The sequence below is a fragment of the Heterodontus francisci genome, chromosome 35 (assembly GCF_036365525.1).
Source record: "Heterodontus francisci isolate sHetFra1 chromosome 35, sHetFra1.hap1, whole genome shotgun sequence".
Lineage (NCBI taxonomy): Eukaryota > Metazoa > Chordata > Chondrichthyes > Heterodontiformes > Heterodontidae > Heterodontus > Heterodontus francisci.
In genome coordinates this window covers 23902190-23974278 of record NC_090405.1, presented here as the reverse complement: position 1 = coordinate 23974278, position 72089 = coordinate 23902190, and the positions used below count along the sequence as shown (strand labels likewise).

Genomic DNA, 72089 nt, shown 5'->3' with positions numbered 1-72089 from the left:
CTCTTCCTTGTAACTTGGTGGAGGAAACATCCCATTTACTCTGGCTTCTTCATTTATTTTCCTGTTGAAACAAAAGTATGTTTTACAACTCAAGTACAGGTGAGGTGGAAGATACAAAGACCATCAGCTTAATGTCTCGATTAATAATCATTATGAACGGCCACAAAGGAACCCCAGGGATACAAACATTATCAAATGTTTGACTCCACTGCAGTACTGCAGCACTCAGGGTCTGTATCCTTGGAGTATTGGGCGCTATGACAACAATGTAATGATATGTAGACAGAGCCCAAACCCTGCACTGCTCCATGAATGGAAATATCCGATGGAGCAGGGACATTTGCACTGGTCAGATTTCCATTTATTGCTCCCATGGCATTAACCTGTTTAAATTGAGCCTGTCTTAGTTCTCACCTGGCGACTTACAGATGCTCTTTGTATAACTCCCCACACTCTTCCTGTCTGGCTCTGTTTCCGCTCTTCACTGTCAAATAGCAACAAACCGGCTGAGACTGGAACTAAACCAGGAATATTCACTGCTGGTCTGGGGAGAGGAAGCAGCATTGAATTTCAATAACAAATTCTTCCCATTCTGTCGCCATCCCTTTGTCCACACAGCCCGAGAATGGTCTCTCCCTTCCCCCACTCACTCCATGTTCCGGGACCAGTTCCTGCTCCACTCCGCCTCTTACAAACAGCCCCCGCCTCCCCCTGAACTTGCCCCGGACTCGATGCTGATCTCTGAGTCCATCTGCGGACACGCTCCCAAAGCGATGTGCTGCTGGAAGGAGGCTGCTGTTTGCTCCCTTCCCCCAGGACCGGGATCTCTCCATTGGCGGCTGTTTTAAACCATCTTCTTCCGCTCACAGGCAGTGCTGGGGGAGGGGAGCGCAGGCGCAGATTTCTGCAACAAATCCGCAAACAGAAACATGGAAAAATTCCGGCACAGAATGAGGCCATTCGGCCCATCATGTCCGTGCCAGCGCAAAGAGAGCGATCCAGCCTCATCCCACAGTTCGTTGTTATTGGACAGTGAAGTGTGAAAACAGAAGCGGACAGTCAGGATGTGGGGAGTTACACAAAGAGAATCTATTATGGGCACCAGGTGAGAAGTGTGAAGGACACATTTTAAACAGCGGCTGTTTGGTTTCGCTTGAACGGTTAGACCATGGGAGCGGGAACTGGAAATCTGACCTGTGTAAAAGTCCCTGCTCCGTCGGTCAGTCCCATTCATGGCCCAGTGGATTGTTTCTGGATGTTATTAAATTGTTGTAAAATGGCCAAAGCCCCTGGTATGCAGTAGCTGGGGGCTGCAGGACTGCAGTGGAATCAGACACTGACTCTGTTTGTATTGCTGGGTTTCCTTTGTGATTGTTCATAATGATTATTAATTGAAAAATTGTTTTGGTCACTTTTGTATCTTCTACCACATCTCTTCCTGAATTATAATAAATACATTTCCTTTCTACAGGCAAATACTTGATGGAAGCAGAATAAATGTCGTGATTCCTCGACACAAGGGGAAGTGCAGCCAGCTCCTCACACACAGTAAGTACAGTATCACTCACAGAGAGCAGAGACATCAGTTCCACAATCACCGCCAGCAGAAGTAGTCAGACCGGCACTGATCCCAAGTTCCAGAGACATTTACTCAATCCAACAGTCACTCAGAGCAGGAAAGACTGAAGTTGTTTCCATTTCACCCCAACTCAGTCCTACTCACAGGTAGATACATCAATCCCAGTCCAAAATCACACCCACTATCAGATAGCAAGGCACTGTGTCACTCTCACAAGAGAGCAGCCTTAACTACAAATTCAATGTCAGATGGAACAGACAAACAGTACCTGATTGTAAAGTACAGAATTAATCTCAATAATGTACCCAGACTGCAGACTGAGCTCCATGTTACACACCACTCCACAAATCTCACAAATGGTCAGAGTGGAAGACACAGTATTCATTCCATTACTGCAAACTGAATGAACCTGATCTTACATACAACAGATTATAAGATGAAAGGCCACAGACCTGAGAAATTAACTCTGCTTCTCTCTCAACATATGCTGCCTGACGTGCTGGGTATTTTCAGTATTTTATGTTTTTATTTCAGATTTCCAGCATCTGCAGAATTTTGCTTTTATTTTAGGGTTCAAGAAACATTGCATTGTGAGGTGAGAGTGACTGCCCTTGACATCAAGGCAGCTATTGACCTTGTGTAGCATCAAGGAGCCCTAGCAAAACTGGAGTCAATGGGAATTAGGGGGAAAACATTTTTTTTAAAAAAGGAAGTTAATACCAAGCATAAAGGAAGATGGCTTTGGTTGTTCAGGTCAATCATCTCACTCCCAGGACATCACTGCAGTAGTTCCTCAGGGTATTGTCCAAGGCCCAACCATCTTCAGCTGCTTCATGAATGACCTTCCCTCCATCAAAAGGCGAGAAGTGGGGATGTTCGCTGATGATTGCACAATGTTCAGCACCATTCATGACTCCTCAGATACTGAAGCAGCCCGTGTCCAGATGTAGCAAGACCTGGACAACATCCAGGCTTAGGCTGATACCTGGCAAGTAACATTCGTGCCACATAAATGCCAGGCAATGACCATCTCAAACAAGAGAGAATCCAATCATCTCCCCTTGATGTTCAATGACATTGCCATTGCTGAATCCCCCACTATTAACATCTTGGGGATACCATTGACCAGAAACTTAATTATACCAGCCACATAAATGCTGTGGCTGTAAGAGCAGGTCAGAGGCTAGGAATTCTTCAGCAAGTAACTCACCTCCTGTCTCCCCAATACCTGCCCACTATTTACAAGGCACAAGTCAGAAGTGTGATCAAATATTCTCCCCTTGCGTGGATGAATGCAGCTTTAACAACACTCAAGAAGCTCGACGCCATCCAGGACAAATTAGCCCGCTTGATTGGCATCGCATCCGCCACCTTAAATATTCACTCCCATTACCACTGATGCACAGTGACAGCAGTGTGTACCATCTACAAGCTGCACTGCAACAACTCACCAAGGCTTCTTGGACAGTACCTTCCAAACCCGCCACCTCTACCACCTAAAAGGACAAGGGCAGCAGACACATTGGAAAACCACCATCTGAAAGTTCCCCTCCAAGCCACACACCATCCTGACTTGGAACTAAATTGCCAATCCTTCACTGTCACTGGGTCAAAATCCTGGTACTCCCTTCCAAACAGCGCTTTGGTTGTACCTACACAGCAAAGACTGCAGTGGTTCAAGAAGGCAGCTCACCACCACTATATCAAGGACAATAAGGAACGGACAATAAATGCTGGCCTGGCCAATGATGCCCACAACCTATGAGCAAATGAAAGAAAGGTAAGGAAATGGTGAAGGGCTTTGATAGGGTACACGGAGATATGTTTCTACTTGTGTTGGTGTCCGAAACAAGAGCCAAAAATATAAAATCATCATTAATAAAACCATTGAGGAATTCTTGAAAACCCTATTTATGTAGTGAGTGGTGAGTGGAATCTGGAATTTGCTTTCACAAGGAGAGGGTGCGGCGGATAGTATTGACACATTTAAGGGGAGGTGGAACACGTGTATGGGGAGAAAGGAATTGTGGGATACACACATTGGGCTTTATTTTTCTTCATTCATTCATATGAAGCAGGATGGCTGGAAATATGTGTGGAGCATAGAGCAGTTGGGATGTTCCCAGTGCAGTGTTTTGTCTGGATGGATCTGCCCAGAACACTTGTGTTGCAGGAGCTGGGAGCTTCAGTACTTCAGTGGAGGCAGACACTGACACTGGTTTTCATTTGTGGCTATTATTAATGATTATTCGTTGAGAGATTAAATTGATCACTTTGATATTTTACACCTCACCTGTTCTTGAGTTATAAGATATACTTTTTCTTCTTCCAGGCAAATACTTGAAGGAATCATGATGAATGTGATGGTTGCTGCACTCGAGGCACAAGGAACAGTGCAGCCAGCTCCTCTCACACACAGTAGGTACATTATCACTCAGAATGCAGAGCCATAGTTGGTTCATCAGTTCCACAGTGTCAGACTGCAAAAGTAGTCAGGCCCACGTTGATCCCACGTTCCAGAGTCATCATTTCAATCCAAGAATCAAACAAAGCAGGAGAGAAAGAAGTTGTTTCCATTTCACCCCAATTGAGTCCCACTGACAGTCAGATACATCAATCCCAGGTCAAAATCACACCCACTAGCAGATGAAAATGTAATGTGTCAACCTAAATATAATGCAGACTTAGCTATCAATTAAATATCAGATAGAATTGGCACATGGTACTGATTGGATGACACAGAATCTAACCTAATGGAATACCCTGACATTTAAATTAAATACCGTAGGCAAAGTTCACATCGATTGATTATAAAGGATGTTTAAACATCCCCATAGTGTACCTTAAGATACAAGTTACATACAAGTCCAACATTCATTACAGTGAAATATTTAAAGCTGCTGAAAGATATTGTAACCTGAGACACAAATTAGATACCAGTTCAGAACTCACCCACACTGTCAAATTGAAAGATACAGAATCAATTCCATTAGTGCAGATTGATCTAAACATTATATACCATTCTAAAAACTCAAACAATATCAAACTGAAATACAGTATTGATTCCATTCATATAGATTGATCTAAACAATACCAGTGCAAAAATCACATGCAGTATCAGATTGAGCAATGCTAATATGAAGTCTAAACTGTGATGTAAATTAGATGCCAGTGCAGAACTTACCCAGACTGCGGAATTGAAAAATACAGTAGACTGAGATACGGATTATTTACCAGCCAAAAACATCTCAAACATTATCAGAGTGAAATAGATTATCAATTCCATTTGTGTAGACTGAGCTCCACATTACAAAGCAGTATAAAAAAATCTCATATCAGGTTGTTTTAGTTATTATGCTCCAAGATTAATAATCCAGAAGTCTCGACTAATGATCCAGAGACATGAGTTCAAATTCCACGACAGAATCTGAGTAATTTAATTTCAGTTAATTAAAAAAATCTGGAATTAAAAAATCTAGTATCAATACTAGTGACCTTGGAACTACTAGATTGTTGCAAGAAAATCCATCAGATCCAGGAATGTCCTTAAGAGAAGGAAATCTGCCATTCTGACCCAGTCTGGCCAATAAGTGATTCCAGACCCACAGGAATGTGATTCAATCTTAACTGTCCTCTGAAATGGCCCAGTAAACCACTCAGCATAATTGTAAGAGTAATTACTGATGGGCAATAAATACTGACCTTGCCAGCGATGTCAACATCCTGTGAATGAATAAACAAGCAGTATCAGACTGAGAAATAACATTATATATTCCATTAGAACAGACTGAAGTACATATAACATCGCACGCCATAAATCTATAGTGTTCGAATGAAAGATACTGTCTCAATTATTTATTGCAGCCTGAGCTACACATTACATACCTATTTTTTTTTTTAGAATTAGAACATTACAGCGCAGTACAGGCCCTTCAGCCCTCGATGTTGCGCCGACCTGTGAAACCATCTGACCTACACTATTCCATTTTCATCCATATGTCTATCCAATGACCACTTAAATTTCCTTAAAGTTGGTGAGTCTACTACTGCTGCAGGCAGGGCGTTCCATGCCCCTACCACTCTCTGAGTAAAGAAACTACCTCTAACATCGGTCCTCCATCTATCATCCCTCAACTTAAAGCTATGTCCCCTCGTGTTTGCCATCACCATCCGAGGAAAAAGACTCTCACTATCCACCCTATCTAACCCACTGATTATCTTGTATGTCTCTATTAAGTCACCTCTCCTCCTCCTTCTCTCTAACGAAAACAACCTCAAGTCCCTCAACCTTTCCTCGTAAGACCTTCCCTCCATACTAGGCAACATCCTAGTAAATCTCCTCTGCACCCTTTCCAAAGCTTCCACATCCTTCCTATAATGCGGTGACCAGAACTGCATGCAATACTCCAGGTGCAGTCTCACCAGAGTTTTGTACAGCTGCAGCATGACCTCGTGGCTCCGAAACTCGATCCCCCTACTAATAAAAGCTAACACGCCATATGCCTTCTTAACAGCCCTATTAACCTGGGTAGTAATTTTCTGGGATTTATGCACCTGGACACCAAGATCTCTCTGTTCATCTACACTACCAAGAATCTTCCCATTAGCCCAGTACTCTGCATTCCTGTTACTCCTTCCAAAGTGAATCACCTCACACTTTTCTGCATTACACTCCATTTGCCATCTCTCAGCCCAGCTCTGCAGCCTATCTATGTCCCTCTGTACCCCACAACATCCTTCGGCACTATCCACAACTCCACCGACCTTCGTGTCATCTGCAAATTTACTAACCCACCCTTCTACACCCTCTTCCAGGTCATTTATAAAAATGACAAACAGCAGTGGCCCCAAAACAGATCCTTGCGGTACACCACTAGTAACTAAACTCCAGGATGAACATTTGCCATCAACCACCACCCTCTGTCTTCTTTCAGCTAGCCAATTTCTGATCCAAAGCTCTAAATCACCTTCAAACCCATACTTCCGTATTTTCTGCAATAGCCTTCCGTGGGGAACCTTATCAAACACCTTACTGGAATCCATATACACCACATCCACTGCTTTACCCTCATCCACCTGTTTGGTCACCTTCTCGAAAAACTCAATAAGGTTTGTGAGGCACGACCTACCCTTCACAAAACCGTGCTGACTATCGCTAATGAACTTATTCTTTTCAAGATGATTATAAATCCTGTCTCTTATAACCTTTTCCAACATTTTACCCACAACCGAGGTAAGGCTCACCGGTCTATAATTACCAGGGCTGTCTCTACTCCCCTTCTTGAACAAGGGGACAACATTTGCTATCCTCCAGTCTTCCGGCACTATTCCTGTCGACAATAACGACATAAAGATCAAGGACAAAGGCTCTGCAATCTCCTCCCTTGCTTCCCAGAGAATCCGAGGATAAATCCCATCTGGCCCAGGGGACTTATCCATTTTCACACTCTCCAAAATTGCTAACACCTTCTCCTTGTGAACCTCAATCCCATCTAGCCTAGTAGCCTGAATCTCAGTATTCTCCTTGACAACATTTTCTTTCTCTACTGTAAATACTGACGCAAAATATTCATTTAACACTTCCCCTATCTCCTCTGATTCCACACACAACTTCCCACTACTATCCTTGATTGGCCCTAATCTAACTCTCGTCATTCTTTTCTTCCTGATATACCTATAGAAAGCCTTAGGGTTTTCCCTGATCCTATCCGCAAATGACTTCTCGTGTCCTCTCCTTGCTCTTCTTAGCTCTCCCTTTCGATCCTTCCTGGCTAGCTTGTAACTCTCAAGCGCCCTAACTGAGCCTTCACGTCTCATCCTAACATAAGCCTTCTTCTTCCTCTTGACAAGCGCTTCAACTTCTTTAGGAAACCACGGCTCCCTCGCTCGACAACTTCCTCCCTGCCTGACAGGTACATACTTATCAAGGACACGCAGTAGCTGCTCCTTGAATAAGCTCCACATTTCGATTGTTCCCATCCCCTGCAGTTTCCTTCCCCATCCTACGCATCCTAAATCTTGCCTAATCGCATCATAATTTCCTTTCCCCCAGCTATAATTCTTGCCCTGCGGTATATACCTGTCCCTGCCCATCGCTAAGGTAAACCTAACCGAATTGTGATCACTATCACCAAAGTGCTCACCTACATCTAAATCTAACACCTGGCCGGGTTCATTACCTAGTACCAAATCCAATGTGGCATCGCCCCTGGTTGGCCTGTCTACATACTGTGTCAGAAAACCCTCCTGCACACACTGGACAAAAACTGACCCATCTAAAGTACTCGAACTATAGTATTTCCAGTCAATATTTGGAAAGTTAAAGTCCCCCATAACAACTACCCTGTTACTCTCGCCCCTGTCGAGAATCATCTTCGCTATCCTTTCCTCTACATCTCTGGAACTATTCGGAGGTCTATAAAAGACTCCCAACAGGGTGACCTCACCTCTCCTGTTTCTAACCTCGGCCCATACTACCTCAGTAGACGAGTCCTCAAACGTCCTTTCTGTCGCTGTAATACTCTCCTTGATTAACAATGCCACACCCCGCCCCCCCCCACCCCTTTTACCATCTTCTCTGTTCTTACTGAAACATCTAAATCCCGGAACCTGCAACATCCATTCCTGCCCCTGCTCTGCCCATGTCTCCGAAATGGCCACTACATCGAGATCCCAGGTACCAACCCATGCTGCAAGCTCACCCACCTTATTCCGGATGCTCCTGGCGTTGAAGTAGACACACTTTAAACCAGGTTCTTGCTTGCCAGTGCCCTCTTGCGTCCTTGTAACCTTATCCCTGACCTCACTACTCTCAACATCCTGTACACTGGAACTACAATTTAGGTTCCCATTCCCCTGCTGAATTAGTTTAAACCCCCCCGAAGAGCACTAGCAAATCTCCCCCCCAGGATATTGGTACCCCTCTGGTTCAGGTGAAGACCATCCTGTTTGTAGAGGTCCCACCTACCCCAGAAAGAGCCCCAATTATCCAGGAAACCAAAACCCTCCCTCCTACACCATCCCTGCAGCCACGTGTTCAACTCCTCTCTCTCCCTATTCCTCGCTTCGCTATCACGTGGCACGGGCAACAACCCAGAGATAACAACTCTGTTTGTTCTCGCTCTAAGCTTCCACCCTAGCTCCCTGAATTTCTGCCTTAAATCCCCATCTCTCTTCCTACCTATGTCGTTGGTGCCTATGTGGACCACGACCTGGGGCTGCTCCCCCTCCCCCCTAAGGATCCCAAAAACATGATCCGAGACATCACTATCTAAAATCGCATACAGTTTCAGACTGAGATACAGTATTTATTCCATTACTGCAAACTGAGCTACTTGTTTCGCAGGAGTTCTAAATACTGAACAAGTCTGGTCTCTTTTGTTTGGAAAAGAGGAAGCTGAATGATCACCTAATAGAAGCACTGAATTATATGAAAGGATTTGATAGGGTAGAGGTAGAGATATTTCCCATTTGTGGTGGAGTCAAAAGCTGTAAATATGAAATAGTCAGGAATAAATCAAATAATTAATTCAGGAGAAACTTCTTTACCCCGCTTTGGACCTGGTTAGAATCTGGAACATGCAGCACTTGGGTTGATGAGAATTGTTACATTTAACATCAAATTAAATGATTGATAAATTAAATATGAGGCAGAAAAGATTTGAGGGATTTGCAGATACAATTAGAGGAGGTAAGGTGGGAGGAGGCTCATGTGGAACCAGCAGCACTTGGGCAGAATAGCTTGTCTCTGTGTTGTAAATTCTATGTAATTGTGTGTAGGATGAATTCTGAACTACAAACTATCCCAGAGATTAATGATTTCTGAATGCATCCCACACAGAGAGTACCAGAGACTGACAGACACTGAACAAATCTCACACTCATAGGCAGTACCAGAAACTGGCACATACTGAATAAAACCCACACTCATCGGCAGTACCAGAGACTGACGGATGTTAAATGAGCCCAGATTCAAAGATTTACAGTGGCAGAGAGGTACAACAGCAATCCTACTCTCACACACAGTACCAGAGGCTGACTGATACAGAATGAATCACACAGTTACATACTGCAACAGAGACTTATTGGCAGTGTCTGAATCCTAAGCTCACATACAGAATTAGAGACTGACTGACGGCAGCATGAATTCCACATTCTCTTTCAGTAACGGAAACTGACAGATTGCCACAGATAAAGAATGATTCTTACTCTAAGGTACGGGACAACAGGCTCACTTATTTGGCACAGGGTCATCACTAACGTTTGGGCTAACTAAATGCAATAACAGCTCGTCTTGTTTCTTAGTATTTCTAAATCCCATCTGTCCAACAAAAGCTGAACAATTATTGCAGGTTGTGTCTGACTGTCTGATCTGTAAACTGCACTATATCACAAATTGCTGACGTTTTCTAGCTAAAAGTGAGAAATGCAACATGGGGCAGAAATTGACATGGTCTGTCAGGGTTAAAGAAGCAGGTAATGTGAGGTAATAGATTTTTGTCTGTAAGTGCTACACTGATATTGCTTCATATATTTATATTGAAAATAAAGATAATTGATTCGTAATAAAGGTTGTCTTCATTGATCCGATGATTGTAAATGTGCCCTGTTATATTTTACCAGTATTTACCATTGACCAGTATTTCTGTCTGTTTTTTCAGGATAGTATTTGCATTACTTCAAATAAAGAAAACATGACTACACAAAGAACTGAGCAGAATGCTGAAAGTTTCACAGCAAACAGTTAAAATAGAAAGCGATGAAATACAGAAAGATAAAAGCTAAAATACTGAAAACACTCAGCCAGTCCGGAAACAACTGTGGAGAAGTGAAGCTCGGGTTAATGGTCCAGTTCTGCGACCCTTCAATAAACCTGAAACGTTGCTCCTACCTTCCTCTCTCCACAGATGCTGCGGGAAGTGCTGAGTGTTTCCAGAATCTTCTGTTATTATCCAGATTTCCAGTGTGTGCAAAAAGTCTCTTTTTGAATAAAATATTCCCTGGGAAGGAATTGTAAGATTTAGGTTCTGTGTTCACAGATACACAAAGAAGCGGGTCGAGCTCATAATGTCAAGCTCATAATAGTTTATTAAGAAGCAACAGTTTAAATGTAATATTAAGAAGTAGCAGTTTATATATGAACAGTTTAATTATGGTAATGCATAAGCTAAACAGACAGAAAAGACAAACGACCCGTAACAGATTGAATGGATGACCGGTCCCGGATCATACAGTGGGGAAGAACAGTGTTGACAGTCTCCCCGACGATGAGGCAGGTGAGGTGTTGGTGTCCTCAGTCTTCTTGAGCCAACCAAAGTGTCAATCTGAAGGCGACTCTTTCCCTCCCGAGCACCCAAAAAAGTGGCTCAACTTAGAGAGGCCGGAATGTGAGAAACTGCTGAGAATAAGGGACCCTCGCAGCCAGGACACATTTCCCGGTGGATTTTCCAATAGAAACTGGGACTGGAGAGAGTCTTTGGGAAATGGAATTCCTGAATGTAGTGAAGGAGTTAGTGATTGGTTTGTAGATGTTAAATCTGATTGGATGGCTGAAGAGACCAATTGTAGTATTACAATATAAAACCGTTGTGACATCATTGCCAATCGCCCAATCACAATCCTAACTTTCTCCCATCCCTCATTAGCATAGAGCTGTGGGATTGTCTATTTAATCCGCACTCGGAAGGGGTTTGGTTTATTTCTGTATCTGAAATTGAATCTGAAAATGCCTGAAGAGAAGGCATCATCACCCTCATTTACAAGCAGAAGGGGGAGAGGGCAGAAATCAGAAATTGGCGGCCCATCTCACTGCTTAATGTTGATTACAAGATTCTGTCCAAAGTCATAGCCAGTCGAGTCAAGTCTGTTCTGGAGTTGGTGATTCACCCCGATCAGACCTGTACTGTACCCGGCAGGAAGATCTCTGATAGTCTCGCGCTACTCAGGGATACGATTGCCTACGTACGGGACAGGAGGGTGGACACCTGCCTCATCAGCCTGGACCAGGAGAAGGCTTTTGACAGGATATCGCACACCTACATGATAGACGTGCTTTCCAAAATGGGGTTTGGGGAGGGAATCTGCAATTGGATCCAACTGCTCTCCACAAACATCAGGAGCGCAGTCTCAATCAACGGGTGGGAATTGGAAAGTTTCCCGATCAAATCTGGAGTCAGACAGGGCTGCCCTCTGTCCCCGGTCTTGTTTGTTTGCTGTATTGAACCCTTTGCTGAGTCTATTAGGAAGGTTGCGAGCATAAGAGGGGTGACAATCCCAGGCAGCGGAGGCACTCAGGTCAAAACCTCCCTGTACATGGATGACGTCGCCGTTTTCTGCTCGGATCCGCTGTCCGTGCGCAGACTGATGAACATCTGCAACCAGTTCGAACTGGCCTCGGGAGCCAAAGTTAACCACGGCAAGAGCGAGGCCATGTTCTTTGGCAACTGGGCTGACCGATCCTTTGTCCCCTTCACCGTCAGGTCAGACTACCTGAAGGTGCTGGGGATATGGTTCGGAAGGGCCGGGGCGTGAACCAAAACATGGGAGGAGCGAGTAGCCAAGGTACGACAAAAGTTGGGCATGTGGGGGCAGCGATCTCTCTCCATTGTGGGTAAGAACCTGGTCATCAGGTGCGAGGCGCTCACGTTGTTGCTCTACGTGGCGCAGGTCTGGCCCATACCCCACTCCTGCGCCGTGGCAGTCACCCGAGCCATTTTCCGCTTCGTCTGGGGATCCAAAATGGACCGGGTCCGGAGGGACACGATGTTCAAATCTCTGGACATGGGCGGGAAAAATGTACCCAATGTGGCCCTCATCCTGATGACCACCTTCGTGTGTGGCTGCATCAAGCTGTGTGTAGATCCCCAGTACGCAAACTCCAAGTGTCACTACGTGCTGAGGTTCTATCTGTCCCCGGTGTTGCGAAGGATGGGCCTGGTCACATTGCCGCGGAACGCTCCATGCAGTTGGGCGGTGCCGTACCACCTATCCTTCGTGGAGCAGTTTCTGCGGGAAAACACCTTTGACCACCGGTCCATCAGGCAGTGGTCTGCACGGAATGTCCTCAAGGCCCGACGGGAAAAGGAAACGGTGGATCATGTCGGATGGTTCCCCAAGCAGACTGTCAAAGTCATTTGGCGGAATGCCTCATCACCAGAACTTTCAAACAAGCACCAAGACGTAGCTTGGCTGGTGGTGAGAAGGGCCCTCCCCGTCAGATCCTTCCTGCACACCCGAAGTCTCGCCCCCTCCGCACAGTGCCCCCGCGTTGGCTGTGGTGGGGAAGAGATGGTCGCCCACCTCCTCCTGGAATGTGCCTTTGCAAAGCAGGTGTGGAAAGAGATGCAGTGGTTTTTGTCAAGGTTCATCCCAAGCAGCTCTGTCACACAGGAGTCTGTGCTCTACGGGCTGTTCCCAGGGACGCACACCGAGACAAACATCAACTGCTGCTGGAGGACTATCAATTCGGTGAAAGACGCCCTTTGGTCTGCCCGAAACTTGCTGGTCTTCCAGTGCAAAGAGTTGTCCACCACCGAATGTTGCAGACTGGCACATTCCAAGGTCCAGGACTGCATGCTGAGGGACGCACTAAAGCTTGGGGCAGCCGCAGCAAAGGCTCAATGGGGAAAGACCACAGTGTAAGGTTCCCCCACCAAGCTGGACTGAGGGGCTGGATCCATGGGAAACCCCTCGAACTGTATCGTTAATATTCTCAATTGCTGTAAATGTAAAACTGTAATTGATATGACAATTGTGAAACAGAAGGGTTGGGAAGAAACTCATGACAGTATTGAAGGAAACTGATCTCCCTTGCAATGTTTGTATTTTTTGGTGCTGTTTGGAAACTGTTTGGCAATGTAATTTTTACAGATGTTTATGAATAAAGTATATTTTGGAAATAAAAAAAAAAGAGAAGAAAACAGCTGCTAAGAAGGGCGCCAAGAAAGCCTTAAATAAACCGTCAGCAAAGGGCGGCAAGAGGCGCAGAAAGTCGAGGAAGGAGAGTTACTCCATCTACATCTTCTTTTCTTTTGGGCCTCCTTATCTCGAGAGACAATGGATACGCGCCTGGAGGTGGTCAGTGGTTTGTGAAGCAGCGCCTGGAGTGGCTATAAAGGCCAATTCTGGAGTGACAGGCTCTTCCACAGGTGCTGCAGAGAAATTTGTTTGTTGGGGCTGTTGCACAGTTGGCTCTCCCCTTGCGCCTCTGTCTTTTTTCCTGCCAACTACTAAGTCTCTTCGACTCGCCACAATTTAGCCCTGTCTTTATGGCTGCCCGCCAGCTCTGGCGAATGCTGGCAACTGACTCCCACGACTTGTGATCAATGTCACACGATTTCATGTCGCGTTTGCAGACGTCTTTATAACGGAGACATGGACGGCCGGTGGGTCTGATACCAGTGGCGAGCTCGCTGTACAATGTGTCTTTGGGGATCCTGCCATCTTCCATGCGGCTCACATGGCCAAGCCATCTCAAGCGCCGCTGACTCAGTAGTGTGTATAAGCTGGGGATGTTGGCCGCTTCAAGGACTTCTGTGTTGGAGATATAGTCCTGCCACCTGATGCATCTCCATCTACATCTACAAAGTGATGAAGCAGGTTCACCCCGACACCGGCATCTCCTCCAAGGCCATGAGCATCATGAACTCGTTTGTGAACGATATTTTCGGGCGCATCACGGGTGAGGCTTCCCGCCTGGCCCATTACAACAAGCGCAGCACCATCAGCTCCCGGGAGATCCAGACCGCCGTGCGCCTGCTGCTGCCCGGGGAGCTGGCCAAGCACGCCGTGTCGGAAGGGACAAAGGCGGTGACCAAGTACACCAGCTCCAAGTAAAACTGCACAATGGACTGAAAAACATCCCAAACACAACGGCTCTTTTAAGAGCCACCCACAATCTCTCTGAAAAAGCTACAACATCATCTCAATGGTATCGATTTGTTTTTTTTTATGAAGAGTCTGGAACTTTCTAATTGCCTTTCTGATCTCTGTTTTAACCCCATGGATTCTGGGTGATTCACTTTCACTGTTGAGATCTTTGTGTCTCTACTTAATAATGCCGTGTAAATTAATTACTCATCACTGACCGCAAGTGTGCTTGGATCTCGGACGCGTTCATATTCGACCCCTTTCCTGTATCTCGTTAATAAAAGCTGACAGATCAGTTCTCAGTCACTTGTTTCCCTTGTTGAAGCTCGGCCTCAATAATTAATAAGTACATTATCTGGAAACCCCGCTGTTGTAGGAACCCTCAGTATCACATTTCAACACCTGACAGTAAAAATCTTCTCTCCGCTTTTGTCTCCCACAAATAGGTTCAATCTGGAATCAGTGATGCGGTATCTTGACAAAGATTGATCTGAAATGTGTCAGCTTGCAGAATGCTGTGAATGAGACTTTCTGCCTCCGCTAACAGACTGTTTCAAAAAGGACTGAGAATAAACCCGAATAGATACCGGATTGTAAAAGTGTATCTGGAACTTGTGACAAAATGTAGAATAATACAAGAGGAGAAAGATTTTAAATTTTTTTGCTGTAAAATGAAATTGCCTGTTAATGCGATATTCTATATTGAAGCTGCTCCTTGTTTTACAGATATATTAGCGGGCTTTTCAAATTAAAAAAATCGGTTGGAGTCTGACAATTTAGCGCCGTTATTTTCCGCCGTTATTCAGCGTGGAATCTCCGGATTGGTGAATTAAGCAGCTCTGGGATTGGAAACATGAACCACATCATGAGATGCAGTAACAGAGTGACCAATCAGCAGCCTCCACCACTACCATCCCAGCCCAGAGGGACCAATGTCAGCGGATTTCAGCATTCTTTGTGAAAGTATTTGTGAGATTGTGGCCTGAGCAGACTGCCAAAGTCATTTGGCGGAATGCCTCATCACCAGAACTTTCAAACAAGCACCAAGATGTAGCTTGGCTGGTGGTGAGAAGAGCCCTCCCCGTCAGATCCTTCCTGCACGCCCGGAGTCACACCCCCTCTGCACGATGCCCTCGAAGTGGCTGTGGTGGGGAAGAGACAGTTGCCCATCCTCGTTCTGGAATGTGTCTTTGCAAAGCAGGTGTGGAAAGAGATGCAGTGGTTTTTGTCGAGGTTCATCCCAAGCACCTCTGTAACACAGGACTCTGTGCTCTGCGGGCTGTTCCCAGGGACGAACTCCGAGACAAACATCAACTGCTGCTGGAGAACTATCAATTCGGTGAAAGACACCCTTTGGTCTGCCCGAAACGTTCTGGAATTCCAGCGCAAAGAGTTGTCCAGGACCGAATGTTGCGGACTGGCACATTCCAAGGTCCAGGACTACATGCTGAGGGACGCACTAAAGCTTGGGGCAGCCGCAGCAAAGGCTCAATGTGGAAAGATCACAGTGTAAGGTCCCCCCAGCAAAGTGAACGGAGGGGCTGGACCAATGGGAAACCCCTCAACTGTATCCAGAAAATATTTGGTTTGCTGTAAAATGTACGTAGCATGTAAAATGAAATGGAAGGGTTGTGAGGCAACTCACTCCTGTATTGAAAGAAACTGATCTCATTTGCACTCCTTGTATTTTTCGACTTTGTGCTTTTTGGAACTGTTTGGTAATCTATTTTTTTAATAGTTTTTTATGAATAAAGTATACTTTGGAAATTTTAAAAAAGTGTCTGGAAGAGGGGCAGCCACTGTAAAGTCTCAATGAGGTATAAACACTGTGTAAGGTTCTCCCACCAAAGTGAACTGAGGGGCTGGACCCATGGGAAACCCCTCGGGCTGTATACACTGAATATGGGTTTGCTGTAAAATGGAAGGGTTGTGAGGAAACTCACTCCTGCATCAAAGAAAACTGATTTCCTTTGCACTTTTTGGGATGTCAACTTGGTGTTATTTTGAACTGTTTTGTACTGTATTTTTTTACAGATTTTTATGAATAAAGTATATTTTGGGGGAAAAGAGGAAGAGGAAAAGACCAGCGGGAAAGCTCGGGCCAGGGCCAAGGCCAAGTCTCACTCCTCCCGGGCTGGACTGCAGTTCCCGGTGGGCCGTGTTCACAGGCTCCTGAGAAAGGGCAACTATGCTGAGCGTGTGGGTGCCGGAGCCCCGGTCTATCTGGCTGCTGTGCTCGAGTATCTGACCACTGAAATCCTCGAGCTGGCCGGTAACTGGGCCCGGGACAACAAGAAGACCCGCATCATCCCCAGACACCTGCAACTGGCCATCCGCAACGACGAGGAGCTCAACAAGCTGCTGGGAAGGGAGGCCATCGCTCAGGGTGAGGTGCTTCCTAATATCCAGGCCGTGCTGCTACCCAAGAAAACCAGCGCTCAGAGCTCCCAGAAAAATTAAAGCGGCCAAAATGTCATCTAATAAACCAAAGGCTCTTTTCAGAGCCACCCACAGTCTCTGTGAAAGGGTTGGTTACTGTCAGGAGGGAGTCAGAGATGGAGTTATTGTAATGGTGCATTGACCAGTTTCACATCTGTCCAGGTGTGTTTTCCGTTCCCTCTCTGGATTTCGCTCTGCTCCTCTGCTCACACATCCCCCTGCACCCTTCCCCCGCCCTACCCCCCACCCCCAATTAAATGAAGAACTGAACTATATGATGTCAATCAACAATTTAATAAATGCCGCCACCTTCAATTTCATAAATTTGGAGACCCTCTCGGTGCATTAATGATAAGTGGTTTGGTGCTGATGAATTAATTTAATAATGGAAGTTTCTGGGTCAATTCTGGTCTGTTTTTCATTGAGACAGTTTGAATTCTTTTTTTTCTCTCCGGTGATCTGAGCGCCGCTTCTCAATGAGAATTTGCTCCCGGAACAAAGTGCAGGAAGGAAGAGGCCATTCTCGAGCTGTGTGTGGACAAGGTAAGGGAGACAGAACGGGAAGATTCTGCTATTTAAAATCATTGTTGTTTTCTGTCCTCAAACCTGTAATGCACGTTCCTGGTTTGGCTTTAGTTTCACACTGTTTGTTGTTCTTGAACAGTGAATAGAGGAAATAGAGCCGGGCAGTAGGGATGTGGGCAGTTATGCGAACAACAACTATTGCTGTCACTCGGTGAGAAGTATCGAGGAAATATTTTAAACAGCGGCTGTCGATTTCGGTTGAATGGTTGGTCCAATGAGAAACAAGGAAATGGCAGAGACTTTGAACAAGTATTTTGACTCAGTCTTCATGGTAGAAAACACTAAAAGCATCCAAAGAATAGTATAAAATCAAGGGGAAAAGGAGGGAAGGAACTTGAAACGATCATTGTCGCTGGAAAAAATGTATGAGGAAAACTAATGGGACTAAAATCTGACAGATCCCCTAGACCTGATGGCCTGCATCCCAGAGTTTAAAAGAAATGGCTCCAGCCATAGTGGATGCGTTGGTTGTAATCTTCGTCAATTCACGAGATTCTGGAACAGTGCCAGTGGATATTAAAACCACAAATGTAAAACCCCTATTCAAAAAGCAGGTAATGATAGGCCTGCTAGCCTAATGTCTGTCATTGGGAAAATGCTGGAATCCATGATTAAGTAAGTGGTAGCAGAACATTCAGAAAATTAAAGTACAATCATGCAGAGTCAACGTGGATTTATTAAAGGGAAACCATGTTTGACAAAATTATTAGAGTTCTTTGAGGATGTAACAAGCAGGGTATATGGAGGGGAACCAGTAGATGGAGTGTATTTGGATTTTAAAGGCGTTCGATAAAGTGCCATGTAAAAGGTTACAACACAAGATAAGAGCTCATGGTGTTCAGGTGTAATATATTAGCACGGATAGAGGATTGGCTAACTAACAAGAAACAGAGAATTGGGTTAAATGGGTCATTTTTCAGGTTGGCAAACTAATTAGTGGGGTGCCACAGGGATTGGTGTTGGGGCCTCAACTACTTACAATCTATATTAATAACTTGGATGAAGGGATCGAGTGTATTGTAATCAAATTTGCTGGGGATACAAAGATAGGTGCGAAAGCAAGTTGTGAGGAGGACACAATGAGTTTGCAAAGGGATAAAGACAGGTTAAGTGTGTGGACAAAAATTTGGCAATGAAGTATAATGTGGGAAAATGTGAGGTTATCCACTTTGGTATGACGTATAGAAAAGCAGAATATTATTTAATTAGAGAGAGAATGCAGAATACTGTGGTACAGAGGGATCTGGGTGTCCTCATATATGAATCACAAAATGTTAGCATGAAAACACAGCAAGTAATTAGGAAGGCAAATGGAATGTTGGTGTTTATTGCAAGGGGGATGGAGTATAAATGTGCAGGTTGTTGGTTCGACCACACCTTGAGTGTTGCATGCAGTTTTGGTCTCCTTATTTAAGGAGAGATATATTTGCATTGGAGGTAGTTCAGGCAAGTACCACTAGGTTGATTTCTGGGATAAAGGTGTTGTGTTATGTGGAAAGGTTGACCTGGTTGTGGTGCACTCATTGGAGTTTAGAAGAATGAGAGTCAATCTTATTGAAATACATAAGATTCTGAGGGGGCTTGACAAGGTATTTGCTGAAATGATGTTTCCCCTCATGAGGGAATCGAGAACTATGGGGGAACAGTTTCAAAATAAGGAGTCTCTCATTTTAGATGGAGTTGAGGAGGAATTTCTTCTCACAAAGGGCTGCTATTCTTTGGAATTATCTACCCAAGAGGATGGTGGAGGTTGGTCATTGAATATATTCAAGGTTGAGTTAGACTGACTTTTGATCTACAAGGGAATAATTGGTTATAGGGGCAGGCAGGATAGTGGAGTTGAGGCCATGATTTGATCTGCCATGATCTTATTGAATGGTGGAACAGGCTCGAGTGGCAGAATAGCCTAATCCTGCTCCTAGTTATTATGTTCTTATGCTATAATGCCAGATGGAAATAAAAATATGACAGAGACTGCAATCTGAAGACAACAGAAGGCAGGTCCCTCCCTCTCTCACACACACACATGCAGAGTCCCAGAGACCCATGGGAGTAGCTCAACCCTCAAGACAGAAGACCAGTGAAACAAGTTTGAAAGTGTGCACTGGTCCCCAACAAGAACTGCAAGCCATAACAGCAATCAAAGACTTTACATCAAACCCAAAGCCAGCAACTGAACTCCAACTATTGCTTCAAATCTTTTCTCCTTTTCCGTTTCTATTTGTGTGTCTGTTTATCACATATGCACGCTAGCGTGGTTGTGCTGCGTATCTTTATTCATTTTAACTGAATTAGATTTTTAAGGTTAATAAACTTACACTGTTCTTTTTTAAATCTGAGAAAACATGCCTGGTTGATTTCTTTGCCATTAGAATTAGGGAGTAGTGAAGCTAAAACATGGTGTTTTAAAAAGTGAAACCCTGTTACAGGTAAGGAAGAGGCTGAGAGGGGGAGCCTTTCTCACCTGGTCGTAACAATGACTTTTCTAGCTTCTACCTCAATTGATCTTGAGTTACAGAGATATTTTCTTTCTCCCTGTAGGCAAAAACTTGAAGGAACCTGAAGGAAGGTGGTGATTCCCCAGCACAAGGAAAAGTGCAGTCCACTCCTTCTAACACAGAGTAGGTACATTATCACACCCAGAGCACAGAGACACAGACAGGCCATGAGTTCCACAGGCACAGAGAGCAGAAGTAGTCAGACTCGCACTGATCCCAAGTTCCAGAGACACATTTTCAATCCAGCAGACAATCAAACAATGCAGGAGAGGCAGAAGTTGTTTCCAATTCACCCCAACTCAGTACTGCTGAAAGGTAGGTCTATCAATCTCAGTTCAAAATCACACCCACCATCAGATTGAAAGGCACCGGATTAATCCCACAAAAGTGCAGCCTAAGCTACAAATTAAATATCAGGTAGAGCAGCTGATGGAAAGGTACAGAATGAATCCTTAGATTCCTTAGAGGCGGCACAGTGGCGCAGTGGTTAGCACCGCAGCCTCACAGCTCCAGCGACCCGGGTTCAATTCTTGGTACTGCCTGTGTAGAGTTTGCAAGTTCTCCCTGTGTCTGCGTGGGTTTCCTCCGGGTGCTCCGGTTTCCTCCCACATGCCAAAGACTTGCAGGTTGATAGGTAAATTGGCCATTATAAAATTGCCCCTCGTGTAGGTAGGTGGTAGGGAAATGTTGGGATGTGGTAGGAATATGGAATTAGTGCAGGATTAGTATAAATGGGTGGTTGATGGTTGGCACAGACTCGGTGGGCCGAAGGGCCTGTTTCAGTGCTGTATCTCTAAATAAATAAATAAAATAAATGTAGCCCAGACTGCAGACTCAGTGACAGATTACAATGTAGTACAAACATCTCATACAGTGTCAAAAATAAAGTTATAGTATTATGTCAATTAGTGCACACTGCACTACTCATTTCATACCAGTCCAATAATCTCTGTAAGAGCTGTAACGAAAGATAGAGTATCAATTCAATGATTCTAATTGTACTGAGCACACCATTTGTGAGTTTGAAACATATGCCATCATTCACAAATGTGTTCAGAGTTACAGACTAAATATTAGTCCAAAACAGATAGCAATGAGGAAAAACCTCTTTACTCAGAGCGTTGTTAAACATTTGGAATTCTGTACCCCAGAGGGCTGTGGAAGCTCAGTCATTGAGTATGTTTAAAGCAGAGAGTGACAGATTTCTAAATACAAATGACATAAGGGGATATGAGGATAGTGTGTGAAAAAGGCATTGAAGTGGATGTTCAGCCATGATCATCTTGAATGGCAGAGCATGCTCAATCGGCTGAATGTCCTGCTCCTATGATCCTATGTTCCTAAAACTCTCACACCACAACTCAATAAAACACACAGTTAAAATGTGATCCATATTTTGAAATACAAATGAGGCAAGCAAATCGTGACACATCATGGCATTAAACAAATAGTTCTCAATACCATCACTGAGATACATATTAAGTGCAGGTACAGAGGAATCCTGTAACAGAATTTCATAGATACACAATGTATCACATTTGCAGGCAATGGCAGTAGCTGAGAGATACAAAATTAATCCCACTGTAACTGACTGTCCCAGAAACAGACACATAAAAAATGAATTGTAACACACATTCAGTACCAGAGACTGCCAAATGCAGAATGAGCCCTGGATGTGCACATGCAGAGAGTGTACCAGAAATTGACTGACACTGAATGAGACCCAGACTCATATGCAGTACCAGAGACTAACAGCTGAAGAATAAAACCAACATTCACTTCCAGTACCAGAAAATAATATATGCATAACAGATATCACTCATGTACAGTAGCAGAGATTGACAAACAACAGAATGCAGCTTGACAGTAGCGAAGGTGCGAGAGCGAGCTTACAGCTGGGAAGTCAATTTCAGTGGAAGTTTAAAGGTTAATTCCCTTTTGTTTTCGGAGGACCAGGGGACTGCTGGGTCAGTAAAAACTATATATTTGGGTGGTTTATAATCTCTTTCTTTTAGTTTTGGTGACTGCAGCTTGACAGTAGCGAAGGTGCGAGAGCGGGCTTACAGCTGGGAAGTCAATTTCAGTGGGAGTTTAAAAGTTAATTCCCTTTTGTTTTCGGAGGACCAGGGGACTGCTGGGTAAGTAAAAACTATATATTTGGGTGGTGGCTGTACCCGATACACTACACGTGTCGTGTCTCCCACCCACCCTCCTCCTCTAACAAAAAAAAAAGGACTTCTCGGCCTTTTGGCTAAGATCAAGTGTAGTATCTGTTCTTATCAGTGCTTATTTGATTGAGAAGAGACCATGATCATTGCCTTTTGATCCTGGGGAAGCTTTGAGTAAAATGGCTATAACCAATTTTCGAGCTTCGGGCCAGGGAGTGCGGAACACCGTTCGGGTGGTCGTGAAGGACAAGGAAGGAGATGCACCGGTTGATCGCACCTTCTTCATCAAGAAAATTCTCTTCGATTGCTGCGGATTTCAAGCGACGGACGTCTTCTGCCTGCAGGATTTCCCCAGCAATGGATACTTTGACGTGACGTTCCGGAACGTGGCGGGATGCATCAAGTTCCTGAAGGCGTTCAAGGAGAAAGGGGACCGGGCGCCACTGTCGATCCTCACAGCGGAGCCGCTCTTCACGCTTCCGTCACAACGGGACCGGGTGGTGACAATTCACCTCTACAACCCCCATGTTCCGGTGGTGGATGTACTCACCTTTCTCGCCAGGTATGTCGAGGTGGCCAGCACTGATGTCAAGGACCCCTTTGGGATCTGGACCAGCAAGCGGCAGGTCAAGGTGACCTTGAAGGTAGATCCCAGTGGAGCCATCATCCACCCTCCCTCCAGCTTCGCTATCGGGGGAAGTCGAGGCTTCTTGGTCTACGCTGGGCAGCCCAGAGTTTGCCGCACCTGTGGCAAATCTGGTCACATGGCAGCCAACTGCAGCACGGTTGTTTGCAAGAACTGCAAGGAGGAAGGCCATCAGACCAAGGACTGTAAGCAGACTAAGTGTTGCAACTTGTGCGGTGCGGCAGGCCATCTCTACAAGACCTGCCCCAAACGTTGCCTCAGCTATGCTCAGGCGGCAAGGTCCAAGGAAAGGCCGCGAGAAGGTTCGAAGAAGGCGTCCGCTGTTCGAAAGGAGACCAGCAACCTTCTCCGCAGTGAGGAACTTCAACCTGAGAAGGAAGGGGAGGCAGCTGAAACCAACGACCCAGCACCTACCCAGCGCCCGGAAACCCCTCCTCCACAGACAGAATCAATGGAGGAGGAGGCAGCAGATGGACAAACAGGTCAGTGGCAAGTGGTCCAGAGGAAAACCACAAGGAAAAAACATCCCAAAGCCACCACCCAAACCAGTGGCAAGAGGAGGCTCTCTTCTGAATCAGACTGCAACAACTCCTCTTCACTGGACGGGGAAATGCTGGAACGACAGCCCCTTCAAAAGAGGTGGCAGAACTCCGAGATGGATGATAAAGCATCCCAGCCCCCGGGCACTGGAAGCTGTGATGGGCCCGGCGTGCCCCAACCCCAATGCCCCACATGTAACGACGTGGCCAACGCATCTCAGCTCCGGGACACCGGGAGCAAAGACACGTCTGGCGCACCTGAGCTCCGGGAGACCGGGAGCTGTGATGTTTTCGAGGAGGAACAGATGGAAGCAGCTGAGGACAACCCAATCCTCTCTGCCTACAAGACCCCCCCGATGTCACCCGAGCGGCACAAACCCTGCATGAAAAATCAGGAGGGGTTTCTGAGCCCAACCAACGTGAAACTGCTTGCGCACACGATGGGTATGCAGGAACATCCCGAAGGACTGGGACTAGCGAGGACGAATGGTATGGGAAGCAACAACTAATTTTTAGTAAAAAATGGGTGTAAGAATTGCTTCCATTAATGTGCGTAGCATTAAATCTACTACGCGATGTGTTTCAACCTTGGATTACCTTGCCAAGGTCAAAGCTGACCTACTGTTTCTGCAGGAGTGTGGAATACCACACCTCAGCACCTACAGGCAGTGGTCGCGATGGTGGTCCCACGGGCCATCGATCTGGTCGGGGGGTAAGGACTGCCGTTCCTCCGGCCTGGGTATTCTGCTGCGGGGAGGTAACTTCACCATCTCCGAAGTTAAGGAGGTGGTGGGCGGCCGCCTCCTCGTAGCAGACGTGATGTACAACAACGCTCCGCTCCGGTTGATCAACGTGTACGCCCCGGTACAACGCAGCGAGCGGCTGACCGTCTTCCAGCAGCTCCCACTGCTGCTGGCGACGTCCAGGCCGGTCATCCTAGGCGGTGACTTCAACTGCATCATCGATGCGGCTGGACGATCCGGCAGTGACGACAGCAAACTGGACGCTACGTCCAGATTCCTAGTAGAAACAGTTAAGGATGCCAAACTGCACGACGTCTTCAGCAAACCTGCAGACGGAGCGCAGCGCAGATACACATGGTCAAGATCGGACGGGTCTGCCCGTTCCAGGATTGACTTCCTGTTTGTGTCCCGTGCGGTCACGGTCGGATCCACCGACGTCAAGCCGGTGTTCTTCTCCGACCACTGCCTCTTACTGGCCGACTGTCACTTACAGGACGACCAGCGGGTTGGCAGAGGGACGTGGAAGCTCAATGCGACACTGCTGACCCCAGAGAACGTTGAGGAACTCAAAAGGGATTACAACGGTTGGAGGACCGTGAAACCCCTCTTTGAGTCTCCAGTTCACTGGTGGGAAGCGATAAAGGAGAACATTAAGAGGTTCTTCATCCACAAAGGTGTTCAGAAGGCGAGAGAGAGACAGAGGGAACTGTCCCGACTCCAGAAAATTATGCAAAATCTACTCCGGTTGCAGTCAATGGGGGTTGAGGTCAAGGAGGACCTCCAAGAGGTGAAGAGCCAGCAGGCCTCGCTCTTTGCCAAGGAGGCCTCTAAGATCATCTTCCGGTCCAGAGTCCGCTCCATCGAGCAGGATGAGACGTGCTCGCGTTACTTCTTCCAGAAGGTACACAGAGAGAGCTCTGTTATCAGCAGCCAGAAGGAAGAAGATGGCTCGGTAACGTCTTCGCAGTCCGACATACTAAGGATCAGCAAATCCTTTTATGCTGGGCTGTATGACGCGAAGCCCACAGACAGCAGAGCCTCCCAGTCCTTCCTGTCATCTATCACAGAGGTCTTAGATGACAGCAGGAGGGAGAGACTGGACAAGCCGCTAATTCTGGACGAGCTGACAAAGGCCGTCGAGTCTTTCGAGACGAGTAAAACCCCCGGGAGCGACGGCTTACCGGTCGAGTTGTACTCGGCCCTGTGGGACTGGGTCGGCCCGGACCTGCTGGAAGTATACAAGAGTATGCTCCTGGCCGGCAGCATGTCAGAGACCATGAGAAAAGGCATCATCACCCTCATTTACAAGCAGAAGGGGGAGAGGGCAGAAATCAGAAATTGGCGGCCCATCTCACTGCTTAATGTTGATTACAAGATTCTGTCCAAAGTCATAGCCAGTCGAGTCAAGTCTGCTCTGGAGTTGGTGATTCACCCCGATCAGACCTGTACTGTACCCGGCAGGAAGATCTCTGATAGTCTCGCGCTACTCAGGGATACGATCGCCTACGTACGGGACAGGAGGGTGGACACCTGCCTCATCAGCCTGGACCAGGAGAAGGCTTTTGACAGGATATCGCACACCTACATGATGGACGTGCTTTCCAAAATGGGGTTTGGGGAGGGAATCTGCAATTGGATCCAACTGCTCTACACAAACATCAGTAGCGCAGTCTCAATCAACGGGTGGGAATCTGAAAGTTTCCCGATCAAATCTGGAGTCAGACAGGGCTGTCCTCTGTCCCCGGTCTTGTTTGTTTGCTGTATTGAACCCTTTGCTGAGTCTATTAGGAAGGATGCGAGCATAAGAGGGGTGACAATCCCAGGCAGCGGAGGCACTCAGGTCAAAACCTCCCTGTACATGGATGACGTCGCCGTCTTCTGCTCGGATCCGCTGTCCGTGCGCAGACTGATGAGCATCTGCAACCAGTTCGAACTGGCCTCGGGAGCCAAAGTTAACCACGGCAAGAGCGAGGCCATGTTCTTTGTCAACTGGGCTGACCGATCCTTTGTCCCCTTCACCGTCAGGTCAGATTACCTGAAGGTGCTGGGGATATGGTTCGGAATGGCCGGGGCGTGCACCAAAACATGGGAGGAGCGAGTAGCCAAGGTACGACAAAAGTTGGGCATGTGGGGGCAGCGATCTCTCTCCATTGTGGGTAAGAACCTGGTCATCAGGTGCGAGGCGCTCACGTTGTTGCTCTACGTGGCGCAGGTCTGGCCCATACCGCACTCCTGCGCCGTGGCAGTCACCCGAGCCATTTTCCGCTTCGTCTGGGGATCTAAAATGGACCGGGTCCGGAGGGACACGATGTTCAAATCTCTGGACATGGGCGGGAAAAATGTACCCAACGTGGCCCTCATCCTGATGACCACCTTCGTGTGCGGCTGCATCAAGCTATGTGTAGATCCCCAGTACGCAAACTCCAAGTGTCACTACGTGCTGAGGTTCTATCTGTCCCCGGTGTTGCGAAGGATGGGCCTGGTCACATTGCCGCGGAACGCTCCGTGCAGTTGGGCGGCGCCGTACCACCTATCCTTCGTGGAGCAGTTTCTGCGGAAAAACACCTTTGACCACCGGTCCATCAGGCAGTGGTCTGCATGGAATGTCCTCAAGGCCCTACGGGAAAAGGAAACGGTGGATCATGTCGGATGGTTCCCCGAGCAGACCGTCAAAGTCATTTGGCGGAATGCCTCATCACCAGAACTTTCAAACAAGCACCAAGACGTAGCTTGGCTGGTGGTGAGAAGGGCCCTCCCCGTCAGATCCTTCATGCACACCCGAAATCTCGCCCCCTCCGCACAGTGCCCCCGCGTTGGCTGTGGTGGGGAAGAGACGGTCGCCCACCTCCTCCTGGAATGTGCCTTTGCTAAGCAGGTGTGGAAAGAGATGCAGTGGTTTTTGTCAAGGTTCATCCCAAGCAGCTCTGTAAAACAGGAGTCTGTGCTCTACGGGCTGTTCCCAGGGACGCACACCGAGACAAACATCAACTGCTGCTGGAGGACTATCAATTCGGTGAAAGACGCCCTTTGGTCTGCCCGAAACTTGCTGGTCTTCCAGCGCAAAGAGTTGTCCACCACCGAATGTTGCAGACTGGCACATTCCAAGGTCCAGGACTACGTGCTGAGGGACGCACTAAAGCTTGGGGCAGCCGCAGCAAAGGCTCAATGGGGAAAGACCACAGTGTAAGGTTCCCCCACCAAGCTGGACTGAGGGGCTGGAACCATGGGAAGCCCCTCGAACTGTATCGTTAATATTCTCAATTGCTGTAAATGTAAAACTGTAATTGACATGACAATTGTGAAACGGAAGGGTTGGGAAGAAACTCATGACATTATTGAAAGAAACTGATCTCTTTTGCAATGTTTGTATTTTTTCGTGCTGTTTAGAAACTGTTTGGCAATGTAATTTTTACAGATTTTTATGAATAAAGTATATTTTGGGAAAAAAAAAATCTTGTATATCGCTTCTCCCTGGCCTGCAAGGAATTTGGACTGACGATCAGCATCAGGAAGATCAAAGTTATGGGCCAGGACGTAGAGACTCCACCTTCCATCAACATCGACAACCTCACTTTGGAGGTTGTCAACAGCTTCACATACCTTGGATCAACAATCACCAGCAATCTGTCCCTTGATACTGAAATCAGCACCAGGATTTCCAATGCTGCAGCTGTCATGTCAATGTTGAGAAGACAAGTGTGAACCGACAGCAAACTGATCGAAAATATAAAGCTCTGCGTGTACCAGGCTTGTGTTCTCAGCACCCTCCTTTATAGTAGAGAAGCATCAACAACTTATGCAATTCAAGAAAAGCAGCTGAACAGCTTCCACCTCCACTGCCTCAGATGGATATTGGGCATCTCCTGGCAGGACAGAGAGCCGAATGTGGAAGTACACCAGCGTGCAGGGATCTGCAGCATGTTTGCCCTCTTGAGTCAGCGGTGACTCTGTTGACTGAGTGATGTGTGCTGAATGGATGACGGTCGCTTTGCCAAAGACATGCTCTTTGGTGAGCTTGCTATCAGCACGAGACCAACAGGTCACCCACGTCTGTGATACAAGGACATCTGCAAAGCGAGATCTCAAGCTGACTGGGATTGGAGTCGATGCATGGGAAGTCCTTCCTGCTGACTGGAATTCCTGGAGAAAGGCATTCAGGAAGACCATGGGAAAAGCAGAGGACAAAAGAAATGACCATTTGGGGGGAAAGAGAGCCCAGAGGAAGGAAAAATTATCAGTCGACCTTGGGCCAATGATATTCATCTGTACCAGCTGCGGAAGGGATCATCACTCGCGAGACGTCCTCTACAGCCACAACAAACGATGTTTAATACAGAAGTGACGTACACCCCGGGTGTAGCCCATCGTCTTCCGAGACGGACGATTGCCTATTACTATTACAACTACAGCTACAACTACATGAGCGAGTCAGAGGCTGGGAACTCTGCGGCGACTAACTCACCTCTTGACTCGCCAAAGCCTGCCCACCATCTACAAGGCACAAGTCAGGAATGTGATGGAATACTCATGCCTGGATGAGTGCAGCTCCAACAACACTCAAGAGATTGACACCATCGGGTCAAAGCAGCCCACTTGATTGGCACCCCATCCACCACCTTAAACATTCATTCCCTCTAGCACCAGTGCAGAGTGGCAGCAGTGTGTAACATTTACAAGATGTACTGCAGCAACTTGCCAAGCCTCTTTCAACAGCACCTTCCAACCCACAAACTCAGCCACCTAGAAGGATAAAGGTAGCAGACGCATGGGAACATCACCACCTTCAAGTTCCCCTCCAAGTCACACACCATCCTGACTCGGCATTAGACTGCCATTCCTTCACTGTTGCAGGGTCAAAAACCAGGAACACCCTCCCAAAAAGCACTGTGGAGGTGCCAGAGGACTGAACAGTGGCAAATGTGACTTCCTATTTCAACAAAGGGTGTAAGGACAATCCAGGTAACTACAGGCCAGTTAGATTAACAGCAGTGGTGAGTAAGGTTTTAGGAACAATAATTAGGGAAAAAATCAACAGTCACTTGGAGAGATTTGAATTAATTGAGGAGAGTGAGCATGGATTAATAAATGGGAGTTCATGCTTGACTAACTGCATTTTTTGATGAACAAACAGGAAGATGATGGATTTTAAGACAGGATGGATGGTTGGATTAAGAATGGATGATAAGGTACCACATAAAAGGGTGGTTAACAAAATTGAGGTTCATGGAATAGGAGACTCCCCGTCCAATTGGATAGAAAATTGCCTTAAGGACAGAAAATAGCGAGTCGTAGTAAATGGTTCTTTGTCAGACTAGAGGATAGTCGACAGTGGGTGTTCTCCAATGGTCACTGCTTGAACCACTGCTTTTTCTGCTATATATAAATGACTAGGATCTTGGAATATAGTGTAGTATCTCAAAATATGCCGATAACACCAAACCTAGAAGAGTGGTAAACAGTAACTGCCTGCAACAGGACAGTGATAGGCTAGCAGAATGGGCAGACAGGTGGCAGATGGAATTTAATAGTGACTAGTGTGAGGTGATGCACTTTGGCAGAAGGAACAGGGAGAGGCAATATATACTTAATGGCACAGTTCTAAAGAGAGCTAAAAATAATGTTTGTTGTAAGTGGCTTGTTGGTCTGGGGGTATGTTTTTCACTTTGGGTGTGTGATTGGATAGCATGTGAAAGGTCCTGTTTTCAAATCCTGCATGACTCCTACTTCATTTGTGTTTTTAGTTGAAGGTCATCGATTGGTTGCAGCCTTACAAAAAGCGGAGTTGACTTTCACACGGAGCCTGTTTGAGGACCAGAGAACTGGATTCAAAGAGCCTGTTGACAAAATTGAAATGAACTAAATGTACAGATTGCCAAGTGTGTGTATGAAGGTGAAGCAGTAACTGAGAGCTGGATCCAAAAACAACACGACTGGGTTCTGGTATGGAATGGAATTCTTCAGTGTTTCTGTTGTTTGTCTTGGATTAACTCATCGATTTTTTGTTTTTCACTTTGCCGATGCATTTGAATAATTGTGGATCCTTCTTCAGGGTATTTTCTTTCACCAGGTAGTTCTGCTCTCTGATGATGTTGATCGTAATCAGCTTCAACTCGCTGATTGTTTTGGAAGTGAGCAGATTTCCTTTGCTTGAGTCTACAACATGTAACTCAATCTGACATGTGGATCCATGGGAGGATTTGAATGCCACCCCAGCGTCGGAGCATACAGTTGCATCCATCCAATAAGAGACCGAGTAGAAGTGATAGTTCAGTCAGTCGAACATGAGACGTTTAATCTCAGGGTTGTGAGTTTGAGTGCCATTCTGTTTCTCCATTTTTTTAGGCTTCATTAGCAGAGAGTACAAGGAGTGTTTGAAATGAAATTCAACAACAGTATGAGAAAGTCTCACTTTGATTCGGGAATCTTATCTCTCTGCAGCATCTCGCTGTGAAAAATTGAACTTTATCTCATTTCATTCTCAGCTCAGGGTCAGTGCGTCTCAGTGGGTCTTCTGGCTGACTCCCGCTTCACAATCCATCAGTGCTGAGAAAGCAATGGGGAATATTACTCACATGTTGTGTTCTGTAACCTTTCAGAAACAATTGAATTATGTATTTTCTTCCAAAACATTCATTCTCAGTCCTGGGAAAAATAGAGTATATGATTGACTGTATCAGTAAGTGGGAAAAGTTAAAATATGTTGTGACCAGTGGAGAAATGGGATGAGAATAAATAGTAGCAAAATACTGCGGATGCTGGAAATCTGAAATAAAAACAAGAAATGCTGGAACCACTCAGCAGGTCTGGCAGCATCTGTGGAAAGAGAAGCAGAGTTAACGTTTCAGGTCAATGACCCTTCTTTGGAAGTTCCGAAGAAGGGTCACTGACCCGAAACGTTAACTCTGCTTCTCTTTCCACAGATGCTGCCAGACCTGCTGAGTGGTTCCAGCATTTCTTGTTTTTATTTGAGAATAAATAGTGCACTTCTCCAATTTCAACTGCACAAGCACTTTCAATCTGGCTCTGTAGCTTAGTTGGTTACAGCACCTGTCTAGTAAACAGGAGATCCTGGGTTCAACTCCCAGCAGAGCTTTATTACAGTGTGCTTTAGAAGTTTCCTAATCAATAATTTTATCGATGTCTTGTGAACTTTGACTTAGAATTCAAATTAGATAATGAATTTCAGTCACAGGAGAAAACAGCCATTGTGAAGGATGTGAGTTTGGAATGGCTGTTCCTCCTTGCACAGAAATTCAGTGCTGATATTTCAAAGGCAACTTCTTTCATAGAAGTTTGTTCACAGATGCATTCAACCTGGAAAACAGCACGACATTAATCTCACTGAAGGAAAGTGTGACCACGTTGTCTGTTTCAGAGTGTTTCTGTCGTTATGTGTTGCTTTCAACCGTGACTGGGACATGACGCAAGCGAGAGGGTTGAGCCGAGGTTTGGAATATTTGTCAGTCAGGAACAAGAAAAATCAAAGGAAGCAAATAAGAAAACCTGTGTCTCATGTGGTTACCGAGAGACGGTGAGAAGATATTAAACTTTGTTCTATTCAATACAGCTGTGATTAACTTTGACCTTTTCTGCCTTTTACAAACAGTATTTGAAGTGTTTCGGTAACAGTGTTCAGTGGGGTCTGGGTGAGCAGCTGCGGAGTGTAACAGGGTCAGGACTGGATGCAGGAAGTTCTCTGACAGTCTCTCTCTCTCTCTCTCTCTGATGGGTTTGAGTTGATTTTCAACTGGCAGCTGTTGGTGTTTCAATAAATGAAAGAAGTTCCCTCCACCCATTTTTTGGACAGACAGTGTATTACAAGGATGTAAAGGGTTAATGCTGAAGACAGTGGGATCAACCCCTCCCACTGTCAGAGTGATGATGTAACAGTCACATGAGATGAGGTTTGGGAGAAGAGAGAGCAGCACCAAGGATGCTAGCTTAGGAGGCTTGATGAGTGTGTATATAGTATTGTGTAAATTAGAAAAGAGTTCTTAGTTCTTTCAGCAGGAAATGTGTCCAGAAAATATCGAGAAACTCACAATTGTATTATTCAGGAGTCGAAACACAGATATTAATTCCAAGTGACAGTTCTGGGTTCATTTAACAAAAAAAAGGTAGAGAATAATATGACTCACTGATTGAAATCCCCCAGTGAGGAGACAGTTAAACAGGTGATCTGTTGGGGCATCCTTCAATCCAAGGTTTCGGCAGCATTTAATCTCTCTTTTTGGTGAAATTCTTTGTTATTTGCATCTTCTTTTTAATCCAGCTTTGATGGGTGGGTGAAAAAACTCAAAAAAACTGAACAGTTCCATCCTTTCTTTTCTTCCTTCTTCCCTTCTTTCCATCAGTTTCGTTTTTCTGTCCCAGATCAATATAATGATGAGAATCCCAATTTAATCTGCTGTTTTATCCATTCCAATCAAAATTCAACATTCCAATCAAATCTATTTGTTATTCCACAGTGTCTCTCCATGTGTTTTACTCTGTTGTATTCTCTCACAGTCTGTTTGATGATCAATGTTACATCTCACTCTCTGTTCTGGTGAAGATCAGAAGCAGTGATATCTGTTTTCACCACCCACCAAGTCGGTCTGAAGCTGTGCCTCGCCGATCATGTGGAGTTAGGAACATAGGAACATAGCAGCAGGAGTCGGCCATTCAGCCCATTGAGCCTGCCCCACCATTCAATATGATCATGGCTGATCATCCACTTCAATACCCTTTTCCCCACACTTTCCTCATATTCCCTTATATCATTTGTATTTAGAAATCTGTCAATCTCTGCTTTAAACATATTCAATGACTGAGCTTCCACAGCCCTCTGGGATAAAGAATTCCAAAGATTCACAACCCTCTGAGTAACAACATTTCTCCTCATCTCTGTCCTAAGTGTCCTTGGGGGTGCTTTTGCTAACGCTGTTGGGGAGGGTTTAAAATAATGTGGCAGGGGGATGGGAACCAAATGAGGAGGTCAGTGGACAGTAAGGAGGTAGTAACTAAAGCCTGTAAGGAACTAGATAATGAAGTCAGCGTGACTAAGGGGAAGAGTAGGCAGGAAGCAGATGATGAACGCAAAGGGACTGGTGGTCTGAGGTGCATTTGCTTTAATGCAAGAAGTGTAGTAGGTAAGGCAGATGAACTTAGGGCTTGGATTAGTACCTGGGAGTATGATGTTATTGCTATTACAGAGACTTGGTTGAGGAAAGGGCACGTTTGGCAACTAAATATCCCAGGATATCGATGCTTCTGGCGGGATAGAGAGGGAGGTAAAAGGGGTGGAGGAGTTGCATTACTGGTCAAAGAGGATAGCACAGCTGTGCTGAAGGAGGGCACTATGGACGACTCGAGCAGTGAGGCAATATGGGCAGAACTCAGAAATAGGAAGGGTGCGGTAACAGTGTTGGGGCTGTACGACAGGCCTCCCAACAGCAAGCATGAGATAGAGGTACAAATATGTAAACAGATTATGGAAAGATGCAGGAGCAACAGGGTGGTGGTGATAGGAGATTTTAATTTTCCCAACATTGACTGGGATTCACTTAGTGTTAGAGGTCCAGATGGAGCAGAATTTGTAAGGAGCATCCAGGAGGGTTTTCTAGAGCAGTATGTAAATAGTCCAACTCGGGAAGGGGCCATACTGGACCTGGTGTTGGGGAATGAGCCCGGCCACGTGGTTGAAGTTTTAGTAGGGGACTACTTTGGGAATAGTGATCACAATTCCGTCAGTTTTAGAATACTCATGGACAAAGATGAGAGTGGTCCTAAAGGAAGAGTGCTAAATTGGAGGAAGGCCAACTATACCAAAATTCGGCAGGAGCTGGGGAATGTAGATTGGGAGCAGCTGTTTGAAGATAAATCCACATTTGATATGTGGGAGGCTTTTAAAGAGAGGTTGATTAGCGTGCAGGAGAGACATGTTCCTGTGAAAATGAGGGATAGAAATGGCAAGATTAGGGAACCATGGATGACAGGTGAAATTGTGAAACTCGTTAAGAGGAAAAAGGAAGCATACATAAGGTCTCGGCGGCTGAAGAAAGACAAAGCTTTGCAAGAATATCGGGAATGTAGGACCAATCTGAAACGAGGAATTAAGAGGGCTAAAAGGGGTCATGAAATATCTTTAGCAAACAGGGTTAAGGAAAATCCCAAAGCCTTTTATTCATATATAAGGAGCAAGAGGGTAACTAGAGAAAGGATTGGCCCACTCAAGGACAAAGGAGGAAAATTATGCGTGGAGTCAGAGAAAATGGGTGAGATTCTAAATGAGTACTTTGCATCGGTATTCACCGAGGAGAGGGACATTACGGATGTTGAGGTCAGGGATAGATGTTTGATTACTCTAGGTCAAGTCGGCATAAGGAGGGAGGAAGTGTTGGGTATTCCAAAAGGCATTAAGGTGGACAAGTCCCCAGGTCCGGATGGGATCTATCCCAGGTTACTGAGGGAAGCGAGAGAGGAAATAGCTGGGGCCTTAACAGATATCTTTGCAGCGTCCTTAAACACGGGTGAGGTCCCGGAGGACTGGAGAATTGCTAATGTTGTCCCCTTGTTTAAGAAGGGTAGCAGGGATAATCCAGGTAATTATAGACCGGTGAGCCTGACGTCAGTGGTAGGGAAGCTGCTGTAGAAGATACTTAGGGATAGGATCTATTCCCATTTGGAAGAAAATGGGCTTATCAGTGATAGGCAACACGGTTTTGTGCAGGGAAGGTCATGTCTTACCAACTTAATAGAATTCTTTGAGGAAGTGACAAAGTTGATTGATGAGGGAAGGGCTGTAGATGTCATATACATGGACTTCAGTAAGGTGTTTGATAAGGTTCCCCATGGTAGGTTGATGGAGAAATTGAAGTCGCATGGGGTCCAGGGTGTACTAGCTAGATGGATAAAGAACTGGCTGGGCAACAGGAGACAGAGAGTAGCAGTGGAAGGGAGTTTCTCAAAATGGAGACATGTGACCAGTGGTGTTCCACAGGGATCCGTGCTGGGACCACTGTTGTTTGTGATATACATAAATGATTTGGAGGAAAGTATAGGTGGTCTGATTAGCAAGTTTGCAGACGACATTAAGATTGGTGGAGTAGCAGATAGTGAAGGGGACTGTCAGAGAATACAGCAGAATATAGATAGATTGGAGAGTTGGGCAGAGAAATGTCAGATGGAGTTCAATCCAGGCAAATGCGAGGTGATGCATTTTGGAAGATCCAATTCAAGAGTGAACTATACAGTAAATGGAAAAGTCCTGGGGAAAATTGATGTACAAAGAGATTTGGGTGTTCAGGTCCATTGTTCCCTGAAGGTGGCAACGCAGGTAAATAGAGTGGTCAAGAAGGCATACGGCATGCTTTCCTTCATCGGACGGGGTATTGAGTACAAGAGTTGGCAGGTCATGTTACAGTTGTATAAGACTTTGGTTCGGCCACATTTGGAATACTGCGTGCAGTTCTGGTCGCCATATTACCAAAAGGATGTAGATGCTTTGGAGAGGGTGCAGAGGAGGTTCACCAGGATGTTGCCTGGTATGGAGGGCGCTAGCTATGAAGAGAGGTTGAGTAGATTAGGATTATTTTCATTAGAAAGACGGAGGTTGAGGGGGGACCTGATTGAGGTGTACAAAATCATGAGAGGTATAGACAGGGTGGATAGCAAGAAGCTTTTTCCCAGAGTGGGGGATTCAATTACAAGGGGTCACGAGTTCAAAGTGAGAGGGGAAAAGTTTAGGGGGGATATGCGTGGAAAGTTCTTTACGCAGAGGGTGGTGGGTGCCTGGAACGCGTTGCCAGCGGAGGTGGTAGACGCGGGCACGATAGCGTCTTTTAAGATGTATCTAGACAGATACATGAATGGGCAGGAAGCAAAGAGATACAGACCCTTAGAAAATAGGCGACAGGTTTAGATAGAGGATCTGGATCGGCGCAGGCTTGGAGGGCCGAAGGGCCTGTTCCTGTGCTGTAATTTTCTTTGTTCTTTGTTCTAAGTGGTTTCCCCCTTATTTTGAAATTGCATCACCTGGTTCTCGACTCCCCAACCAGGAGAAACATCTCAGCTGCATCTACCCTGACTGTCCTTTAAGTATTTTGTGGGTTTCAATGGGATCACCTCTCATTCTTTGAAACTCTAGAGAATACAGCCCGTTTCCCCAATCTCTCTTCATAGGACAGTCCCACCATCCCAGGAACAAGTCTGATGAACCTTTGTTGCACTCCCTCTGTGGCAATAATATCCTTCCTAAGGTAAGGGGACCAAAACTGCACACAGTACTCCAAGTGCGGTCTAACCAAGGTTCTTTACAATTGAAGCAAGAATTCACTATTCCTGTACTCAAATCCTCTTGTGATTAAGGCTAACATACCAATAGCCTTCTTAATTGCTTGCTGCACCTGCATGTTAGCTTTCAGTGACTTATTGACATGGACACCCATGTCACCCTTATATTCTGTACCTCAGCTAATAAAGGAAAGGATTCCATATATCTGCTGAACCAGCTTATTGACCTGTCCTGCTACTTCAGGGATCTGTGGACATTCACTCCAACGTCCCTCACTTCCTCTACACCGTTCAGTGTTCTCCCGTTAATTGTGTATTCCTTTGCCTTTTTTTACGTCTGCTCTCGCTGTTCCCTGCTCTCTGAGTGAACTCTTGCTCCCTCTCTCTCCTGGGCTCTTTATGCTCCACTTCGCTTTCACTGTTTCCCGCTCTCTTAATGTATCAATATTTGTTTGCCTTGCGTTTAATTTAAAATATGGATTAACTGTATTTTACAGTTGTAGGTTTTATTTGGTAGTCCTGTGCAAGTTGTGGATTGGTATTCAATATTTAGCTCTGTGAAAACGATTGTGAATGAAAACATAACTTTCAATCTTATACATGGGCTGGTCTGCAAGCTCCAAGTCCTTCATTTTGTAGTAATGGAATTGATACTGTATCTTTCAGTCTTAATCTCTGTGGGATTTTTGAACTGGTATGTAATGCATAGCTCGGTCTCACGTCTGATGTACATTATTGGGATTCAGAGGATCATAGGAAATAGGGGCATTAGGCCATTCAGCCCATCGAGCCTGCTCCGCCATTCAAACAGATCGTGGATGATCATCTACCTCTACGCCATTTTTCCCTGCTATCACCATATCCCTTGATCCTGTTAGTATTTAGAAATCTATCGATTTATGTCTTGAATATGTTCAATGATTGAGGTTCCACAGCCCTCTGGGATAAAGAATTCCACAGAGTTCCCACCCTCTGAGTAAAGAAATTCCTGCTCATCTCAGTCTCAAATGGCCTGTCCTTATTCTGAGACTGTATCTCCTTGTTCTAGAATGACCAGACAGAGGAAACATCCTCTCCATATCTACCCTGTCACGCCCTGTAAGAATTTTGTAAGTTTCAATGAGATCACCTTTCATTCTTCGAAACTCCAGAGAATTTCGGCCCAGTTTCTGCAGTCTCTCATCATAAGACAATCCCACCATCCCAGGGGATTAGTCTGGTGAATCTCCGTTGCACTCTCTCCATGACAAGTCTATCCTTCCTTAGATAAGGAAACCAAAATTGTACAGAATATTCCAGGTGCGGTCTCATCTAGACTTTATACATTGAAGCAATACATGATTAACCATGTACTCAAATCCCCTTTCAATGAAGACAACATACCATTTGCATTCTTAATTGCTTTCTGCACCTGCACACTAGCTTTTAGTGTCTCATGAACAAGGACACCCAGGTCCCTTTGGACATCAACACTTCCCAACCTCTCACCATTTAAGAAATACTCTGCCTTTCTGTTTATTCTACCAAAGTGGAGAACTTCACACTTATTTACATTATATTCCATCTGCCATGTTCTAGCCCATTCACTTACCCCGTCCAAATCCCCTTGAAGCCTCCTTGCATTCATTCTGTACCTTTCAATCAGGCAAATTTTGTCTGTTCAATTTCAAGTTTTATATTTAAAATGTGGCCATGGTGACAGAGTTTATTTAGATCTGATAGTGAGTTTGTTTTTGGACTGTGATTGATGTATCAACCTGTCAGCTGTATTGAATTGGAGTGAAATAGAAACAACTTCTGTCTCTCCCGCTGTTGTTTGACTGTTGGATTGAAAATGTGTCTCTTGACTTTGGGATCAGTGTCTGTCTGACTACTTCTTTTGTTTGTTCCAGTGGAACTGATGAGCTGGCAGTATCTCTGTGCTTTGGGAGTGATCCTGTACCGACTGTGTGTTGGAACGAGATCACTGCACTTTTCCTTGTGTCCAAGAATCACCACATCCAGTCAGGTTCCTTCATGTATTTTCCTGCAGGAATGAAAGAACTGGTGAGATAGAAGATACAAAAGCGATCAATGTAATCGTCCCAATAATAATCATTATGAACAATCACAAAATGAAAACCAGGAACACAAACAGTGTCAGTGTCTGACTCCACTGCAGTACTGCAGTATTCAGCTTCTGTTTACCAGGTGTTTGCAGTGGATTTACAACAAGTTTGTGACATTCAGAAACAACACAAGCCCTGCACTGCTCAATGACTGGGACTGTCCGATAGAGCAGTGACCTTTACACAGTCACATTTCTATTTCAACGGAAAACAAGCAGCCACTATTTAAAATGTGCCTTTCACACTTCTCACCTGGTGTCTGCAATAAATGCTCTTTGTCTAACTGTCCACATCGTTATTTTGCGGCTATTTTTCCGCCACTGTTCACAATCCAACAAACAGTGAGAGACTGGAACTAAAGCAGGAAAATTCCCTCTCCTTTGGGTGGTAAAATTGTCAGTGATTTTCAATAGTGATTTCTTCCCATTGTGTCTCCCCGAGCCTGTACAGACACTGTCCGAGAATGAACTCTCCCTTCCCCGTGTCCCCGGCTCACTCCATGTTCCGGGAGCAGCTCCTGCTCCACAGTGTCTGTTACAAACACTCCCCGACTCCCCCTCAACTTCCCACCACTCAATGCTAATCTCTGAGCACATCTGCGGACACGCTCCCAAAGCAGTGGCTGCTGGAAGCAGATGCTGTTTGTTCCCTTCCCCCGGGCCCGGGAAGTCTCCATTAGCAGCTGATTTGAAGCACCTTCCCCTGATTGAGTGAATGGCCTCACAGACTGGGTTGGGGAAAGGATGCGCATGCGCTCCACTCCTCATTGTGACGTCCCACCGGAGGCGGGGCAACACCGCGCATGCGCAGATCTCTGCAGCAATTCAGCACTCAAACATCAATGGGAACTTTCCCCATTTCACCCTCATCAAAGTCCCAAAGAAAGTGAAGAGGGGCTTGGACTGGAGGGAGGGAGGGAGGGGCGGGGTAGGGGGAACCTAGAACCCAGAAAGCTGCCCACTTGCCCCATTTAGATGCTCAATTTGCGGTCATTTCCTGCAGGGGGTTTGTTATTATTGAGCCCCTCCTGGTAAAACAATCCGATAGAAAGAGGGGAGAAAGGAGGGAGCCGGTGTGTTTGCTGGGACCTCGCAGAATTCATTTCAGCAGCAAAAGTCCCGGGTTATATTAACCCGAGTGAAACACGCTGTCAGTGAGAGGAAAACCGAACGGCCCTTTTCATCTTTTCATTGGAAACAAAGTAGAGCCGGAAGTGCGGCGAGCAGAGCAGACACACAAGCTCAATGACAGGAGAGCTCGGCCGTCCCTGAGTTTCAGCTCCCAGCTCTTCCATTTCCTCATCCACACTGTCTTTACTGTGGATGTTCAGGGGTTCATTGTCGGATCTGAGGACTGTATCCATTAAACATTCTGAGTCAGGAGATCCACACACTCTCTGTTACCAAGATTTATGGGCAGGAATGTTTCAAAACTTTGTCTATTAAATCATTGTATTATTCACAGAACTAATGAGGCAATCGGTTCATTATTCAGGCCTTGAACTTGGTTTGGGTAGACCGAAAACTGAGAGGTTCAGCACCTATCCACTTATTTGCTATTGGCCGTGTGGCCTAATGGATAAGGTGTCTGACTTTGGTGTATTTAACGAGGTTATCAGAAAATTGTAGGTTCGAATCCTGCCAAGGTCATTTTGGGCGATCACTGTTTCGCACCGCAGCCTCACAGCTCCAGCGACCCGTGTTCAGTTCTGGCTAATGTCTGTGCGCAGTTTGAGTTCACCCTGGAACTGCGTGTGTTTCCTCGCACAGCCAAAGACTTGCAGATTGATTGGTAAATTGACCATTGTGAATTGCCCCCAGTGGAGGTCGGTGGTGGGGGATGTGGTCGAGAATATGGCATTAATGTCGGATTAGTATAAATGGGTGGTTGTTGGTCGGCACAGACTTGATGGGCCGAAGGGCCTGTTATAGTGCTGCATCTATTAATAAATAACTTATTTTTTTGATGAAATAACAGAAAAGGTTGATGAAGGGAAAGCAATGGATGTTGTCTATATGGATTTTCAGAAAGCGTTTGACAAACTACCGCATAAAATGCTGGGTAACAAAACTGAGGCTCTTGGAATAGGAGGGTCAGTATCTGCTTAGATTAAAAAATGTGGGAAACATCAAAAAAAGTGAGTTGTGATATTTGGTTGTTTTTCAGAATGGAAGATGCTGAACAGTGATGTCCACAAGGGTCAGTGTCAGGACCACCATATATAGAAATGACTTGAATATTGGAATCACAGAATCACAGAATTGTTACTGCACAGAAGGAGGCCATTTGGCCCATCATGTCTGCACTGACTCTCCAAATGAGCAATTCACCTCATGTCACTTCCCCGTCTTCTCCCCATAATCCTGCACATTCTTCCTTTTCAGATAACAGTCTAATTCCCCTTTGAATTCTTCAATTGAACCTGCCTCCATCACATTCTCAGGCAGTTCATACTTTAACCACTCGCTGTGTGAAAAAGTTTTTCCTCATGTCGCTTTTGCTTCTTTTACCAATTACTTTAAATCTGTGCCCTCTCATTCTCGATCCTTTCACAAGTGGGAACAGTTTCTCCCTATCCACTCTGTCCACACCCCTCATCATTTTGAATACCACTATGAAATCTCCTCTTAGCCTTCTTTTCTCCAAGGAAAACAATCCTAACTTCTCCAATCAATCTTCATAACTGAAGTTCCTCATCCCTGGAACCATTCTCATGAATCTTTTCCGTAATCTCTCCAATGCCTTCACATCTTTCCTAAAGTGTGGCACCCAGAACTGGACGCAGTACTTCAGCTGAGTCTAGTGTCTTGTACAAGTTCAACATGACCTCCTTGTTCTTGTACTCTATGCCTCTATTACTGAAGCCGAGGATACTGTATGCTTTATTAACCGTTCTCTCAATCAATGACTTATACCCCCAGGTCCCTCTGCTCCTGGACCCCCTTTAGAATTGTACCCTTTATTCTATATTGTCTCTCCATGTTCTTCCTACCAAAATGAATCAATTCACATTTCTCTGCATTGAACTTCACCTGTCATCTGTCCTCCCATTCCGCCAACTTGTCTATGTCCTTTTGAAGTTCTACACTATCATCCTTACAGTTCACAATGCTTCCAATTTTCGTATCATCCATAAACTTTGAAATTCTGCCCTGTACACCAAGGTCTAGGTCATTAATATATATCAGGAAAGGCAAGGGTCCCAACACTAACTCCTGAGGAACTCCACTACAAACCTTCCTCTAGCTTGAAGAACATCCATTGATCATTACTCTTTGTTTCCTGTCACTCAGCCAATTCCATGTCCATGTTACTACTGTCCCTTTTATTCCATGAGTTATAATTTTGTTCACAAGTCTGTTGTGTTGCACTGTATCAAACTCCTTTTGAAAGTCAATAAACGCAAAATACTGCAGATGCTAGAAAGCTGAAATATAAACAAAAAGTGCTGGAAAAACTCAGCAGGTCTGGCAGCATCTGTACAGAGAGAAGCAGAGTTAACGTTTCAGGTCAGTGACCTTTCAGATGCTGCCAGACCTTTTGAAAGTCCATGTACACCACATCAACAGCATTGCCCTCATCAACCCTCTCTGTTACCTCATCAAAAAACTCCAGCAGGACAGTTAAATATGATTTTCCCTTAAGATATCCATGCTGGCTTTCTTGAATTAACCCACATTTGTCCATGGGACTATTAATTTTGTCCCGAATTATTCTTTCGAGAAGTTTTCCCACCTCCAAAATTGAACTGACGAGGGAGTGAAATGAGGTGAGTTGCTCTAACAGAGAGCCAGCACGGGTTCGACAGGCCGAATGGCCTCCTTCTGTGCTGTAGCCATTCTATGATTGTATGATTCTAACAACAACAGTTGGTGGAGAGGCAGTGATGCAGTAATGGGTTAACAGAAAGGGGAAAGTCTGGGCTGGTGTGTGTTCGGGTTTGTGAATAAAGGTGATTTGGAAGCTGTGTTCCAAATTGAAGTGTTTACTGGAAGGAAGAAGTTGATGTAAATAAAGAGTAAAACGTGTTAAGATGAAGCGTGGTGTGATTGAGGATAGCAGTAAATATTGTGTTGGTGAATTATTTGTGTTAATAAACTTCCACTGTGCCCTCTGCTGCAGGCTGCTGTTTATATCCAGCTGTGTATTAGTGCTGTGTGTTAGCGAGATAAATGTTTGTTTCAACGCTGTTTATAAAGCAATAGCATTGCACTCAAACAGTCCCAGACATAGCAACACACGTACAAAAGCAAAATACTGCGGATGCTGGAAATCTGAAACATGAACAGAAAATGCTTGAAATAGTCAGCAGGTCTGGCAGCATCTGTGGAGAGAGAAACAAAGTTAATGTGAGCTAAGGAAACAGACCTGAACTGTTAACTGTTTCTCTCTGCACAGATGCTGCCAGACCTACTGAGCATTTCCAGCATTTTCTGTTTTTATTACAGCAACACAGGTGTTGGGAGGCTCAACCTGGCTACACAATGTTACAAGGACGCTGAGTAACACCATCGACAACGGGACAGAGAGAAAAACACACAGAAAACCAAGAATAGACTGTGAGGAAGCAAATGTGAGGGACAGAGAGAGAGACAAGACTGACATGGTGAAACAAGGCATTTGTATGATTGTAATAAAAGCAAAATACTGCGGATGCTGGAAATCTGAAACAAAAACAAGAAATGCTGGAATCACTCAGCAGGTCTGGCAGCATCTGTGGAAAGAGAAGCAGAGTTAATGTTTCAGGTCAGTGACCCTTCTTCGGAACTGACAAATATTAGAAAAGTCACAGATTATAAACAAGTGAGGTGGGGGTGGGGCAAGAGATAACAAAGGAGAAGGTGCAGATTGGACCGGGCCACATCGCTGACCAAAAGGTCACGGAGAAAAGGCAAACAATATGTTAATGATGTGTTGAAAGACAAAGCATTAGTACAGATTAGGTGTGAATACACTGAATATTGAACAGCAGCAAGTGCAAACCTGAAGAAAAACAACCTGAAAAAAACAGTGGGTAAGCAAACTGAACAAACTAAGATGAAATGAAATAAATGCAATAAAAGATTGTAAAAAATGTAAAAAGGAATGTAAAAAAAAGGAAGAAAAAATAACTAAAAATGAAAGTAAAATGGGGGGCTGTCATGCTCTGAAATTGTTGAACTCAATGTTCAGTCCGGCAGGCTGTAGTGTGCCTAATCGGTAGATGAGATGCTGTTCCTCGAGCTTGCGTTGATGTTCACTGGAACACTGCAGCAATCCCAGGACAGAGATGTGAGCATGAAAGCAGGGGGTAGTGTTGAAATGGCAAGCAACCGGAAGCTCAGGGTCCTGCTTGCGGACTGAGCGGAGATGTTCCGCAAAGCGGTCACCCAGTCTGCGCTTGGTCTCCCCAATGTATTTGTATGATTGTGTTCTCCCTGTTATCTGAAGGTATTTCCTGTTGTGTAAATATGTTTTCTGTTGTGTAAAGATGTCCCCTGTTGTTGTGTAAAGGTTTTCCCTGTTATTGTTTTATTTTCTGTTCCTGACCGTCTCCTCACTGTGACCATTTGTCCTGGTTGTATTGTGGCCAACATCACCATCTGGTGGTGGAGACGAGGCTCTGCAGGAAGGGGTTGACAAAGTGGGAGAGACTCGGCTGGTCCGTGTTTGCAGTTTGTGCAGCTTGTGTTCGTGTGAGCAAAAGTGAGTTGTTACTGATTGATGTGTTCACTGGAAGAAAAAAGCTGATTGCAATGGAGTGCCTCAGGAAGCATCTTGTTCTGATGTTTTAAAAGTGAACTGTTTGTGTTACTACTGAACATAAATAGCAGAGAATGGTTTCGATCCATTGACCTCTGGGTTATGGGCCTAGCACGCTTCCGCTGCACCACTCTGCTAACTAATGTTTTAAATTTTAGCTGCCTGTTAGTGAAATATGTTCATTTCCCCAATGTTTTTATAAAAATAGGATTGTCTTCTGAATGCTCAAGAATCCCAGACTCAGCAACACACGTGCTGACGGACTCACCCTCATTGCACAATGACACAAGGACACTGAGTAACAGCACCGACAATGAGGGAGGCAGAGAAAGACACACAGAAAACCAGGAAGATATTATCAGGACCCAGAAAGGAACAGACAGAGAAAGACACACAGAAAACCAGGCAGAGACAGCAAGAGACCAATGATTTATGTAATCGTGTTCTCTATTGTGTAAAGATGTCCCCTGTGTTTTTAAAATATTTTTCCTGCTGTGTAATATGTTCTCTGTTGTGTAACTATGTTCGCTGTTGTGTAAAGATGTTCTCTGTTATTGTGTAAAATGGTTCCCTGTTGGGTAAAGATCTACTCAGTTGTGTAAATATGATCCATCTTGTGTAAAAGTGTTCCGGGTTGTTTAAATATGTTCCCTGCTCTGTAATGTAGCGCTGAGTCTGCGTTAATGGAATTGCTACAGTATCTTCCAGTCTGATACTGTATGAGGGCTGGAATGTGATCCAAAGCACAGTCTATACAAATTAAATTGCTATTGTATCTTTTAGTTTCACAATCCGGGGGAGTTTTAAACTGAAATCTCAGGTTGTATCTCAGGTTATGCTATCTTTCAGATTCTCTCAATCTGATGACGCACTTGAGATTTAGACTTAAGAAAGGATGTACTGGCATTGGAGGAGTTCAAAAACGATTCACTCAGCTGATTCCTGAGATGAAGGGGTTGACTTATCAAGAATGGCTAAACAGGTTATTCATTCGAGTTCAGAAGAATGAGGGGTGATCTTTTTGAAACGAACAAGATTCTGAGGGTGCTTAACAGGGTGAAGAAGGGTCTCTGACCTGAAACATTAACTCTGCTTCTCTCTTCACAGATGCTGCCAGACCTGCTGAGTATTTCCAGCATTTCTTGTTTTTATGAACAGGGTCGATGTTGAGAAGATGTTTCCACTAGTGGGGGAATCTCAAACTAGGCGACATAGTTACAGAATAAGGGGAGACTCATTTAAAACTGAGATGCAAAGGAATTTCTTCTCTCAGAGGGTAGTGAATGTCTGGAATTATCTACCCCAGACAGTTGTGGAGACGAGATCACTGAAAGTATTTAAAGAGGAAGTAGATAGATTTTTGAAATATTGGAGAGTTGAGGGCTATGAAGAGCTGGCATGAAAGAGGAATTGAGGTCTGGGGCAGATCAGCCCTGATCTTACTGAATGGCAGGGCAGGCTTGAGGGGCCGAATGGCCTACTCCTGCTCCTATTTCTTATGTTATGTTATATCTAATGTATATGTCAGGATGCACTATGGGAATTAATACTGAAACTTATAAACTCATAACGTGTGTCAATATTGGGCTGATATTTAACTTGAATCTCAGAGTACATTATTGTGGTTAATTCTGTAACTTTGAAAAGGGAACTATGTGCTTTAATGAAAACAAGAAATGCTGGAAATACTCAGCAGGTCAGGCAGCATCTGTACAGAGAGAAGCAGAGTTAACGTTTCAGGTCAGTGACCTTTCATCAGATGAGAAACTGATCAATCCACTGTTACAATAACTCCATCTCTGATTCCCTCCTGACAGTAACTAATCCTTTCACAGAGACTGTGGGTGGTTCTGAAAAGAGCCTTTGGGTTATGAAATGACATTTTTCCACTTTACTTTTTCTGGGAGTTTTGAGCGCTGAGAATGATTCTCACTGACATGTACAGGGCAACAGACCGACTGATTTGGTATAACGGTGTAACTAATGTTTGGGCTAACTCATGGCATCAGGTCAAACATGGGCAAGGAAACCTCCTGCTGATTATCACCTACCACCCTCTCCCAACCAACCCCTCTCCCCGCCCCTCAGCTGATGAGTCAGTACTCCTCTATGTTGATCACCACTTGGAGGGAGCACTGAGGTGGAACAGGGCGCAGAATGTAGTCTGGCTGGGGGATGTCAATGTCCATCACCATGAGTGGCTCGGTAGCACCACTACTGACCATGCTGGCCGAGACCTAAAGGACATAGCTGCTCGATTGGGTCTGCAGTAGGTGGTGAGGGAACTAACACGAGGGAAAAACATACTTGACCTCATCCTCACCAATCTGCCTGCCGCAGATGCATCTGTCCATGACAGTATTGGTAGGAGTGACCACTGCACAATCCTTGTGGAGATGAAGTCCCGTCTTCACATTGAGGATACCCTCTATCGTGTTGTGTGCCACTACCACTGTGCTAAATGGGATAGATTTTGAACAGATCTAGCAATGTATAACTGGGCATCCATGAAGTGCTGTGGACCATTAGCAGCGGCAGAATTGTACTCAACCCCAATCTGTCACCTCATGGCCCGGCATATTCCCCCACTCTAACATTACCAACAAGCTGGGGATCAACCCTAATTCAATGAAGAGTGCAGGAGGGCATGCCAGGAGCAGCACCAGGCATACCTTGAAATGAGGCGTCAGCCTGATGAAGCTACAGCCCAGGACTACTTTCATGCCAAACAGCAGAAGCAGCATGTAATAGACAGGGCTAAGTGATCCCACAACCAATGGATCAGATCTACACCCTGCCACATCCAATGATGAATGGTGGTGGACAATTAAACAACAAACAGGAGGAGGTGGCTCCACAAATACCCCCAACCTCAATGATGGGGGAGCCCAGCACATCAGTGCAAAAGACAAGGATGAAGAATTTGCAACAATCTTCAACCAGAAGTGCCGAGTGGATTATCCATCTCGGCAACCTTCTGAAGTCCCCAGCATCACAGATGCCAGTCTTCAGCCAATTCAGTTCACTCCAGGTGATATCAAGAAACGAATGAAGGCATTGGATACAGCAAAGGCTCCAGGCCCTGGCAATATTCCAGCAATGGTACTGAAGACCTGTGCTCCAGAACTTGCCGCGCCCCTAGCCAAGCTGTTCCAGTACAGCTACAACACTGGCATCTACTCGGCAATGTGGAAAATTGCCCAGGTATGTCCTGTACACAAATAGCAGGACAAATCCAACCCAGCCATTTGCTGCCTCATCAGTCTACTCTCAATCATCAGTATAGTGATGGAAGATGTCATTGACAGTGCTATCAAGTGGCACTTGCTTCACAATAACCTGTTCAGTGACACTCAGTTGGGTTCCGCCAGGGCCATTCAGCTCCTGATGTCATTACAGCCTTGGTTCAAACAAGGACAAAAGAGCTGAACTCAAGAGGTGAGGTGAGAGCGTCTGCCCTTGACATCAAGGTAGCATTTGACTGAGTATGGCATCAAGGAGCCAGAGCAAAACTGGAGTCAATGGGAATCAAGAGGAAAACTCTCCACTGGTTGGAATCGTACCTAGCACAAAGGAAAATGGTTGTGATTGTTGGAGGTCAATCATCTCAGCTCCAGGACATTACTGCTGGAGTTCCTCAGGGTAGTATCCTCGGCCCAACCTTCTTCACTACTTCATCAGTGACCTTCCTTCAATCATAAGGTCAGAAGTGGGGATGTTCACTGATGATTGCAAAATTTAGCACCATTCGCAACTCCTCAGATACTGAAGAGGTCCATGTAGAAATGCAGCAAGACCTGGACAATATCCAGGCTTGGGCTGATAAGTGGCAAGTAACATTCGCGCCACACAAGTGCCAGGCAATGACCATCTCGAACAAGAGAGAATCTAACGATCTCCCATTGACATTCAATGGCATTACGATCGCTGAATCCCCCACTATCAACTTCCTAGGGGTTCCCATTGACCAGAAACTGAACTGGAGTAGCCTTATAAATAGTGTGACTACATGAGCTGGTCAGAGGGTAGGAAGCATGCGGTGAGTAACTCACCTCCTGACTCCCCAAGCCTGTCCACCATTTACAAGGCACAAGTCTGGAGTGTGATGGAATACTATCCACTTGCCCATATGGGTGCAGCTCCAACAACATTCAAGAAGCTCGACACCATCATGCACAAAGCAACACGCTTGATTGGCACCCCGTCCACAACATTCACTCCCTCCACCACTGACGTACAGTGGCAGCAGTGTGTACCATCCACAAGATGCACTGCAACAATGCACCAAGGCTACTCAGGCAGCACCTTCCAAACCTGCATCCTCTACTGCCTAGAAGGACAAGGGCAGCAGATGCATGGGAATACCACCACCTGAAAGTTCTCCTCCAAGCTACACATCATCCTGACTTGGAACTATATCGCTATTCCTTCACTGTCGTGGGTAAAAATCCTGGAACTCCCTTCCTAATAGCACTGTGGGTGTACCTACCCCACATGGACTGCAGTGGTTCAAGAAGGAAGAAAACCACCACCTTCTCATGGGCAATTAGGGATGGACAATAAATGCTGGCCTGGCTGGCGACGTCCACATCCCATGAAACAAATAATTAAATACAATAACAGCTCATCTCAATTCCTAGTATTTCTAAATCCCACCAGTCCAACATAAGCTGAACAATTATTGCATGTTGTGATTGACGGTCTGGTCTGTAAACTGCACTGTATCACAGATTGCTGACATTTGCTAACTGGAAGTGAGAACTGCAAAATCGGGACAGTAGTTCACATAGTCTGTCAGTGTGAAAGAATCAGGCAATGTGAGGTAATAGAATTTGTCTGTAAATGTTACACTCATATTGCTTTATATTTTTATATTGAAAATAAAAGTAATCATTTCGTGAAAATAGTGACATGTTGTCCAAACTTTGGTTGCCAGTTGTTTTCGTCTTGCACTCAGCAGGGCAATCCGCAAGAATACCAATTTAAGGGAAAACAACAACTTTCTTCTGTATGAGAAGAGAGTGCTGATTGGTTGGCAAGTGAACTCTGATTGGTCGAGGCATTGCCATTCAGAATGCATCAGTTTATGGTGACTGACAGATAACTGCCCAGCTTTGTTTGAAATTTAAACCAGGCAGCTTGACTCTGATTGGTCAAGGCATTGCCCTGTGGAATGAGCCAGTGAATGGCTGTCACTTATTTTGTTGAGCTGAAACAGGCACAATATGTGTGCATGTTCTTTCTGTCTGCAAAGAACAGGGCCCTGTGCATTAATATATGTAGCTTACAGTACACACCAATGCACCACACTGCAAGCCCTACTGACAGTCTTAAATCGGTTGTCAGTGTAATTCTTAGCACACTGAGAATTATTTAGCAAATGTTGTCCTATTGTGGAATCACATCTCATGTTGGATACTGTGTTTTGAGTTCTGCAAGCACGGGTTGGTTGGGTAGGGCCCATTGCGAACAGCGGAAGGGACATGTTATTTGATACAATCCACCAGTTTTGGGATACAAAGAACAAAGAACAAAGATAATTACAGCACAGGAACAGGCCCTTCGGCCCTCCAAGCCTGCGCCGATCCAGATTTTCTCTCTAAACATGTCGCCTATTTTCTAAGCTTCTGTATCTCTTTTCTTCCTGCCCATTCATGTATCTGTCCAGATACATCTTAAAAGACTCCATCGTGCCCGCATCTACCACCTCCGCTGGCAATGCGTTCCAGGTGCCCACCACCCTCTGCGTAAAGAACTTTCCACGCATATCCCCCCTAAACTTTTCCCCTTTCACTTTGAACTCGTGTCCTCTAGTAATTGAAACCCCCACTCTGGGAAAAAGCTTCTTGCTATCCACCCTGTCTATACCTCTCATGATTTTGTACACCTCAATCAGGTCCCCCCTCAACCTCCGTCTTTCTAATGAAAATAATCCTAATCTACTCAACCTCTCTTCATAGCTAGCGCCCTCCATACCAGGCAACATCCTGGTGAACCTCCTCTGCACCCTCTCCAAAGCATCCACATCCTTTTGATAATGTGGCGACCAGAACTGTACGCAGTATTCCAAATGTGGCCGAACCAAAGTCCTATACAACTGTAACATGACCTGCCAACTCTTGTACTCAATGCCCCGTCTGATGAAGGAAAGCATGCCGTATGCCTTCTTGACCACTCTATTTACCTGCGTTGCCACCTTCAGGGAACAGTGGACCTGAACACCCAAATCTCTCTGGACATCAATTTTCCCCAGGACTTTTCCATTTACTGTATAGTTCACTCTTGAATTGGATCTTCCAAAATGCATCACCTCGCATTTGCCCTGATTGAACTCCATCTGCCATTTCTCTGCCCAACTCTCCAATCTATCTATATTCTGCTGTATTCTCTGACAGTCCCCTTCACTATCTGCTACTCTACCAATCTTAGTGTCGTCTGCAAATTTGCTAATCAGTCCACCTATACTTTCCTCCAAATCATTAATGTATATCACAAACAACAGTGGTCCCAGCACGGATCCCTGTGGAACACCACTGGTCACACGTCTCCATTTTGAGAAACTCCCTTCTACTGCTACTCTCTGTCTCCTGTTGCCCAGCCAGTTCTTTATCCATCTAGCTAGTACACCTTGGACCCCAAGCGCCTTCACTTTCTCCATCAGCCTGCCATGGGGAACCTTATCAAACGCCTTACTGAAGTCCATGTATATGACATCGACAGCCCTTCCGTCATCAATCAACTTTGTCACTTCCTCAAAGAATTCTATTAAGTTGGTAAGACATGACCTTCCCTGCACAAAACCATGTTGCCTTTCACTGATGAGCCCATTTTCTTCCAAATGGGAATAGATCCTATCCCTCAGTATCTTCTCCAGCAGCTTCCCTACCACTGACGTCAGGCTCACCGGTCTATAATTACCTGGATTATCCCTGCTACCCTTCTTAAACAAGGGGACAACATTAGCAATTCTCCAGTCCTCCGGGACCTCACCCGTGTTTAAGGATGCTGCAAAGATATCTGTTAAGGCCCCAGCTATTTCCTCTCTCGCTTCCCTCAGTAACCTGGGATAGATCCCATCCGGACCTGGGGACTTGTCCACCTTAATGCCCTTTAGAATACCCAACACTTCCTCCCTCCTTATGCCGACTTGACCTAGAGTAATCAAACATCTGTTCCTAACCTCAACATCCGTCATGTCCCTCTCCTCGGTGAATACCGATGCAAAGTACTCGTTTAGAATCTCACCCATTTTCTCTGAGTCCAAGCATAACATTCCTCCTTTGTCCTTTAGTGGGCCAATCCTTTCTCGAGATACCCTCTTTCTCCTTATATATGAATAAAAGGCTTTGGGATTTTCCTTAACCCTGTTTGCTAAAGATATTTCATGACCCCTTTTAGCCCTCTTAATTCCTCGTTTCAGATTGGTCCTACATTCCCGATATTCTTTCAAAGCTTCGTCTTTCATCAGCCGCCTAGACCTTATGTATGCTTCCTTTTTCCTCTTAGCTAGTCTCACAATTTCACCTGTAATCCATGGTTCCCTAATCTTGCCATTTCTATCCCTCATTTTCACAGGAACATGTCTCTCCTGCACGCTAATCAACCTCTCTTTAAAAGCCTCCCACATATCACATGTGGATTTACCTTCAAACAGCTGCTCCCAATCTACATTTCCCAGCTCCTGCCGAATTTTGGTATAGTTGGCCTTCCCCCAATTTAGTACTCTTCCTTTTGGACCACTCTCGTCTTTGTCCATGAGTATTTTAAAGCTTACGGAATTGTGATCACTATTCCCAAAGTAGTCCCCTACTGAAACTTCAACAACCTGGCCGGGCTCATTCCCCAACACCAGGTCCAGTATGGCCCCTTCCCGAGTTGGACTATTTACATACTGCTCTAGAAAACCCTCCTGGATGCTCCTTACAAATTCTGCTCCATCTGGACCTCTAACATTAAGCGAATCCCAGTCAATTTTGGGAAAATTAAAATCTCCTATCACCACCACCCTGTTGCTCCTACATCTTTCCATAATCTGTTTACATATTTGTACCTCTATCTCACGCTCGCTGTTGGGAGGCCTGTAGTACAGCCCCAACATTGTTACCGCACCCTTCCTATTTCTGAGTTCTGTCCATATTGCCTCACTGCTCGAGTCCTCCATAGTGCCCTCCTTCAGCACAGCTGTGATATCCTCTTTGACCAGTAATGCAACTCCTCCACCCCTTTTACCTCCCTCTCTATCCCGCCTGAAGCATCGATATCCTGGGATATTTAGTTGCCAATCATGCCCTTCCCTCAACCAGGTCTCAGTAATAGCAATAACATCATACTCCCAGGTACTAATCCAAGCCCTAAGTTCATCTGCCTTACCAACTACACTTCTTGCATTAAAACAAATGCACCTCAGACCACCAGTCCCTTTATATTCATCATCTGCTCCCTGCCTGCTCTTCCCCTTAGTCACACTGACTTCATTATCTAGTTTCTTACAGGCTTTTGTTACTACCTCCTCACTGTCAACTGACCTCAATTGGTTCCCATCCCCCTGCCACATTAGTTTAAACCCTCCCCAACAGCGTTAGCAAAAGCACCTCCAAGGACATTGGTTCCAGTCCGGCCCAGGTGTAGACCGTCCAATTTGTAATAGTCCCACCTCCCCCAGAACCGGTCCCAATGTCCCAAAAATCTGAACCCCTCCTTCCTGCACCATCTCTCAAGCCACGCATTCATCATGACTATTCTTTCATTTTTACTCTGACTATCACGTGGCACTGGTAGTAATCCTGAGATTACTACCTCTGAGGTCCTACTTTTTAACTTGGCTCCTAACTCCCTAAACTCTGCTTGTAGGACCTCATCCCGTTTTTTACCTATATCATTAGTGCCTATGTGCACAATGACAACTGGCTGTTCACCCTCCCCCTTTAGAATGTTCTGTAGCCGATCTGAGACGTCCCTGACCCGTGCACCTGGGAGGCAACATACCATTCGGGAGCCTCGTTTTCGACCACAGAACCGCCTATCTACTCCCCTTACAATCGAATCCCCTACGACTATAGCCCTTCCACTCTTTTTCCCGCCCTTCTGAGCAGCAGAGCCAGCCACGGTGCCATGGACCTGGCTACTGCTGCCTTCCCCTGGTGAGCCATCTCCCTCAACAGTATCCAAAACGGTATACTTGTTTTGGAGGGAGATGACCGCAGGGGACTCCTGCGCTGCCTTCCTGCTCTTTCTCTGCCTTTTGGTCACCCATTCCCTTTCTCCCTCAGCAATCCTAATCTGCGGTGTGACCAATTCACTAAACGTGCTATCCACGACCTCCTCAGCATCGCGCATGCTCCAAAGTGAGTCCATCCGCAGCTCGAGAGCCGTCATGCGGTCTAACAAGAGCTGCAGCTGGACACACTTCCTGCACGTGAAGGAGTCAGGGTCATCAGCCATGTCCCTGAGCTCCCACATTGAGCAAGAGGAGCATGATACGGGTCTGAGATCTCCTGCCATTTTTAATCTTAAGTTTAAACTTAGTTAAATGAAAAAGGAACGAAAAGTTTTTACCAATCACAATAAAACCAGAGAAATCGAAAAAGCCTTACCTTATAAACACCCCACCGAGTCCTTTATTTTTTGGTTAGAGGAGGAGGGCGGGTGGGAGACACTACAAGTGTGGTGTCTCGGGTTCAGAAACCGCCCAAATATATAGTGTTTTACTTACCCAGCAGCCCCCTGGCCTCCGCCGAAAAACAAAAGGAAATTAAATTTACTTTCAAACTGACTTTCCCAGCTGCTCACTCGCTCACGCGCTGCTCCCGAAAAAGCTGCTGCACTGAAAGGAAAGTTATTTTCAAATGCCCAAATATATAGTGTTTTACTTACCCAGCAGCCCCCTGGCCTCCGCCGAAAAACACAAGGAAATTAAATTTACTTTCAAACTGACTTTCCCAGCTGCTCACTCGCTCACACGCTGCTCCCGAAAAAGCTGCTGCACTGAAAGGAAAGTTATTTTAAACCGCCCAAATATATAGTGTTTTACTTACCCAGCAGCCCCCTGGCCTCCGCCGAAAAACACAAGGAAATTAAATTTACTTTCAAACTGACTTTCCCAGCTTCTCACTCGCTCACACGCTGCTCCCGAAAAAGCTGCTGCACTGAAAGGAAAGTTATTTTAAACCGCCCAAATATATAGTGTTTTACTTTCCCAGCAGCCCCCTGGCCTCCGCCGAAAAACACAAGGAAATTAAATTTACTTTCAAACTGACTTTCCCAGCTGCTCACTCGCTCACACGCTGCTCCCGAAAAAGCTGCTGCACTGAAAAACCTTACATCACACTGGTATTAAAATTCATATATCACGTTACTTATTTGTGTGATAGGCAGGACGTCTCTTTTGCTTGACAGCAACATCCTGTTAGTGGTGAACACCACACTTGTTGCTCCTGCATAGTAACAGCAGGAAACAGCTCGCTTCACCTGTTACTCAAATACTGGGGATATATTACCCTTCCAGGGTAATTTGAGGGAGACTGGGCACTTTTCAGGGCTCAAAATGACGTCCTTGAGCCCGTTTATAAGTTTGTGTGATATACAGTGAGAAATGATCTGATCAGTGTAGCCATTGTAATGCAGGATGTCTTTGATTCGCCCTTTTTCAGCATCAAGCTTGCATGGTGAGCAAATGGCTCAGCCCTATTTATGAGGTTGTCGATAAGACCAATCTTATAGCGCGTGTATTGACCAGTGAAGGTAGGTTTGCGGTAGACCGTGGTAGAAAACCCCTTAGCAGATTTCTCAACTGGTACATCAAGGAAAGGGAACTCATTTGACTGCTCCATTCCAAAGGTGAATTTGAGTGCAGGATGGAGCCCATGAAGACGTGCAAGGAAATTATTTCATGCAGCTGCGGATTCAAATATAGCAAACGTATCATCTACATATTGGAAATATGCAAGAGGTAGGAGGTTAGGTTTTGATTAGATTAGAGATACAGCACTGAAACAGGCCCTTCGGCCCACCGAGTCTGTGCCGAACATCAACCACCCATTTATACTAATCCTACACTAATCCCATATTCCTACCAAACATCCCCACCTGTCCCTATATTTCCCTACCACCTACCTACACTAGTGACAATTTATAATGGCCAATTTACCTATCAACCTGCAAGTCTTTTGGCTTGTGGGAGGAAACCGGAGGACCCGGAGAAAACCCACGCAGAACTTGCAAACTCCACACAGGCAGTACCTGGAATCGAACCCGGGTCCCTGGAGCTGTGAGGCTGCGGTGCTAACCACTGCGCCACTGTGCCGCCCTAAAGGTGTCATTCCCTTAAAAACAGGTTTGTCATGGAATCCAACAAAGATGTTTGTGAGAGCTGGGCCTGGAGGGGATCCCATGGCAACACCAGCGATACATGGTGTCAATAAAACTGAACTCAACTGTGCAAGTTGCCAAGTTCATAAGTTCAATGAATACTGATTCACACAATGGTGACGGGTCTATATCGCCATGATATAGCACTGCAGTGCAAATATCTATGGCTTCCTGAAGTGGTACATTGGTGAATAGGCTAGCAATGTCAAATGACACATGGACACGGCATTGCTATCGATATGCAAGTCCTGTATGGTCTTCGCAAATGTGAAGGAATCCTTTACTGTGCATGTGGAGAACTTGCTCAAAAACTGGTTGTAACAATTTGCCCAACCATTTGGCAAATTCATTTCAGGATACTATTTACATTACTTCAAATAAAGAAAACACAACGACACAAAGAATTGAGCACAACGCTGAAAGTTTCACAGCAAATAGTCAAATGGGAAATGGATGAAATACAGAAAGAAAAAGCCTAAAATACTGAAAACACTCAGCCAGTCCGGAAACAACTGTGGAGAAGAGAAGCTCGGGTTAGTGGTCCAGTTCTGTGACCCTTCTATAGACCTGAAACATTGCTCCTCCCTTCCTCTCTCCACAGATACTGCTGGAACTGCTGAGTGTTTCCAGAATCTTCTGTTATTATTCAGATTTCCAGTGTGTGCAGTATTTCTCTTTTTGAAAATAAAATATTCCCTGAGAGGAATGGAACTTTACATAAAAAATAGGAGTAGGCCATTCGGCCCATCGAAATAGCTCTGCCATTCAATAAGATCACAGCTGATTTCCTACATCAACTCCATCTTACCACACTAGCACAAATCCCTTGATTCCCTTAGTATCCAAAAACCTATCGATCTCTCTCTTGGATATACCCAATGATTGAGCATCCACATCTCTAGAGTCACAGAGAGATACAGCACTGAAAAAGGCCCTTCGGCCCACCGAGTCTATGCCAACCAACAACCACCCATTTATACTAATCCTACACTAATCCCATATTCCTACCACATCCCCACCGACCCTATATTTCCCTCCCACCTACCTATACTGGGGACAATTTATCATGGCCAATTTACCTACCAACAAGTCTTTTGGCTTGTGGGAGGAAACCAGAGCACCTGGAGAAAACCCACACAGACACAGGGAGAACTTGCAAACTCCACACAAGCAGTACCCAAAATTGAACCCGGGTTGCTGGAGCTGTGAGGCTGCGGTGCTAACCACTGCACCACTGTGCCGCCCACAATGTGTGATCTCACCAAGGCTCTGTCTAATTGCAGTCAAACTTCTTTATTCTTATAAAAACTCTTCACAATGTTGAACACAACTATTAACTGCCATTCTGCTCTAAGAAGAAGGACCCCAGCTTCACACACCCCAGACCCCTATTCTTTCCACGTTAGCTGAATTCCTGCATTTCTGATACCATTCCAGTAAATCTCCTCTGCACCCTCTCTAAGGCCTTGACATTCCTGCTAAAGTGTGGAGCATGGAATTAGACACAACGCTCTAACTGAGGCCTATAACCAGTGAGATTTCTAAAGGTCCAGCGTAAATTCCTTGTCTGTGTCCCGTACTCCCATTTCTGGTTTCTGACTCAATGTCGGCTCTGAGCTGTTGAAACTGCCTGAATAAATATTTCCACCCAACAAAGCGCTCGGAATGTGAGAAGGGACAAAGTGAGTGACCAAGTACATCAACTCCAAATAAAACTCTACCATGTAGTGAAAACACTCGAAACACAACGGCTCTTTTAAGAGCCACCCACAATCTCTCTGAAAAAGCTGCACCAACATCTCTCTAGAATTGGTTTATTTCATTGGTTTTAATGCTCAGTAACTCTCTGGAACTTTCTCACTGTCTTTGTGTTTTCTGTTTCAATCTGGTATGGAGATTCTGGGAAGATGAGTTTCACTGCCTGGGAGGATCTTTGTGGTTTTCCTGCAGAAACACAAAACAAAGTCTCTTTTCAGAGTCACCCACCGCCTCATAGGGACAGCAGTGACCTGGGAACGGGAGCTGGGGTGTGTTTTATGCCGGAAATAACAGTTAATGATTTATGTTGTGCTCTCGTTATATTCCAATCTCTGAATTGAGCCTTTCCACCGCACCAGGGTTATGGGGAGAGTTTTCATCGTTTCTTTTCCAAACGTACAGACGATGTTATAAAGTTGCTGATTTACCCAGATGGCGGATTCTCCCCTCACAGTGAAAAGTAACATCACACCTTCACATCTGCCCATTGTTTTATAATTGAATTATTAGTCAAATGGAATTATTTGTGATGTTATTTCCCCCCGAGACGGTGTTTCCTGCAGTGAAACTGATCACTTTCAGCTCAGTCATTCAGGGACCTGGAATTCCTGCAGTTTGAGCCCGCTGGAACCCCAGCCCACTTCTGATTGGTCACCCTCTTCTCATGAAGTCAGTGACAGCACATGAGGAGGCCATTCGCCCCATTAAGTCCATGTCGGGTTTCCAATCTGTTCAGTCCCCGACTCGATCCCCAAATCCCTGCGGGTCAAAATGACTGTGGCAGGACTCGAACCTGCAATCTTCTACTAACATCATAGAATATACCAAAGTCAGACGCCTTATCCATTAGGCCACACGGCCATTAGCTCGTATGAGTGATTCAATTAGAGAACCTCGAAGCACAAAATACAAAAAATCATTGGTTGAACCTGTCAACCTGGCAGAATATTTGAATTTGTGAAAGCCGCCAATTTCACTGTGGAAAAGAAGTGATCGACTGGAAAAGTAAATAAAAATCTATTTTCCCGTCGCGGTTTAAATAAACTTTTAAAACACAATTTTGCTTTTACCGACTCAAATTTCTGGTGCTATTTTATGAACAGCTTTATTTTGCCAATTTTTGTCAACTTCTCATCCGTAACTGACAGTAAAAGACTCCGTTCAGCAATCTTTCACACGACAAATAACTCAAACTCGGTGTGGAAGTAATAAATTACAGACTATTGGTAATTCCCCTTCACACAGGCTTCAGGGGGACAGTGAGAAGCCACTGAAATAGTTGCTTCATCCTTTTAAAAGATTCCCATTCTGTCCTGTTATTGACATGTTGGAATCAGATTTGTATTTAACAAGATATTTCTGTGAAAACAAAATCCTCAACAGACCAGCTGGGAATCTGGGAATCACTACAGTAAAATAAAAGGCTTTTGATTGAGAAGACGGGACCTTCTCACCAGCAGCCGGGTTACATTCCCCTCACATCCTTATACAGTGAGCAGCTCTTTCCCTCGAGAAATAGACAGCAGCAGTTGGAAGTTCAGTAAAAGGATCAGTTCATTGAGACAAGTTTCTGACTGACAGGTGGTGCTGAATATTAATACAAGAAGGTCCTGGAATGGGAAACAAGTGTCCAGAGTGGGGTCTGAAATCAGGACAGGGAAATGGCCAGCACTGACACAGATCATTTCATTATTACATTGATATCTGACTGTCTATAAGGAGAAGCGAGTTAAACACATGATGGTGAAAGGAATGGAAGATGACGCTGGTTGTTCTAGATGAAGAGGGATAGACAGAGGTGTGGGTACAGCAGACTTCAGACAGTAATCAGCCCTTTCAGATACTGTGGGTGGATCTGAAAAGAGCCTTTGGGTATTTGATAAAATCCTGGCAGATTGACTTGGTTTTGGTGCCCGGAGCGCTGGTTTTCTTGGGCAGCAACACGGCCTGGATATTCGGCAGCACCCCGCCCTCAGTGTCCTGGAATCAAAAGCAAGTGTCCAGAGTGGGACCTGAAATCAGGAGAGGGAAAAAAGCTCTTTGTTTAAAAACCCTCAAATAGCTACCTTGTAATTGGTCAGGTTACTCATGTTTTAGTTCGTGTAATTTATGAATAATTACTAATTAGAAAGTGCTGTTTGGACAGAGTGTAAAGCTGTGAGTTGATGTGTGATGGACTTCACTGACTAGGGGAAGGAGGTGCTCTTTGGTCTCTTCTCTTCTGCCTTTTCAGCCTCCATGGTACAGGGGAAGAAGCTGATCGGTGAGTAACTGGTAAATTATTCTACTTATTACACTTATTACACGAGCAATAATGAGTTTGTAAAGCTAAGTAATGGCAGGGCAGCTCGAAAAGTAAAAGTTCGAAATTGGGGGAAGGCAAATTTTACAAAACTGAGAGGTGATTTGGTGGATGTGGACTGGATACAACTACTTGAAGGAAACCCAAAGATGTTTTATCAGTCCATTAAGAGCAAGAGGATAACTAAGGAAAGGGTATGGCCGATCAAAGATGTACAAGGGAACTTCTGTGTGGATCCAGAAGATGTGGGCGGGGTTCTTCATGAGTTTTTTGTCTCTGCCTTCACAAAGGAGAGGGATGATGCAGACATTGTAGTAAAAGAAGAGGAGTGTGAAATATTAGATACGATAAGCATAATGAGATTGGAAGTACTAGAGGGTCTGAAATCCTTCAAAATGAATAAATCACCAGGGCCAGATGGTTTGCATCTGAGGTTGTTAAAGGAAGCCAGGGAGGAAATAGTGGATGCGCTGAGGATCATCTTCAAATCCTCACTGGATTTGGGGGAGGTGCCGGAGGATTGGAGGTCTGCGAACGTTTTACTATTATTTAAAAAGGATGTGAGGGATAGGCCAAATAATTATAGGCCGGTCAGTCTGACCTCGGTGGTGGGTAAATTATTAGAATCAATTCTGAGGGACAGGATAAACTGCCACTTAGAAAGATATATATTAATCAGGGATAGTCAGCATGGATTTGTTAAGGGAAGGTCATGTCTCATTAACTTGATTGAGTTTTTTGAGGAAGTAACAAGGAACATTGATGAGGATAGTGCGGTGGATGTGGTTTACACGGATTTTAGTAAGGCATTTGATAAGGTCCCACATGGCAGACTGGTCAGTAAAATGAAAGCCCATGGGATACAGGGGAATGTGGCAGGTTGGATCCAAAATTGACTCAGTGGCAGGAAACAAAGGATAGTAGTCAACGGATGTTTTTGCGAATGGAAAGCGGTTTTTAGTGGCGTTCCACAGGGCTCAGTGTTGGGTCCCTTGCTGTTTGTGGTATATATTAATTATTTGGAATTAAATGTGGGAGCTATGATTGGGAAATTTGCTGATGACACAAAAATTGGCCGTGTAATTGATAGTGAGGAGGATAGCTGAAGACTTCAGAATGATATGAATGGATTAGTTGAGTGGGCGGAAAAATGGCAAATGGAATTCAATCTGGAGAGTGTGAGGTAATGCATTTGGGGAGGGCAAACAAAGCAAGGGAATACACAATAAACGGGAAGATATTGAGAGGGGTAGAAGAAGTGAGAGACTCTGGAGTGCATGTCCACAGGTCCCTGAAAGTGACAGGACAGGTAGATAGAGTGGTGAAGAAGGCATATGGAATGCTTTCCTTTCTTGGTCGACAAAAGCAGGGATGTAATGCGAGAACTGTTTAAAACGGTGGTTTGGCCACAGCTGGAGTATTGCGTACAGTTCTGGTCATCACATCACAGAAAGGACATAATTGCTGTGGAGAGAGTACAGAGGAGATTTACAAGAATGATACTGTGGGTGGCTCTGAAAAGAACCTTTGGGTATTTGATAAAATCCTGGCAGATTGCCTTGGTTTTGGTGCTCGGAGCGCTGGTTTTCTTGGGCAGCAGCATGGCCTAGATATTAGGCAGCACACAGCGCTGAGTGATGGTCACCCCACCCAGCAGCTTGGTGAGCTCCTCATCATTCTGGACGGCCAGCAGCAGGTGTCTGAGGATGTTGCGGGTCTTCTTCTTGTCCCGGGCCGCGTTGCCGGCCAGCTCGAGGATTTCAGTGGTCAGATACTTGAGCACAGCAGCCAGATAGACCGGGGCTCCGGCACCCACACGCTCAGCATAGTTGCCCTTTCTCAGGAGCCTGTGAACACGGCCCACCGGGAACTGCAGTCCAGCCCGGAAGGAGCGAGACTTGGCCTTGGACCGAGCTTTCCCGCTGGTCTTTCCTCTTCCAGACTTTTCTTTTCCAAAAATATACTTGAGGACATTCCGTGCAGACCACTGCCTGATGGATTGGTGGTCAAAGGTGTTTTTCCACACAAACAGTTCCACGAAGGCACAGTCCAACTGGATGGAGCGTTCCGTGGCAATGTCACCAGATCCATCCTTCGCAACACCGGGGTCAGATAGCACCTCAGCAAGTAGTGACACTTGGTGTTTGCATACTGGGGCTCTGCGCACAGCTTGATGCAGCCACATACTAAGGTGGCCATCAGGTTGAGGGTGACGTTGAGTACATTTTTTCGCCTTTATCCAGAGGTTTGAACATCGTGTCCCTCCAGACCTGGTCCATTTTGCGTCTTCAGATAAAGCGGGACATGGCTCGGGTGATCGCCACAGCACAGGAGTGGGGTATGGGCCAGACCTGTGCCACTTACAGCAACAACGTGAGCACCTTGCACCTGATGACCAGGTTCTTACCCATAATAGAGAGCGATCGCTGCTCCCACTTGCTCAGTTTATGTTGTACCCTGGCTACTCGCTCCTCCCAGGTTTTGGTGCACGTCCCGGCCCTTACAAACCATATCCCCAGCACCTACAGGTAGTCTGACCTGACAGTGAAGGGGTCAAAGGATCGGTCAGCCAAGTTTCCAAGGAACATGGCCTCGCTCTTGCCATGGTTAACATTGGCTCCCGAATCCAGTTTGAACTGGTCACAGATGCTCATCAGTCTGTGAATGGACAGCGGATCCGATCAGAATACAGCAACATCATCCATGTACAGGGAGGCTTTGACCTGAGTGACTCCACTGCCTGGGATTGTCACCCCTCTTATGCTCGCATCCTTCCTAATAGACTCAGCAAAGAGTTCGATACAGCAAACACACAAGGCAGGGGAAAGAGGACAGCCCTGTCTGACTCCAGATTTGATTGGAAACTTTCTGATTCCCACCCAATTTTTTGGACTGTACTACTGATGTTTGTGGAGAGCAGTTGGATCCAATTGCAGATTCCCTCCCCAAACCCCATTTTGGAAAGCACGTCCATCATGTATGTGTGCGATATCCTGTCAAAAGCCTTCTCCTGGTCCAGGCTGATGAGGCAGGTGTCCACCCTCCTGACCCGTACATCGGTGATCGTATCCCTGAGTAGCACGACACTATCAGAGATCTTCCTGCTGGGTACAGTACAGGTCTGGTCAGGGTGAATCACCAACTCCAGAGCAGACTTGACTCGACTGGCGATGACTTTGGACAGAACCTTGTAGTCTACATTAAGCAGTGAGATGGGCCGCCAATTTCTGATTTCTGCCCTCTCCCCCTTCTGCTTGTAGATGAGGGTGATGATGCCTTTCCTCATGGATTCTGACATGCTGCTGGCCAGGAGCATACTCTCGTACACTTCCAACAGGTCTGGGCTGACCCAGTACCACAGGGCCGAATACAACTCAACTGGTAAGCCGTCGCTTCCGGGAGCTTTCTTCGTCTCAAAAGACTTGATGGCCTTTGTCAGCTTGTCCAGAGTTAGCGGTTTGTCCAGATTCTCCTGCATGCTGTCATCTAAGACCTCTGTGATAGATGACAGGAAGGACTGGGAGGACATGCTGTCCATGGACTTCACGTCTTACAGCCCAGCATTCAAGGATTTGCTAATCCTCAGTATGTCGGAGTGTGAAGTTGTGACCGAGCCATCCTCTTCCTTCAGGCTGCTGATCACAGAGCTCTCTCTGTGTACCTTTTGGAAGAAGAAACGCGAGCACGACTCATCCTGCTCAATGGAGCGGACTCTGGACCGGAAGATGATCTTGGAGGCCTCCGTGGCAAAGAGCGTGGCCTGCTGGCTCTTCACCTCTTGGAAGTCCTCCTTGACCTCGACCCCCATCGACTGCAGCCAGAGCAGATTTTGCATTCTTTTCTGGAGTTGGGACATTTCCCTCTGTCTCTCTCTCCCTCTGAACACCTTTGGAGATAAAGAACCTCTTGATGTTCTCCTTGATCACTTCCCACCAGTTCACCGGATACTCAAAGAGGGTCTCACTGTTCTCCAACTTTTTCAATCTCTTTTGAGTTCCTCAATGTTCTCTGGGGTTAGCAGTGTAGCATTGAGCTTCCATGTCCCCCTGCCAACCCGCTGGTCATCCTGTAAGTGACAGTCAACCAGTAAGAGGCAGTGGTCGGAGAAGAACACCGGCTTGACGTCGATGGATCTGACCGTGAAAGCAGGGGACACATACAGGAAGTCAATCCTGGAACGGGCAGAACCGTCCGATCTTGACCAGGTGTATCTACGCTGCTCTCTGTCTGCAGGTTTGCTGAAGACATTGTGCAGTTTGGCATTTTATACTGTTTCCTTTAAGAATCTGGGCGGAGCGTCCAGTTTTCTGTCGTCACTGCCAGATCGTCCAGCTGCATCAATGATGCAGTTGAAGTCACCTCCAAGAATGACCGGCCTGGATGTCGCCAGCAGCAGTGTGAGCTGCTGGAGGATGGTCAGCCGCTCACTGTATTGGACCGGGGCATATACGTTGCTTAAATGGAGCAGAGCATTGTTGTACATTACATCTGCTACGAGAAGGCGACCGCCCACCAGCATCTTAACTTCAGAGATGGTTAAATTGCCTTCCCGCAGCAGAATCCCCAGGCCGGAGCAACAGGAATCATTTCCCCTGGACCAGATCGAGGTCCCATGGGATCACCATCGTGACCATTGCCTGTAAGTGCTGCGGTGCAGGATTCCACACTCCTGACAAAACAGTACGCCGGCTTTGACCTTTGCGAAGTCATCCAAGGTTGAAACACAGCACGTGGTGGATTTAACACAATGCATGTTAATCGAAGCAATCTTTATATCCACTATAAAGTTGGGTGTTGCTTCCCACACCAGGTGTCCTTGCTAGTCCCAGTCCTTGAGTATGTTCCTGCATACCCATAGTGTACGCAAGCTGTTTCACATTCGTTGAGCCCAGAAACCCCTCATGGTTATTCATGAGGGTTTTGTTCCACTGGGGTGACATCGGCGGGTGGGGGGGCGGGTCTTGTAGGCAGCAAGGCTTGGGTTGCCCTCTATTGTTGGTGTCTTTCCCCTCGGTCCCTCCTCGAAGACATCACTGTTCCTGACTTCCCGGAGCTGGAGCTGGAGTGCGCAGGACACTTTGCTGCTCTCGGTCTCCCGGAGCTGGGGTGCACTGAGCATCTCCTTGGGTTCCATGCTTTTGGTTTGGGGTGCGCTGGGCGTGTCACAGCTTCCAGTGCCCCGGAGCTGGTGGGCTTTATCTTCCAGCTCCTTTGAGTTCTGCTGCTTCTTTTGGAGGTGCCATCGTTCTGGCCCTTCCTCGTCCAGTGAGGAGGAGCTGCTGTAGTCTGTCTCAGACGGTAGCCTCCTCTTGCCACTGGTTTGGGTGTTGACCTGTTCTTTTTTTGGAGCTTTTTTCTTTGTGGTCTTCCTTTGTACCACCTGCCACTGACCTGTTTGTCCATCTGCTGCCTCCTCCTCCATTAATTCTGTCTGTGGAGGAGGAGTTTCCAGGCACGGAGTAGGTGTTGGGTCACTGGTTGCAGCTGCCTCCTCTTTCTTCTCTTTCTCAGATAGACTTTCATCGCTGTGGGGAGGATTGCTTGTTTCCCTCCCAGCACCAGACATGTTCACCATTCCTTAACCCAGCCTTTCCTTGGTCCTTGCTGTCTGAGCATAACTGAGGCAGTGTTTGGGGCAGGTTTTGTAGAGGCGGCCTGCCCCACCTCACAGGTTGCAGTACTTACTCTGTTTACAGTCCTTGGTCTGATGGCCTTCCTTCTTGCAGTTCTTGCAGACGACTGTGCTGCAGTTAGCTGCTACGTGACCAGATTTGCCGCAGGTACGACAAACTCTGGGCTGCTCCGCATAGACCATGAAGCCTCGACTTCCCCCGAAAGCGAAGCTGGAGGGAGGATGGATGATGGCTCCGTTGGCATCGACCTTCAAGGTCACCTTGACCTGCCGCTAGCTGTTCCAAATCCCAAATGGGTCCTTGACATCAGTGCTGCCGCCGGCCACCTCAACATACCTGGTGAGGAAGGTGAGTACATCCATGACAGGAACATGGGGGTTGTAGAGGTGGCTTCTCACCACCCGGTCACGTTAAAATATCCACAGCTGGGGAAGTCCTGCAGGCAGAAGATGTTCGCAGCTTGGAATCCACAGCAATCAATAAGGATTTTCTTAATGAAGAAGGTACGATCAACCGGTGCATCTCCATCATTATCCTTCACTGCCACCCGAACGGTGTTACACACTCCCTGGCCTGAAGTTACAGAATTGGTTACAGCCATTTTACTCAAAAACTTACCTGAGACAGGATCATGGTCTCTCCCCTGCTCCTCTTCCAGACATTTCCACAATCTCACAAATACTTTCACAAAGAGTGAAGAATTCCTCCTGCACTTCCCTGCTTTACCTTCTGGAGGAATACAGTCCGGCTACTTCTGATTGGTTACTGTCTGCTGAATCTCATTGGCTGGTTCCTGTCACCAATCAGGTAGCTGCTATTCCGCCGATCATCAAAGAGCAATGAGAAAATGGGGTGGAGATTGACAGCGGCAAATTGTCAGAGCTGAAACCCATTCACAAATTTGAAAAGCCCGCCAAAATATTTGCTTAACAAGAAACAGCTGAAATATAATAAATAATATCGTCTCAAGAGGAAAATGTATTTCACTCTCTCCTGATATTGTGTTTCTCCTCATTGTCCGTCACAGATACCAGACTTACTTTCCTTCCGGGAGCGGAGCGGAGAAGAGTGGACCTGTGGGGAGAACGCCGAGAGCAGAACCAATAAATTGAGCACAAGGATCGCGGCCCAGTCACTCACCTTCCGGGAGAGGACTGGACCTGAGGGGAGAACACCGAGAGTGGAGCCGATAAATTGAGCCTGAGGATCGCGGCCTTGTCACTCACCTTCCGGGAGAGGAGCGGAGAGCAGTCCAGGCACGCCGGAGTTTGAAAACAAAGTGAGCAGTGATGTCATAGGAAGGCTGCAAGGTGATTGGTTGGTGAGTATCTGCTGTTAGGGAGTTACTCTAAATAGCTGGGTCAGTAACTAAAAGTAAAGGGAAAGGTCTACAGTTTTTTCAATAAAGGAGGTCGTGTTTTTTGGGGGAGAATCAAGGTCCCTAGTGTAAATAATTTTAATTTTTGGGTAATTTAAGGGGATAAATTAAGGGTAAGTCATGGCAGGGCAGCTGAGCAATGTGGAGTGATCCTCCTGTGCAATGTGGGAAGTCAGGGACACTTCCAGTGTCCAGGGCGAACACGTGTGCAGGAAGTGTCTCCAGCTGCAGCTACTCGAAATCCACGTTTTGGATCTGGAGCGGCGGCTGGAGATACTGTGGAGCATCCGCGAGGCTGAGATCATTGTGGATAGCACATTTAGGGAGGTGGTCACACCGCAGGTAAAGACTGCTCAGGTAGAAAGGGAATGGGTGACCACCAGGCAGAGTAGAAGAACTAGGCAGGTAGTGAAGGAGTCCCCTGGATCCATCTCGCTTTCTAACAGATTTTCTACTTTGAATACTGTTAGGGGAAATAGCTTCTCAGGGGAATGCAGCAAGAACCAAGTCTGTGGCACCACAGGTGGATCAGCTGCACAGGAGGGGCGGAAAAGGAGTAGAAGAGCTATAGTGATAGGGGATTCTATCGTAAGAGGTACAGATAGGCATTTCTGTGGCTGCAAACGTGACTCCAGGATGGTATGTTGCCTCCCTGGTGCTAGGGTCAAGGATGTCACAGAGTGGCTGCAGGACAAGGGGGAGGGTGAACAGTCAGAGGTCATGGTACACATTGGCACCAATGACATAGGAAGAAAGAGGGATGAGGTCCTGCAACCAGAATTTAGGGAGCGAGATAGCAGATTAAAAAGCAGGACCTCAAAGGTTGTAATCTCTGGATTACTCCCAATGCCACATGCTAATGAGTATAGGAATAAGAGGGTAGAGCAGATGAATGCATGGCTGAGGATATGGTGCAGGAGGGAGGGCCTTAGTTTCCTCGACCACTGGGTCTGTTTCTGGCAAAGGTGGGACCTGTACAAGTTGGACGGGTTGCACCTGAACTGGAACGGACCAACATACTTGCTGAGAGGTTTGCCAGTGCTGTTTTGGGGGGTAGGCGGGGTTTAAACTAATTTGGCAGGGGGGTCGGATACAGAGTGGAGGTACAGTAGGGGGTTAAACACAGTCAAATTTAAAAGAGAAACTGAGTCAGTCTGGAAGGCAGAGCAAATAAAGACCTGTTATGGCACAAGTGAAAAATGCAAGGCTGGATTGCATCTATTTTAATGAAAGGAGTCTTAGTAATAAGGCAGATGAATTGAGGGCGATGATTAGCACATGGGATTATGATCTTATTCCTATCACAGAGACATGGTTGAGGGAGGGGCTGGACTGGCAGCTCAGTATTCCAGGGTACAGAATCTACAGGCAAGACAGGTGAGGGGGTAAAAGAGGAGGTGGCATTGCACTGTTGATCAAGGAGTCAATTACTGCAGTAAGGAAGGATGATATCTTAGAAATTCCTCAAATGAGGCCATATGGGTAGAACTTAAAAACAAAAAGGGGACAATCACTTGGCTGGGAGTGTACTACAGGCCTCTAAACAGACAGGAAGAGATAGAGGAGAAAATATGTAGGCAAATCTCAGAGAGGTGGAAGAATCTTCTTCTTCTTTGGCCTCCTTGTCTCGAGAGACAATGGGTAAGCACCATTGGTGGTCAGTGGTTTGTGAAGCAGCGCCTGGAGTGGCTATAAAGGCCAATTCTAGAGTGATAGACTCTTCCACAGGTGCTGCAGATAAAATTGGTTGTCAGGGCTGTTACACAGTTGGCTCTCCCCTTGCGCTTCTGTCTTTTTTCCTGCCAACTGCGAAGTCTCTTCGACTCGCCACACTTTAGCCCCACCTTTATGGCTGCCCGCCAGCTCTGGCGATCACTGGCAACTGACTCCCACGACTTGTGATCAATGTCACAGGACTTCATATCGCGTTTGCAGACGTCTTTTAAGCGAAGACATGGACGGCCGGTGGGTCTGATACCAGTGATGAGCTCGCTGTACAATGTGTCCTTGGGGATCCTGCCATCTTCCATGTGCACACATGGCCAAGCCATCTCAAGTGCCACTGGCTCACTAGGGTGTATATGCTGGGGATGTGTTGGCGATACGGTCCTGCCACTTGATGCCAAGGATTCTCCGGAGGCTGCGAAGATGGAATGAATTGAGACGTCGCTCTTGGCTGACATACGTTGTCCAGGCCTCACTGCCGTAGAGCAAGGTACTTAGTCACAGGCTTGATACACTTGGACTTTTGTGTTCCGTGTCAGTGCGCCATTTTCCCACACTCTCTTGGCCAGTCTGGACATAGCAGTGGAAGCCTTTCCCATGCACTTGTTGATTTCTGCATCGAGAGACAGGTTACTGGTGATAGGTGAGCCTAGGTAGGTGAACTCTTGAACCACTTCCAGAGCGTGGTCGCCGATATTGATGGATGGAGCATTTCTGACGTCCTGTCCCATGATGTTCTTTTTCTTGAGGCTGATGGTTAGGCCATATTCGTTGCAGGCAGCCGCAAACCTGTCGATGAGACTCTGCAGCCACTCTTCAGTGTGAGATATTAATGCAGCATCGTCAGCAAAGAGGAGTTCCCTGATGAGGACTTTCCGTACTTTGGTCTTCGCTTTTAGACGGGCAACCTGCCACCTGATCTTGTGTGGAGGAAAATTCCTTCTTCTGAAGGGTTGAACGTATGTGAGAGCAGCAGGGAGAAGAAGACCCCAAACAATGTAGGTGCGAGAACACAGCCCTGTTTCATGCCACTCAGGATAGGAAAGGGGTCTGATGAGGTGCCGTTATGCTAAATTGTGCCTTTCATATTGTCATGGAATGAGGTGATGATACTTAGCAGCTTTGGTGGACATCCAATCTTTTCTAGTAGTCCGAAGAGATCACGTCTGCTGACGAGGTCAAAGGCTTTGGTGAGATCTATAAAAGCAACGTAGAGGGGCATCTGTTGTTCACGGCATTTCTCCTGTAGCTGGTAAAGGGAGAACAGCATGTCAATGTTGGATCTCTCTGCTCGAAAGCTACACTGTGCCTCAGGGTAGACACGCTCAGCCAGCTTCTGGAGCCTGTTTAAAGTGACTCGAGTGAAGACTTTCCCCAATATCCTGAACAGGGAGATTCCACGGTAATTGTTGCAGTCACCGCGGTCACCCTTGTTCTTATAGAGGGTGATGATATTGCCATCGCGCATGTCCTGTGGTACTGCTCCCTCATCCCAGCACAGGCAAAACAGTCCGTAGAGTGCTGGAAGTATAGCAGGCTTGGTAGTCTTGATTATTTCAGGGGTAATGCTGTGCTTCCCAGGTGCTTTTCTGCTGGCTAGAGAATGAATGGCATCACTGAGTTCCGATTTTGTTGGCTGTCCGTCCAGCTCATCCATGACTGGCAGAGACTGGGCTGCATTGAGGGCGGTCTCAGTGACAACATTTTCCCTGGAGTACAGTTCTCGGTAGTGCTCCACCCAGCAGTCCATTGACTTCCGTTGGTCAGTGATTATGTCCCCTGATTTAGATTTGAGGGGGGCGATCTTCTTGATGGTTGGCCCAAAAGCTCTCTTATTGCCATCATACATTCCTCTGATGTTTCCGGTGTCAGAGGCCAGCTGAATATGACTGCATAGGTGTTGCCAGTAGTCATTTGCACAGTGCCTGGCTTTTCTTTGTGCAGCGCTTCTTGGCTGCTTTAAGAGCTACGGATGTTAACTCGCTGGGGGCTTTCTTGTAGTTCAACAGTGCAATGCGCTTAGCGGCTATGACAGATTCCAGCTCTTCAAAGTTTGATTGAAACCAGTCTGCATTCTGCTTCACACGTTTGCCATAGGTGATCATAGCTGAGTCATAGATGGCATCTCTGATGTGGGCCCACTTGGTCTCTGCATCCCCTGTAGGAGTGTTTTGAAGGACTTTATCAAGTGAATTTAGAAACTTACGTAACAGCTGTGGATAAGAAATTCTGCTAGTGTTGATGCGCGGGCGGCCCTTCCGCTTGGAGTGATGCAGCTTCTTTGGTTTGAGTCTAACCTTGCTGCATACCACACACTGCACACCACACACATCCTTGTCCACTCAACACAGTATTCGACTGGCAGTAAAGTAGCTTGTATGCAGCTTGCTGTGAAATGGCATGAGACTGACATCTCTTGGTGTGAAATAGAACTGCAAGAGGGAAATTGATTGATAATAAAAAGCTCGGTGGGAATGCCAGCTGTGAGGGGGGTACAAAGGGCCGGATTTTATTTGGTGCACTCCCCCCGAGATTCCGGCCCTGCTCCAATTCTGGTCTTTTGAGCATCGCTGATTTTTATCGCTCCACCGCTGGCAGCTGTGACATCAGCTGTCCAGGCCCGAAGCCCGAGATTTCCCTCCCTGAACTCTCCGCCTCTCGACCTCTCTTCCCTCCTTTAAAACACTCATGGAAGCCGACTTCTGTGACCAAGCTTTTGACCATCTGCTCTAATACGGTCTTGTGTGGCTTGGGGTCCAAATTTGCTTTCCGACACTCCTGTGAAGTGCCATGGGACGCTGTATTACGTTAAAGGTGCTCTATAAATTTACACACAAGTTGTTGTTGTTTTTGGTCTGGAATGTATTGCCTGAGAGAATGGTGGAAGGAGACTCAATCGTAAGGTTGAAAAGGGAATTTTGATAAATAGTTGAAAGGAAATGAAAGAGCTGCCACAGGCACGATGGGCCGCCCTGGTTGTAGATGTCGTCGTCGTCATCCTTCCTTCTATGTGAGATGATGGACTTGCAGCAAATCCATTGGTGATGGGATAGTTTCCCATGGTGCACTTTGTCCGATAGCTGAAGAGGTCAATCTGTGAGAGGCAGGTTCTTCCACAAGTGACACATATGAGGTGGGATTATCAGGTGTCGCTGTTTTCCATGTTGGCACCTGCTGTCAAGCTGCTGTAGTCACTGATCGTCATGGTGACGCACACACCAGTCCAGGGGTAATATCACCATTTCCCTCTGTTGTTGGCCAGTGTCTCCCATGTGTGAAAATCGATGTTTCGGGCCTTCATGTCCTGCTTGCAGGCATCCTTGAAGTGGGGCTTTGGGCATCCAACTGGTCTTCTGTCTCCGGCGACCTCCCCATACAGAATACCCTTGGGAATGTGTCATCTTCCATCCTGCAAATGTGCCTGAGCCAGCAAAGTCACCTCTGCTTGATGAGTGTGAGCATACTTGGGAGATTTGCTTTTGAAAGCATTGTTACATTTGTGATTTTGTCCAGTGTTTATTTGCGCAGTGTCTCACTGTCTTTTGCACAACTGCCTTGGCTAATTTCAAGTCATATAATGTTCTGGCTGCTGGTTTCATGTTGTGCATCAGGTCGGTTCTGCTTTTTGCTTCAATAACAGATGTCATCTCTGCTGAGTAGGTGGGGAAGAGACAGTTGCCCACCTCCTTCTGGAATGTGTCTTTGCAAAGCAGGTGTGGAAAGAGATGCAGTGGTTTTT

General features: G+C 46.0%; 1 long non-coding RNA gene, 1 other non-coding gene and 1 pseudogene across 3 annotated transcripts; all 3 read left to right on the top strand.

Annotated features, from left to right (window-relative positions):
- The first annotated feature begins 22199 nt into the window (after nucleotides 1-22199).
- LOC137350745 (U2 spliceosomal RNA) lies at nucleotides 22200-22308 on the top strand (annotated as a pseudogene).
- An 8775-nt stretch (nucleotides 22309-31083) lies between these two features.
- trnat-agu (transfer RNA threonine (anticodon AGU)) lies at nucleotides 31084-31157 on the top strand. Its single transcript has one exon. It is a non-coding gene; the product is annotated as a tRNA-Thr (tRNA).
- Nucleotides 31158-31393: 236 nt separating this feature from the next.
- On the top strand, nucleotides 31394-44790 carry LOC137350451 (uncharacterized). 2 transcript variants are annotated; one of them, XR_010969426.1, is made up of 2 exons: nucleotides 31394-31595; nucleotides 44396-44790. It is a non-coding gene; the product is annotated as an uncharacterized lncRNA (long non-coding RNA). The 2 variants fall into 2 exon arrangements; XR_010969427.1 differs by lacking the exon at nucleotides 31394-31595 and adding an exon at nucleotides 44072-44130.
- The last annotated feature ends 27299 nt before the right edge of the window (nucleotides 44791-72089 follow it).